The sequence below is a fragment of the Borostomias antarcticus genome (genome assembly GCF_949987555.1).
Source record: "Borostomias antarcticus genome assembly, chromosome: 24".
NCBI classification, from domain to species: Eukaryota; Metazoa; Chordata; class Actinopteri; order Stomiiformes; family Stomiidae; genus Borostomias; species Borostomias antarcticus.
Window position 1 is genome coordinate 3,827,577 of NC_140257.1, and position 72,089 is coordinate 3,899,665.

The 72,089-nt window shown below is 46.3% G+C and overlaps 1 protein-coding gene across 1 annotated transcript; it reads right to left on the bottom strand.

Annotated features, from left to right (window-relative positions):
- Positions 1-2,747: 2,747 nt before the first annotated feature.
- LOC311325251 (NACHT, LRR and PYD domains-containing protein 3-like) lies at positions 2,748-37,952 on the bottom strand (the record flags this gene model as incomplete). Its single annotated transcript, XM_084457919.1, has 9 exons — positions 2,748-3,283; positions 16,290-16,336; positions 17,093-17,266; positions 25,971-26,144; positions 26,970-27,143; positions 28,395-28,568; positions 33,149-35,048; positions 36,169-36,305; positions 37,924-37,952. 9 exons carry the CDS (start codon positions 37,950-37,952, stop codon positions 2,748-2,750), a joined length of 3,345 nt encoding a protein of 1,114 aa, XP_084314045.1.
- Between the last annotated feature and the right edge of the window lie 34,137 nt (positions 37,953-72,089).

The window sequence follows — 72,089 nt, forward strand, 5'->3', positions numbered from 1 at the left end:
GGGGGAGATAGAGAGACACACACACACTCAGACAGACACACATACATGCACACAAACACACACATAATATGCACACAAACACACACACGCATGCACACACACACACACACACACACACACACACACACAGAGTGCCTGAATGAGAAGCGAAGAAGAGTTGTGGGGGGAATGAGACAAAGAGAGGAGGGATGGATGTGTGAGTGTGTGTGTGTGTGTGCATGTGTGTGCGCATGCGTGCGTGTGTGTTTGTGTGCATGTATGTGTGTGCGTGTATGTGTGTGTGTGTATGTGTGTGCGTGTATGTGTGTGCGTGTATGTGTGTGCGTGTATGTGTGTGTGTGTGTGTGTGTGTGTGTATGTGTATGTGTGTGCGTGTATGTGTGTGCGTTAGGGCTGGGACGACGCGTCGACGTAGTCGACGTAATTGACTACGTCAATACGTCGACTTGCGTAATGTGCGTCGATGCGTCGCAAATAAACAACATGGCTGCGACCAGTGGAAACATGGAGGTCCCCGGAGTAGAGCCGGCAGCTAAAAAACCTCGCCCACGATCGTCCAAAGTGTGGGAGTACTTCAGACAAAAACCGAACAATGTGGTGCTCTGTAAACTGTGCAAAATTGAAATGGCTTATCACAGCAGTACATCTGCAATGAACGAGCACTTGAAGCGAAAGCATCCCGGAGCTCTTTGTGAAGACAGCCGCAAGATGGCACCGTAAGTCACCGTTGTATTTCTGTTCACTTTTCCGGCCGTGTATGAGTGAAAAACGGATAGCTACTAGCTAATGTTACACAAGCAATGTAGCTCACCACAGTGTGTATGTCTTCTGGTGTTAGTAACGTTAGCTATGTAGCTGGCTAGCTACGGTGGCCTGTTGTCATTGTGGTGCTCGCACCTAAATGGCTACGTTAGCATCAATTTAGCTAATCATAACATAGCAGCGAGAGTCACGTTAGCTAGCCATGTAGCTACTAGCTGGCTATGTGTTGTGGTGATGGACAGACTTCTAAATGGCCATGTTGGCATTCAAGTTGGCTCAACATAGCAGTGAGGTGGAGATTAAGGGGCCCTCACGTGATCAGAGACACGTGATCAGAGATGTGTGCGCGAGGTAGGGCGCAGAGCGTTTTGTTTACAAGCACATGTTGCTAGGCAACAGGGAAGCTACCGGAGCTTTTGAAGAACGGTGCTAAAATCTCCCAAAACAGGTTATTTGGATAAACTGACCACATATTGGGAATCTACATGGTTACTTTCTCGCCTGAGAAAACATTAAAACTAGTCTAATTTTTTAAATATGCCACTATTAGCATTAGCTATTTAATTAACTAATGTGCTTAATATTTTCAGGAGGCAAAGCAGTGTGGAGGACTTTTTCCACAAAAAGAACACAACTCCATGCACACCCCAGATGGCTGCTCAGCTTTCTAACTGCATCTTCCAGATGATCGTCAAGGACATGAGACCTGTTGCTATTGTGGAGGGTCAAGGCTTCCGTGAGGTGATCAACACATTTCACCCAGGGTATACACTTCCTCCAGGCACCACTTCACACATTTGATGAAGAAGAAAGAAAGAAAGAGATGTGGACATGCTCACATTCCTCCACAGTAATGCCTAAGGTGGAGGGGGGAGAAGGGAGAGAGGGGGGGAGAGAGCGAAGGGGGGAGGGCGAGAGAGAGGAGGGGGAGAGAGGAGCGCAGGAGAGAAGGGGGAGGGGGAGAGAGGAGCGCAGGAGAGAGGAGGAGGCAGGAGGAGAGAGAAGGGGAGAGGGGAGGAGACGAGGGAGAGGGGGAGAGAGGAGCGTGGGAGAGAGAGGAGTGTGGGAGAGAGGTGCGCGGTGGGAGGGGAGAGAGAGAGGGGAGAGAGGAGGGAGGGGGAGAGAGGAGCGCAGGAGAGTAGAGGAGGCAGGAGGAGAGAGAGAAGGGGAGGGGGGGAGAGAGGAGCGTGGGAGAGGGAGAGCAGAGAGAGGGGGAGAATGTTATATTGTTACTGAGATCGTTATTGTTACTGAGAGGTATAGTTACGGTATTCCGGTAGAATTGCACTCGAATTGCACTAATTAGAGGATTTTATGTGGTATTTATTTGGGTATTCCTCCTGAAAATGACTTGAACTTGCCTACTGCATTACTTGCACTTTTCTTTTTATTTGAAGTTAACTTTTATATTTTATAATATTATATTTTATGTTGGACTGTAAGACAGAGAGGATTTTTTTTGTTGTGGAATATTGCCCTGCAGTGCAGAAGCATAATTTATATATTTGTACAAGAATAATTGAATAAAATACTGAAATGTTAATAAGAGAAGTTTTTGACATTTATTTGGGGAAAATTAAGTGATATATTAATCGAACAGTAAAAAAATAATCGTTAGAATAATCGTTAAATTAGTCGTTAGATTAATCGACTAATCGAAAAAATAATCGCTAGATTAATCGTTAGAAAAATAGTCGTTAGGGACAGCCCTAGTGTGCGTGTATGTGTGTGTGTATGTGTGTGTGTGTATGTGTGTGTGTATGTGTGTGTGTTTGTGTATATGTGTGTGTGTATGTGTGTGTGTGTGTGTGTATGTGTGTGCGTGTATGTGTGTATGTGTGTGCGTGTGTGTGTGTGTGTGTGCGTGTTTGTGTATGTGTGTATGTGTGTGTGTGTGTGTATGTGTTTGTGTATGTGTGTATGTGTGTGTGTGTGTGTGTGTGTGTGTATGTGTGTGTGTGTGTGTGTGTTGATCATACTGAAGGCTATTCTACCTGACACAGGGTCACTGAGGAGTCAAGGTTATCAACCCTAAACCCTGGATAGAGGGGCTCAGTGAATGTGGAGGTGAATGTGTGCAGGTGGGTCAGTGTGTCAGAGGAGACTGTGTAGAAGGACAGAGCGCCGGCCGGCCAGTCCAGATACACTCCTACTCTGCTGGAGGGGAAGGGGGGGGCAGGTAGGAAAGTTCTCTTATCATTGTGCCAGGCAGTGTAACTGTTACCATGACAATACAGACTCCAGGACTTGTCATTGTGTCCAAGCACAGAGTCATTAACCCCTCCTCTCCTGCTGATCCCTTTATATGTCACTGATATATCAACCACTCCTCTCCTCTCTGTCTCCCAGTAACAGCGCCCAGACAGACCCTCTCTACACAGAACCTGGGGCCAGTCCTCAAATCTCTCTGGGTGGTCAGGATACGGCTCCTCCTCTCTCCTCCGTGTCACCGTTCTGTTCTCCTCAGACAGAGAGAGGTCTCTGTTTGCTGTGTTTGGGTCCAGTGTGAGATCACAGGCATCTGATGGAGGAGACCAAGACACAACATGTTACTAATCACCATCATTACATGAGAACTGCTCACTGTTTCATTCATCCAGAGATTCACTAAGAATATTGATCAACTTCATTGATTCATCAGTCTGAGTCTGTGTGTGAATGTGAGCTGTTTAGTGTTTGAGGGATTTTCATGAGTTTGTACAGACATGAATACACACACACACACACACACAATCCCCCCCCACATACACTCTCTATCCCACACACAAACACACACACACACACACACACACACACACACACACAATCCCCCCCCCACATACACTCTCTATCCCACACACAAACACACACACACACACACACCCCCACACACACTCTCTGTCCCACACACAAGAACAAACACACTCTCTCTCTCCCACACACAAACACACTCTCCCCCCCACACACTCTCTCTCTCTATCCCCCACACACACTCTCTCTCTCCCACACACACAACACACACACACTATTCACCCCCCCTCCCCCCACACACACACACTCCCTCTCCCCCACACACACACAAACAAACACTCCCCCACACACACTCTCTCTCCCACACACACAACACACACACACACTATTCACCCCCCCTCCCCCACACACACAGACTGTCTCCCACACACACACACTCTCTCTATCCCACACACAAACAAACACACACTCTCTCTCCCACACACACAAACACACATTCTCTCTCTCCCACACACACAAACACACACGCACCCCCCCCCACACACACACTCTCTGTCCCACACACAAGAACAAACACACTCTCCCCCCCACACACACACTCTCTCTCTATCCCCCACAAACTCTCTCTCTATCCCACACACACGACACACACACACTATTCACCCCCCCTCCCCCACACACACAGTCCCTCTCCCCCCCCCACACACACACACACACACTCCCCCACACACACTCTCTCCCCCACACACACAACACACACACACACTATTCACCCCCCTCCCCCCCCACACACACTCTCTCTCCCACACACACAACACACACACACACACACTATTCACCCCCCCTCCCCCACACACACAGACTGTCTCCCACACACACACACTCTCTCTATCCCACACACACACACACACACACACACAATCCCCCCCCACATACTCTCTCTATCCCACACACAAACACACACACACACACTCTCTGTCCCACACACAAGAACAAACACACTCTCTCTCTCCCACACACAAACACACTCTCCCCCCAACACACTCTCTCTCTCTATCCCCCACACACACTCTCTCTCTCCCACACACACACACTCTCTCTATCCCACACACACACACACACACACACACAATCCCCCCCCACATACTCTCTCTATCCCACACACAAACACACACACACACACTCTCTGTCCCACACACAAGAACAAACACACTCTCTCTCTCCCACACACAAACACACTCTCCCCCCCACACACTCTCTCTCTCTATCCCCCACACACACTCTCTCTCTCCCACACACACAACACACACACACTATTCACCCCCCCTCCCCCCACACACACACACTCCCTCTCCCCCACACACACAAACAAACACTCCCCCACACACACTCTCTCTCCCACACACACAACACACACACACACTATTCACCCCCCCTCCCCCACACACACAGACTGTCTCCCACACACACACACTCTCTCTCTATCCCACACACAAACAAACACACACTCTCTCTCCCACACACACAAACACACACTCTCTCTCTCCCACACACACAACACACACACACTATTCACCCCCCCTCCCCCCACACACACACACTCCCTCTCCCCCACACACACACAAACAAACACTCCCCCACACACACTCTCTCTCCCACACACACAACACACACACACACTATTCACCCCCCCTCCCCCACACACACAGACTGTCTCCCACACACACACACTCTCTCTCTATCCCACACACACAAACACACACTCTCTCTATCCCACACACAAACAAACACACACTCTCTCTCCCACACACACAAACACACATTCTCTCTCTCCCACACACACAAACACACACGCACCCCCCCCCCCCACACACACTCTCTGTCCCACACACAAGAACAAACACACTCTCCCCCCCACACACACTCCCTCTCTCTCTATCCCCCACACACACTCGCTCTCTTCCACACACACAAACACGACACACACACACTATTCACCCCCCCTCCCCCACACACACACTCCCTCTCCCCCCCACACACACACACACACACACACACACACTACCCCACACACACTCTCTCCCACACACACTCTCTCTCCCACACACACAACACACACACACACACACTATTCACCCCCCCTCCCCCACACACACAGACTGTCTCCCACACACACACACTCTCTCTATCCCACACACACACACACACACACACACACACACACACACACACAATCCCCCCCCACATACTCTCTCTATCCCACACACAAACACACACACACACACTCTCTGTCCCACACACAAGAACAAACACACTCTCTCTCTCCCACACACAAACACACTCTCCCCCCCACACACTCTCTCTCTCTATCCCCCACACACACTCTCTCTCTCCCACACACACAACACACACACACTATTCACCCCCCTCCCCCACACACACACTCCCTCTCCCCCACACACACACAAACAAACACTCCCCCACACACACTCTCTCTCCCACACACACAACACACACACACGCTATTCACCCCCCTCCCCCCACACACACACTCCCTCTCCCCCACACACACATAAACAAACACTCCCCCACACACACTCTCTATCCCACACACACAACACACACACACACTATTCACCCCCCCTCTCCCCCACACACACACTCCCTCTCCCCCACACACACACACACACACTCTCTATCCCACACACGAACAAACACACACTCTCTCTCCCAAACACACAAACACACATTCTCTCTCTCCCACACACACAAACACACACGCACCCCCCCCCACACACACACTCTCTGTCCCACACACAAGAACAAACACACTCTCCCCCCCACACACACTCTCTCTCTCTATCCCCCACACACACTCTCTCTCTATCCCCCACACACACTCTCTCTCTATCCCCCACACACACTCGCTCTCTCCCACACACACACACACACACTCTCTCTCTCCCACCCACACAAACACACACGCACCCCCCCCACACACACACTCTCTGTCCCACACACAAGAACAAACACACTCTCCCCCCCACACACACTCCCTCTCTCTCTATCCCCCACACACACTCGCTCTCTTCCACACACACAAACACAACACAAACACTATTCACCCCCCCCTCCCCCACACACACATACTCCCTCTCTCACACACACACACACACACACTGTCTCCCACACACACTCTCTCTCTATCCCACACACGAACACACACACACACTCTCCCTCCCCACACTCTCTCTCCCACACACACAAACACACATGCACCCCCCCACACACACACTGTCTGTCCCACACACAAGAACAAACACACTCTCTCTCTCACACACTCAAACACACACACACACACACACACAAAATACATACTCTTTCTCTCTGTCACACACACTGACGCACACACATAGCTATTGACTCAAACTCATACACACACAGCTAAACACACACAATATATTCTCTCCTCACACACACACACACACACTCTCCCACACACACACACACACACAAACATACATTCTTTCTCTCCCACACACAAACACACACATACCCCCCCACACACACACTCCCTCTCCCACACACACTCTCTCTCTCCCACACACACAAACACAACACACACACACTATTCACCCCCCCTCCCACACAAACACACACTGTCTCCCACACACACACACACACTCTCTCTATCCCACACACACACACTCTCTCTCTATCCCACACACGAACAAACACACACTCTCTCTCCCACACACACAAACACACACTCTCTCTCCCACACACACAAACACACACGCACCCCCCCCACACACACACTCTCTGTCCCACACACAAGAACAAACACTCTCCCCCCCCACACACACTCTCTCTCTCTATCCCCCACACACTCTCTCTCTCTATCCCCCACACACTCTCTCTCTCTATCCCCCACACACACTCTCTCTCTATCCCCCACACACACTCCACACACACTCGCTCTCTCCCACACACACACACACACACTGTCTCCCACACACACTCTCTCTCTATCCCACACACGAACACACAAACACTCTCTCTCTCTCCCACACACACAAACACACATTCTCTCTCTCCCCCACACACACAAACACACACGCACCCCCCCACACACACACTGTCTGTCCCACACACAAGAACAAACACACTCCCCCACACACACTCTCTCTCTCTATCCCCCACACACACCCGCTCTCTCCCACACACACAAACACAACACAAACACAATTCACCCCCCCCTCCCCCACACACACACTCCCTCTCCCCCCCCCTCCCCACACACACACACTCTCTCTCTCTCTCTCTATCCCCCACACACACTCTCTCTCTCCCACACACACACACACACACACACACACACACACACACACACACACACACACACACACACACTATTCACCCCCCCTCCCCCCACACACACACTCCCTCTCCCACACACACACACAAACAAACACTCCCCCACACACACACACACTATTCACCCCCCCTCCCCCACACACACACTCTCTCTCCCACACACACAAACACACACGCACCCCCCCCACACACTCTCTGTCCCACACACAAGAACAAACACACTCTCCCCCCCACACACACTCACCCCCCCACACACACTCTCTCTCTATCCCCCACACACTCTCTCTCTCTATCCCCCACACACACTCTCTCTCTCCCACACACACACACTCCCTCCCACACACACACACAAACACAACACACACACACTATTCACCCCCCCTCCCCCACACACACACACTCTCTCTCTATCCCACACACGAACAAACACACACTCTCTCCCACACACACAAACACACATTCTCTCTCCCACACACACAAACACACACGCACCCCCCCCACACACACACTCTCTGTCCCACACACAAGAACAAACACACCCCCCCCCACACACACTCTCTCTCTATCCCCCACACACACTCTCTCTCTCTATCCCCCACACACACTCGCTCTCTCCTACACACACAAACACAACACAAACACACACACTATTCACCTCTCCCCCCCCACACACACACTGTCTCCCACACACACTCTCTCTCTATCCCACACACGAACACACACACACTCTCTCTCCCACACACTCTCCCTCCCCACACTCTCTCCCACACACACAAACACACTCTCTCTCTCCCCCACACACACGCGCACACACACACACACAAAATACATACTCTTTCTCTCTGTCACACACACTGACGTACACACATAGCTATTGACTCAAACTCATACACACACAGCTAAACACACAATATATTCTCTCCTCACACACACACACACACACACACACACATGTAAACACACATACAGTACATACTCTCCTCACACATGCACACACTCCTAAACACACACACACATATACAAACGCAGACACACACGCACACCTAAACACATACACACACAAACGCAGACACACACACAGCTAAACACACACATATACAAAGGCAGACACACACACACACAGCTAAACATGGACACACACAGCTAAAGACACACTCTGTCTCTCTCTCTCCTCACCTCTCTCTCTCCTTATCTCTCTCTCACTCTGTCTCTCTCTCTCCTCACCTCTCTCTCTCCTTATCTCTCTCTCACTCTGTCTCTCTCTCTCTCTCTCTCTCTCCTTATCTCTCTCTCCTTATCTATCTCTCTCTCTCTCTCTTTCCTTATCTCTCTCTCTCCTTATCTCTCTCTCTCTCTCTCCTTATCTCTCTCTCTCTCACTGTCTCTCTCTCCTTATCTCTCTCTCTCTTTCCTTATCTCTCTCTCTCCTTATCTCTCTCTCTCTGTCTCTCTCTCTCTCTCTCCTTATCTCTCTCTCTCTCTCTCTCTCTCTCCTTATCTCTCTCTCTGTCTCTGTCTCTCCTTATCTCTCTCTCTCACTCTGTCTCTCTCTCCTCACCTCTCTCTCTCCTTATCTCTCGCTCTCTCTCCTTATCTCTCTCCTCACCTCTCTCTCCTTATCTCTCTCTCTCCTTATCTCTCTCTCTCTCTCACTCTGTCTCTCTCTCCTTATCTCTCTCTCTCTCTCTCCTTATCTCTCTCTCTCCTTATCTCTCTCTCTCTCTCACTCTGTCTCTCTCTCCTTATCTCTCTCTCTCTCTCTCTCACTCTCCTTATCTCTCTCTCTCTCTCTGTCTCTCTCTCTCCTTCTCTCTCTCTATCTCTCTCTCTCTCTGTCTCTCTCTCTCTCTCTCTCTCTCTCTCTCTCTCTCTCTCTCTCTCTCTCTGACTCAGTTCAGTGCTCCTGTGGTATCACAAACCCTGGGTTTGCTCTTCATGGGGAGGAGAGTTACGTCTGTGTGTGTGTGTGTGTGTGTGTGTGTGTGTGTGTGTGTGTGTGTGTGTGTGTGTGTGTGTGTGTGTGTGTGTGTGTGTGTGTGTGTGTGTGTGGTCTTTTGTCGTGTTCCCCTCTCCCCAGGTGTTCTTGTGTCCTCTGTTCAGGATGCTGATCTCTCTGCTAATTGTTGTCCATCAAGTCCACCTGTGTTCTAGCTGTCTCGTCCAATCACCTGTCTTCCTGTCTCCTATATATTGTGGCTTGGTGCATGTGTAGGGTGCGGGGGAGGGGTGATTGTGTTTGCTTCTGGTCGTGTGCTGCTTGTGTTTGACCTAGTAGAGTTTTGATGGTGTTGTGGTCCCGTTGTCTTTCCTTCCCTCGGGAGAAGGGCTAGGGGAAGAGACCCTGGGGTCTACGCTGCATCACGTAGGAACCATCCAATCTCTTCCCTCCCCTCTCCTTCCTTCTCCCTCTCTCTGCCTTCTCCACCTCTACCTCCACTACCCCTCTCATCCCTCTCTCTCTCTTCCAATGTCTCTCTCACCCAGACTACCTCTCTCCTCCTCTGTCTCCTCCCTCTTCATCCCTTTCTCACCTTTTTCTCTCTCCCTCCCCTGCTCCTCCCTCTGCATTTCTCTCCTCTCTCTCCCTCCTTCACTCCCTCCCTCCTGTTCACCCCATCTCCATCCCTCTCTCCTCCATTCCTAGTCCTCTCAACCTCTCTCAGTTGCTCCTAATCTACCTCTCTCTCTCCTTCACTCCTCCCTCCATCCATCCCTCGTTCCCCTCTCCTGTGTCTGTCACTTCCACACTCCTTTATCAATCCCTCCCCTCTCCATCTCTTCCTCCTTTCTCTCATCCCTCTCTACCTCCACACCCACTCTGTTCCCCCTCCTCCCCCTCTTTCTTTACCCTGAGATCCTCCCCTCATCTTCTACTCCTCAACTCCTCTTCCTTTCTCTCCCTTCTCTCCTTCTTTTCCTCTGTCTCATCCTCCTCTCCCTCCACACCCAACTCTGTCCCTCTCCTCCTTTCTCTCTGTCGCTCCCTGTCTTCCTGTCTCTCTCTCTCCATCTCTGTTGTGCTACCTCTCTCCTTATCCTCCATGTCTCCTGTTTCACTCTCCCCCTTTTCTCTCTCCCTCTGCTGCTCCTCCCTTTACTCCTCCCTCCCCTTTCTCTCCCTCCTCTCCTCCCTCTTTCTCTCTCTCTCCTCCCTCTCCTCTACTCTCTCTCCTCTCCCTCCCTCTCCTCTACTCTCTCTTTCTCCTCTCCTCCCTCTCCCCCACTCTCTCTCCTCTACTCCCTCTTTCTCTCTCTCTCTCCTCTCCTCCCTCTCCTCTACTCCCTCTTTCTCTCTCTCTCTCCTCCCTCTCCTCTACTCTCTCTCCTCTCCCTCCCTCTCCTCTACTCTCTCTTTCTCCTCTCCTCCCTCTCCCCCACTCTCTCTCCTCTACTCCCTCTTTCTCTCTCTCCTCTACTCCCTCTTTCTCTCTCTCTCCTCTCCCTCCTCTCCTCTACTCCCTCTTTCTCTCTCTCTCCTCTCCTCCCTCTCCTCTACTCCCTCTTTCTCTCTCTCTCTCCTCTCCTCCCTCTCCTCTACTCCCTCTTTCTCTCTCTTCTCTACTCCCTCTTTCTCTCTCTCCTCTACTCCCTCTCTCTCTCTCTCTCTCTCTCTCTCTCTCCTCTCCTCCTTCTCCTCTACTCCCTCTTTATCTCTCCTCTCTCTCCTCTACTCCCTCTTTCTCTCTCTCCTCTACTCCCTCTTTCTCTCTCTCTCCTCTCCTCCCTCTCCTCTACTCCCTCTTTCTCTCTCTCCTCTACTCCCTCTTTCTCTCTCTCCTCTACTCCCTCTCTCCCTCTCTCTCTCCTCTACTCCCTCTCTCTCTCTCCTCTACTCCCTCTCTCTCCTCTACTCCCTCTCTCTCTCCCTCTTTCTCCTCTACTCCCTCTTTCTCCCTCTTTCTCCCTCTTTCTCTCACTCCTCTACTCCCCCTCTTTCTCTCCCTCATCCTCCTCCCCTCTATTCCAACTCTCTCCTTCTCTCTCAATCCCTCCACCTCTCCCTTCCTCACTCCTTTCCTCCCCCTCTCTCCCTCCCTTTTCCTGACCCCTCTCTCAAGCCTGTCTTGTTTTGCAGCAGTAGTCTCCTGTCGTCTCCAGGATCAACCTGTCTTTTTGAAGATGGCCACCCTGAGAGGTAGGACTGACCCTGCTGCTTAATGTGTCATTGACTGTTCAGATATGTGATGAGAGTCTCTCACCCCTACCTCCCCTTCTCTCTCTTCTTCTCTCACCCCTACCTCCTCTCTCTCCTCCCCTTCTCTCTCTCTTCCCTCAATCAGTCTTCCTCTCCTTCTCCTGTTGCTTTTTCCTCCCCTACTAATTCACTCTCCACTATCTACTCCTCATATCAAGTTCAAGTTCTCTCTCTGCCCGACCCTCTATCTATCTATCTATCTATCTATCTATCTATCTATCTATCTATCTATCTATCTATCTATATATCCTCTATCTATCTATCTATCTATCTATCTATCTATCTATCTATCTATCTATCTATCTATCTATCTATCTATCTATCCATCTATCTATCTACCTATCTACCCATCTACCTAACTACCTATCTATCCATCTACCTATCTATCTACCTATCTATCCATCCACCTATCTACCCATCTATCCATCTATCCATCCACCTATCTACCCATCCACCTATCTACCCATCTATCCATCCACCTATCTACCTATATATCCATCTATCCATCCATCCATCTACTCTTCATACCCCCTCTCTGCCCTACCCTCTCTCTCTACCACCCTCTCTACCTTAACTCTCTCTCTATTCTCTCTCTCTCTCTCTCCACCACCCTCTCTATTCTCTCTCTCTCTCCACCACCCTCTCTACCCTAACTCTCTCTCTACTCTCTCTCTCTCTCTCTCTACCACCCTCTCTACCCTAACTCTCTCTCTATTCTCTCTCTCTCTCCACCACCCTCTCTACCCTAACTCTCTCTCTATTCTCTCTCTCTCTCTCTCTCTCTCTCTACCACCCTCTCTACCCTAACTCTCTCTCTATTCTCTCTCTCTCTCTCTCCACCACCCTCTCTACTCTCTCTCTCTCTCTCTCTACCACCCTCTCTACCCTAACTCTCTCTCTATTCTCTCTCTCTCTCCACCACCCTCTCTACCCTAACTCTCTCTCTACTCTCTCTCTCTCTCTCTCTACCACCCTCTCTACCCTAACTCTCTCTCTATTCTCTCTCTCTCTCCACCACCCTCTCTACCCTAACTCTCTCTCTATTCTCTCTCTCTCTCCACCACCCTCTCTACCCTAACTCTCTCTCTATTCTCTCTCTCTCTCTCTCTCTCTCTCTCTACCACCCTCTCTACCCTAACTCTCTCTCTATTCTCTCTCTCTCTCCACCACCCTCTCTACCCTAACTCTCTCTCTACTCTCTCTCTCTCTCTACCACCCTCTCTACCCTAACTCTCTCTCTATTCTCTCTCTCTCTCTCCACCACCCTCTCTACCCTAACTCTCTCTCTATTCTCTCTCTCTCTCTACCACCCTCTCTACCCTAACTCTCTCTCTATTCTCTCTCTCTCTCTACCACCCTCTCCAACCTAACTCTCTCTCTATTCTCTCTCTCTCTCTCCACCACCCTCTCTACCCTAACTCTCTCTCTCTCTCTCTACCACCCTCTCTACCCTAACTCTCTCTCTATTCTCTCTCTCTCTCCACCACCCTCTCTACCCTAACTCTCTCTCTATTATCTCTCTCTCTCTCTCTACCACCCTAACTCTCTCTCTCTCTCTCTTCCACCCTCTCTACCCTAACTCTCTCTCTACCACCCTCTCTACCCTAACTCTCTCTCTATTCTCTCTCTCTCTCTCTCTCTACCACCCTTTCTACCCTAACTCTCTCTCTATTCTCTCTCTCTCTCTCTCTACCACCCTCTCTAGCCTAACTCTCTCTCTATTCTCTCTCTCTATTCTCTCTCTCTCTCTCTCTACCACCCTCTCTACCCTAACTCTCTCTATTCTCTCTCTCTCTCCACCACCCTCTCTACCCTAACTCTCTCTCTATTCTCTCTCTCTCTCTACCACCCTAACTCTCTCTCTATTCTCTCTCTCTCTCTCTCTCTCTCTCGTTCTCATCCTCTCTACCCCTCTATCATAGTTAAATTATTATAACCTTGGCTCATTCCGAAGCTTTAGAGACGCCTCAGAAAGTGCAATCTCTGCTGTGCTTTCTAGAGGATGCTCTTGGTGTTGAGAGACCATGTGAGGGTGTCTGAGATGTGTGTGCTGAGGAATCTGAAGCTATCAACAATATCAACAGATGTCCCATTGATGGAGATGGGAGTGTGATTCCCTCTGTTCTCTCTGAAGTCAACAATGGTTTCCTTTGTCTTAGTGACATTTATGGAGAGGTTGTTGTCATGGCACCACAGTGTTAGATCTTCCACTTCCCTTCTATAGGCCTCCTCGTCATTGTGGCTCATTAGTCCAACTAACTACTGTGGTAGTTCCCTCTCACAACTAATGTTCCTGCATACAGACACACTGGTACAAAACACACTCTCCTCTTTCCCCTGACACCAATTCACCTGCATACACACACACACATCTTTCTCTCTCACACACTTCCCAGGTTCTACACACATAAACATCCCCAAATCACCCTCTCTCTCCCCCCCCCTCTCTCTCTCTCTGTCTTTGTCTTTCAACATGAATATACATTTGGACTTTGGACCAGGTCAGACGTAAACCCAAGGACAAGCAGAAACATTCTAAAAAGACGCCTGTGGGAATCAGACCCAAGTCGGGGTACAGAGAGAGAGACTGTGGAGACAATAAATGATCATTAAGTCATATTAGTGACAACTTTTCACTTCACTACCCTACACTATCACCCCCAACCACACACACACACACACACACACACACACACACACACTAGGCTTCCCTGTCTAGTTCATGCCCTATGGAAAGGACGGACCCTCTCCCCAAGTCAGGAGAGCCAAGGGGGGAGGCTTCTTCACCTTGTAGCCCAACTTAACTCACATTCCTCCTTCCCTTCGTTTGAAACACTTAAAGACACAAACACACCAAAACAGACAAGGAAGCTGTGACCTATAACCTCAAGAGACCATCCTGACCCCACAAGCTCACAGTCTGTTTCTCTCCAGGGACCAGGATGGTCTCACAAGGTTCCAGACTTTAGCAATAATGACAGCTCTGAGTCCCACTGCACTGTGAACTCTTCTGCCATGGATGACAAACAGTCACCAGCACAACCACACTGACATGCAGTGTAGGCCAATCATCAATACACCCCTTTCCAACAAATACACAGACAATACAAGCACACATACAACAGCAGCTAGAACTCTCAATTCTAACCAGGCATGAGCTAATTCACACACAGAGTCATCTTGAGTATTCAAATCCTTTGATTCTGGGTTTGATAGAAACACGTTCTGGAGGGTGAACCTAAAGACACTGTGATTGATGACTGTCCAGGATAAAATGTTTTGGGTTATCCATGAATGTTAAATGTAGATATATTTCTTACAGTTTTTCTTATTTTAATCTTGCTTTATCAATTATTTGTTTCATTTCATATTTGGGAGGAGGCACTGCCTCCCTTGGCTACTCGCACCACACGCCACTGAAAAGCCCTGTTATGGAAACATTAGCACCATTAGAAGAGTGAGATTATCACCAACTTCCTCAGAACAAATGAGCAGAGTATTAACATCATTCCATCCACCTGTTCTCTATGGATACCAACAACAGCATCAGAGGATCCAACACTGATACCAAAGCTTAGTGGGAGCAGATCCCCGTCATTACCACTTAAGAGGGCTCTAAAAACCTCTCCTCTCACCGGATTCTGATCAGGGACTGGACATGACGTGCTGCTCATCCAACAATTATGAGTGTGTGTGTGCATATGTGTGTGTGTGTGTGCATATATGTGCGTGTGTGTGTGTGTGCGCATATGTGTGTGCGTGCTGTGTGTGTGTGTATGTGTGTGTGTGTGTGCGTGCGTGTGTGCATGTGTGTGTGTGCGTGTATGTGCTGTGTGTGTGCGTGTGTGTGTGTATGCGTGTGTGCGTGTGTATGCGTGTGTGCGTGCGTGAGTGTGTGTATGTGTGTGTGCGTGTGCTGTGTGCGTGTGCATATGTGCGTGTATGTGTGTGTGCTGTGTGTGTGTGCGTGTGTGCATGTGTGTGTTCGTGTATGTGTGTGTGCTGTGTGTGTGTGCGTGCGTGAGTGTGTGTATGTGTGTGTGTGCGTATGTACCCATCACTATGAATATAGTTCAAGTGTAAGCAGCTCTTAGGTGTTTGAACAGTTGTGACAGATTGTATTGTATTTTGTATGACCCCTGTTTTCTAGGCCCAAGTAGATAATGGTGGTGAACTCAGCTTCAGTTAAGACACATGAATAATCAATGTCAATGTCAATACTCACATTTTCCAAGTCCAGGTCTGATCCAGCACTCTCCACCATGATCCACACTGTAGGAATAAGCAGAGGAATGATGAGGATGATACAATGAGACGTCATTTAGTTTTGGGCTTTATGTGTTTGTTAGTTACAGGTAGATTGCAGGATTATGTAAAAACTACCAGACCTATTTTCCCGTGGAAGGGTGACTGTAGCATGAGCCAAGGAAGAACCCATTCAATTAGAGAGAGCGGATCTGAATCACGGGGAGGATCCAAATTCATTGAAAAATCATTTTTCACTTTTGTTGACCATGCCAGAGAGACCAGACCAGCACCTACGGGTACTTTGCCATGTTTAATACATCCATGGCTGTTTATCCCTGTATTTTCTGCGGGTATTAGGACCAAAATAATCTAATCATGGCATGAAGGCAAAGATCAACTGCTTTGAATTAGCTAGTTATGCTCATAGCTAGCCAGATGACTGCTGTCGGTCCTGTCATATGTAGCTATCTAGGTAGCTGAAATCCATCAGAGAGCAGAGCTGAAGAGCACCTGTTGGACCAACCCCAGCTGATGCACCACCAGTATATTGTTGACATTTGTCTCCTCTAGGTTCTCTAATGCTACTGCACATGCTGACAACATGCATCATGGGTGGAGGTCTGCACTCTCAAAGTGCCCTTCTGGTTATAGGGTGATTTGTGTCTGTTCTGTCAAGAGACTCGTAGGCTGTGAAAGTTGAGACCATCTAGTTCAGAGAGGGGGGCTACATAAGAGACACTGGGTGATTTTCTTCCACTTGATTTAAAACTCTCTCCTTACTTGAGTTTCTCCAGTGTCCAGTGTGGATCCTCCAGTCCAGCAGAGAGCAGCTTCACTCCTGAGTCTCCTGGGTGATTGAAGCTCAGATCCAGCTCTCTCAGGTGGGCGGGGTTTGACCTCATAGCTGAGGCTAGAGAGACACAGCCTTCCTCTGTGACCATGCAGCCCGACAGACTGTAGAAACAGATCGATACAAACACATTACTACCCTCTGCTGGTGAAAAGAGAGAGTTGAAGGATTATATTCCATCTTCCTACAGAAAAATATTTGAACATTGGATCTGCCCTGGTTCACACATTGTCAGATTCTTGAATACAAAGTGATCTTTTTTTGTCAGTCAATATTTTTGATATGCTTTCTCTTCCTTGTAACCCATGCTAAATAAGAATGCTCTGAGACTCCAGGTTTATTATAGAAATGGAAAAGCCTGGTCTCTGTAGTACTGAGACATTCCAATCCAACCAATGAAACTCCTCATGAGAGTTCAGGTAGGTTTACACTGTAGCTTATCTGTAGTTACTGTAGTTTAGCTGTTTCTAGTGGGAACATTCAGCTGATCATCTGCTATGATTGTAACAGTTCATAATATCTCCCATCATGTCATTCATAAGAGTCTCATTCCAAAGATGAGAAACTCTGGTTTAAAAAGCTCTGGCAGCATTTCTCTGTTAGTCTGCATCCATTCAGTCTGTAGGGAGATTATGATGATGATGAAGATCACCAAACTGCTTCATTTGCAGTGAACACATGATGTATAAGGAGAGATGTCGTGTCTATGCAGTCCCCTGGAGCAGACAGGTTCAGAGGCAGGGTTCTGAAGGAGTGTGCTGTACAGCTGGGAGTCCAGCTCACCCAGCTATTCCAGCTGTTTTAAACACAGGCTTTGTCTCAGCAGCTTCCCACCATCATCCCCTCATGCCAAGACTATGAACGATGGACCCTGAATCAGACCCATGGATAATGGACAGTGGATCATGGATCATCTCAATCCAGCTCACCCAGAATCTCCAGCCTGTCCCTTTTCCCTTGACTACCCTGCAACCCATCACCCCCGACTACACACCCACACACACACACACACACACACACACACACACACACACCCACCCTCCCACACACACACACACTATAACCGATACTTAAACAATGTTACACAAACACAACAGTACTTTAACAATGTTATTATTATCAAGGGATAGGATAGGCTGTTTCTGAGCCAGGGAGAGCACATTTGGAGTTTGTGTGTTAAATAATTGTCTGTTCAAAGTTATCTTTAGAGTGCATTACACGAACGCCAGACTGGCAAAAATATACCCAGAGACTGATGACACCTGTAATCGGTGCAAGCAATCACCTGCTCATCACACACACACGTTCTGGTCCTGCCATGAGTTGACATGGTTGATTTCTGGCGCGAAATTTCCGGTACACTCAGTACTCGACACAGACCTCAGACCCGACCCACTCACTGCCATATTTGGGATCTCTACACACATAACACCCACTCTCTCATCAGCAAAGCAGCGAGTGCTGGCTCTCACCTCCTTGCTAGCTAGACGTCTCATCCTATTCAAATGGAAACACCCCCGCCCCCCCTCACACAGTAGCTGGTTGAAAGAGGTTCTTAATCACATAACGCTGGAGAAGATAAGAATCTCAATCACTAACTCCAAACTTTCATCTGACAAGACGTGGAAGCCCTTTATTGACTATTTGAACAATACTACTATCCCCCCAGATGACTAGATGCTGACCCCCCCCCCTCCTCTACCTCATCTACCCCCCTTCCCTTTTCTGTACTGTTTGGTTTTGTGAGTCTGTCTCGTCTTTATTTACAGTTTATCATTCATGTATTTACTACATCCCTGCTTTCAGTCTTGTTAAGTGCTTTGTCAGGGTTTGGATATGTGGGCAGGAAAGTGGGTGAGTAGGGTTTCGTGTTTTTGTCCTTTTGCTTAAAATCAATAAAAATAATTTTGAAAGAAAGACAAATAATTGCCAGTTTGTGCGTCCTTCGTGGCACACTCTATTATCAAGGGATATGATGTGATATGAGGCCAGTGGCATAATGTAGTTATGATGGGCCCAAGTGTGAGCTTATTATGATGGGCCCTATTAGTGCACACTACTTGAAGCACACACACACACTGTAGTCTATAAACATTTTAACAACAGTGTGCTGTTGAATTAGCTAGCCTACGTTGGCTATTGTACTGGCGAAGTGGAGGTCAGAAAGCTATCAGAACCATGCGCTCATGCAGTAACAAACAGAGGCTCAATCAAATCAAGTCAACTTTACATAACTATGGCTGGGAAGGTTTAGGCAAAAACAACAACACATCAGCAAGCAAGTTGCTACTGTAGAAAACTCGCCTAAATAGTTGAGCTGTGGATAAGAGCTAACGATAAGTTTACTATTGACATCGATAAACTTTCTGCACTCAGTTTAACCAAGGCTTGTTGCTGTCGGCTTCACACAACAGAGATGCCTTCATTAGCTGATCTTAGCTAATATTCTTAAAAACATCTGAAAAACATGTTGGCTACACAATGAAACCTCACTCCATGATAACAACCTGCAGGGGCACGGCCTACCCCAAATCCCCTTGAGAAACACTTATAGACTAACATTACTCACCTATTTGAATGGCATTCCACTATTCTTGCATTGAGCAAAATCGTAGACAATGTCCTTAATATTCAACTCTTGGACTCTTAATTAAGCCTACCATAATGTATATATAACGTTGTGAAATGTACAGTACATCTAACAATAGCCTAATGTTATTGTTTGGACTTAATGTCAATCAATTAAGGTTCATATTTTTGAATGTTTGTCACTCAATTGAGGTTCAAATAGTAAATGGACTGCACTAATATAGCGCTTTTCCACCTTAGCGGCACTCAAAGCGCTTTACCATGGCCTCTCATTCACCCATTCCCACACACACATTCACACACCAATGGCGGTAGCTGCCATGCAAGGTGCTAGTCTGCTCATTGGGAGCAATGTGGGGTTAGGTGTCTTGCTCAAGGACACTTCGACATGTGGACAGTCGGAGCTGGGATTCGAACCACTGACCCTTCGGTCATTGAACGACCCGCTCTACCAACTGAGCTACAGCCGCCCCGTCAACAGTTCACCTTTTGCGCCTAGTGAACCATACCGTCTTGTGTCTGATCAAATAGAGACTTAACATTGGACAAGAACATACAGTATTACCCAGCAATCATCATTGCACATCTGTGTATGACAAACATATGACACGTTTATTAATTGAATCGTTTTAAGTGTATTTGTTTATGTAGAATAAGCATATAATGTTGTTATTGAGTAAGACTTCTGCAGACTATTTTCTGGAGAAAAAAACATGAGGGGGGATGCCTTTTAGAGGGTATACATAGCAAATGACACTTTAGTGGTAACTCACCCGTTCTCCACCTAAAACCTGGTTGGAGGCCCTGCTCTCTCTACGGGCCCTCTCACCCCACAGGCCCCAGTGCAACCGCACTGCCTGCAGTCTATATTTACCCCCTGTGAGAGGCTGTTTCTGAGCCAGGGAGGGAACACGCTTGGGGTTTCTAACAGCACAGCTAATGCTCAGCCGATAGCACCAAGCTAAAGCAGAAACAAGCTTGGTTGAATAGACCATTTCCGTTGAATTTGCACTTCCCCATGTTGTCGCTAGCTAGCAGACAGTGAGAGGCTCTGAGCATCCTGGCCGCAAACAAAACCAGATGCAACCTACAAAACCAGATGACCAGTAGGCTACCCACAGTACCAGATGACCAGTAGACTACCCACAGTACCAGATGACCAGTAGGCTACCCACAGTACCGGATGACCAGTAGGCTACCCACAGTACCGGATGACCAGTAGGCTACCCACAGTACCAGATGACCCGTAAACTACCCACAGTACCGGATGACCAGTAGGCTACCCACAGTACCAGATGACCAGTAGGCTACCCACAGTACCGGATGACCAGTAGGCTACCCACAGTACCAGATGACCAGTAGGCTACCCACAGTACCGGATGACAGTTTTGAAGAGGCGAGCTCTAGACAGGATCTGAATCTGATAGTGAATGGAAACCTGACGCGAGGTTATGTTCCAACAAAGGTCCCCCCTCCATGTCGATAGTCAAACTTTAGCTATGGTATGTGGGAGGCTATAGGTTTGATAGGTTTCACAGTTTATGAAGAAATCAGAGTGATGGACTTCAAAATTCCTGCAAGGTCAGAGCGTATGAAAGTTTTGTCTTACTTGGGACTACATTCACGTGGTGGTTTTACACTGATATGGCTGATTTGTTATGATTTTTTAAAGTTTTAAACTTTAGACTGTTGCTGTAGCGCCACCTTCAGGTTTATTGACCTACAATGCAGGTTGAGGACTTTGGGTATAGTACTGGAGCTATGTGCAAAGTTTGGTGATTTTTTGTCCACGGGAAGTTAGACTTCAGTGGAAGATGGAGAATAATAATATTAGTAGTAATAATAATAATAATAATAATATAGGCAAATACAATAGGGTTCCGGCAACTACGCTGCCTGGCCCCTAATAAAGTTCAAAGTACAAATGTAGTTCTGTGGCTCAGGAGGTAGAGCAGATCATCCAATGACCGTAAGGTCGGCGGTTCAAATCCCGGCTCCTCCTGTCCACATGTCCAAGTGTCCTTGCGCAAGAACCCCAAATTGCTCCCAATGAGCAGGCTAGCATCTTGCAAGGCAGCTACTGCCATTGGTGTGTGGATGTGTGTATGAATGGTTTAATGAGAGGCCATTGTAAAGTGCTTTGGATATAAAGTGCTATATAAGTGCAGTCAATTTAACATTATTAACCCATTTAATGCAACGTAGGCTACCAATGATACTGCTCACATTTACAAAGGAAATGAGCAAAAGGGCAGCAGCCCCACCAGTTACACAACTATTTGATGAGCTGAATTAGCTACTAGCATATGTCCTACTCCTACCTGACGCAGTGGTAAGAATAAAACAGTTCACATACAGAGACGAGTCACATCTCCAATTGAATCCATTCCGCTTTCATTGCATGAGAACAGCCAAGTCTCTGAAAATCCATAGCAGGTTTTGCTCGTTACCCTGCTGCGGTTACCTTGCAGTGAGAGAAACACAGCAGGCAAACAGCTGAGTGATCGCCCAAGAGTGGTAGGAAAAATAAATGTAATTTGAGAGATTAGAAAAGTGGGGGGGTAAAGCCTATATTTTTAAATGTGAGGGGGATATGTTCCTGGGCTTTACGACTGCAGGTAGGCTACTTTTGGGGGTTTCAGTTGATCTTCTCTATGGAGGTTTGAGGCTGGCACGCACTTCCACACAGCACTGGGGCAACTTGGCTTTTTCCAAACAGCAGGTCCCAGACTGGGCTTGCGCTGAACTGTGAGTAGTGAACCGAGTTTGAACTCAGTTTCGCTTGCTGCTTTTTAACTGACTGTCAATGTCCACGCATACAGATCCAAACATACATCCACAGTATCAGATTCTCACGCTCCACTGGCTCAATCCCAATGTCCACACTCACAGACTCACAGATTTATTATCTTTCTATGTAAGTCGCTTCAGGCTCTTGACCCCTTCCCCAAAATCAGATCTGCACGAATCACGTAGGTGACCTATTTTGGATTCAAAACAGCAAATTTCACCGAAAAGTGACAATTGTGCATGTCTGGATAAGGAAGGAGCAGTCACTGTCCACATACTCTATGTCAACACCCTGACCTCCCGGATGGAGGAGAGCTCCTTGGAGCTGAATGTCTCCGAGACTAAAGAAGTGTTCTGCAGGGGGAGCCTCATACCTGACGCCCCAAATGTTCTTCCTCTAGCCCCGAACCTTTTTAGTCCCCCCAAAAACAAAAACACTAGGGAGAAAATAGACACCAAACAGTTCCTTAGAAAACACAAACCCCAACCTCACACATGAGGGCTGTAACAGCACAAACAGAGGAACAAGACGTGCACCAACAGAAAACACATGAACCACCGTCTCCACCTCACCACAGTATGGGCCCCCCTCCCCCACCCCGGGGTCAAGCCCGGCCAGAAAGCGCTCGGTCATCAGGGCAGGACTCTCCACTGCAAGACCCCTGTCCTTTTAGGGATGGGGGGCTTATACAGCACCCGCCACCTAAACCTCACACTGCTCCCCCCACCTAGAACCCCCTGCCACTGGTGGAACCCAACCCCCTGCAAGACCCCGACGTTCCTCGCCTTCACACATGCCTCATACAGAGCCCTCCCCCTCACCTGTCTGAGGTCACCAGGGTCATACAGAGCCCTCCCCATCACCGGTCTGAGGTCACCAGGGTCATACAGAGCCCTCCCCCTCACCTGTCTGAGGTCACCAGGGTCATACAGAGCGTGTGTGTATGTATGTGTATGTATATATATATATATATATGTTACGGTCAATGTGAGAAAACGGGGAATGTGAGCTTTTCCCGGTTAATGTGCACATTCCCCGACCTCGCGGGGAATGTAGGAGAAACATGTGCATTTCTCACATCTCCCGGGTAATGTGCACATTCCCCGACCTTGCGGGAGATGTGAGAAATTGGTTAGTATTTCTCACATGTGCACATTAACCGGGAAATGCTTACAATTCCCGACCTTGCGGTAAATCTAGGAAAGCGCAACCGTATGCAAAACCTCTGTGCAGCCGGGTGGTGGGAGAGGGCTTATGTGACGCCTCGGAGGATGTGCACCATAAGAAGGCCCCCACGGTAGTTGGGCTAACGTTACTGGCGCACACCTGGGAGAGATTTTTCATCTTTTCGTCCGTCTTTCGGCTAGCTAACGTGTAGGGTTCCTTTGGAGGTTCCCACCTTCCTGTTGTTGCAATGTTCCTTTTGCGTTTGTTAACTTGATCACCAGTGTAGGCCTATCCTCCTCATACTACTCACACTGTGTGCAGCATGGGCTATATTACTGTTCAAGGTCCCCACAGACTGTTATTACCTGTAGGGGAGGACCGGGACGAATGAAACACTTTTTGGTTTGATCAGATTTACACAGAAATTAATAAAGATGGAGATAAAAAATGTTGATGACAAACAACTTGTACATGTCCTTTATTAGTTGTAAGTTTCGTTCTGTGGTGTAACAGTTCAATTCAAGACGAATGAACAGAAGATGTGAATGTTTCTCTTGTCCCTGCCGTGCGGGGTGAGTAAACAGAGGAGTGGGACGAGTTAAACAGTGAGATTGTTTTGCTTATTGTGTTGCGTAGCCTCGCGGCTTGTAGGCTAATTATCTTAACTTTCAACACATGTATAGTTAGACCCAATTTAATGTTTCCATTAATGCAATTGATGCTATGTATTCAAAAACCATGGGCAAAATGTCAAGCGCCTCTCGTTCTAAGCGCACGAGCCCTCTCCCACCACCCGGCTGCGCAGAGGTTTTGCATACGGTTGGACTTTGCTAGATTTACCGCAAGGTCAGGAATTGTAAGCATTTCCTGGTTAATGTGCACAATCCCTGACCGTGCGGGAAATACTAACCAATTTCTCACATCTCCTTTGAGGTCGGGGAATGTGCACATTAACCGGGAAAAGCTCACATTCCCCGTTTTCTCACATTCACTGTAACATATATATTTCTTACGTTTTATTTTAATTTAATTTAGTTTAATTTAGTTTTATTTTGTTATTTTAATGTATATATCATATCTCTCCGGTTAATACTCCATTGGATTGCATTGGCAAATGTAACATTTTATGTAATGAATGTGTGTATGTATGTCATATGTATGTATATGTACATAATTGTGTATTATTATTCTGCTTTGGCAACAACGGTTTATTACCATTCATGCCAATAAAGCTTATTTGATTTGACAGACATGGGTAGAGAGAGTGAGTGAGTGAGTGAGTGAGTGAGTGAGTGAGTGAGTGAGTGAGTGAGTGAGTGAGTGAGTGAGTGAGTGAGTGAGTGACAGACATGGGTAGAGAGTGAGTGAGAGAGAGAGTGTGAGAGAGAGAGAGAGAGAGAGAGAGAGAGAGAGTGAGTGAGTGAGTGAGTGAGTGAGTGAGTGAGGGGGAGAGAGAGAGAGAGTGAGTGAGTGAGTGAGTGAGTGAGTGAGTGAGTGAGTGAGTGAGTGAGGGGGAGAGAGAGAGAGAGTGAGTGAGTGAGTGAGTGAGTGAGTGAGTGAGTGAGTGAGTGAGTGAGTGAGTGCTAGCCTTGACAAGAAATAACACACTGCCCCAATCTTCCATCTGCTTTCACCTTGGCCAGCCCATCTCAGCCCAGCCTAACCCAGTCCAGTCCAGCCTAACCCAGGCCAGCCTAACCCAGCCCAGTCCAGCCTAACCCAGTCCAGCCTAGCCTTAATGTATATTTAATGGACTATAACGTTTTTCTTCTTATATTAGACTAGGGTGCCTTGGGATTTTAAGTACGTATGAAGGGTGCCGTGACTGAAAGAAAGGTTTAGAAACGCTGGTATATATGGTGTGGCTCTTGGTGGTACCACAGTCATTGTTGTGTCTCTTAGTCTCTGACTGGTTGGCCACCCCTGCCCTAATGATTTGGGATCCTAGCAGCGCCCCTGTCTTGTTCCTAATCTACATTTGTATTTAGTCTTGATTGTGTCTTTGTTCCTTCAATAAAGGACCCACCCACCACCTACAGTCTGTATAATATATTATTATATTATACATATTATGTCTGTATGTATGCTTTGAGATGATAGTCCCTATTTTGTCAACTCTACTGTATGTACTGTAGTCCAAAGATAATTTCTCAAGTTGAATGTTGATGCTCAAAACATCCCTCTTCAAGGACAAAGATGTACAATTACTTAGACATTTAAATCCCATCATTTAACATGTGAATATGCTCAGGGATACAGACCTCAGTTTCTCCAGTTTGCAGTGTGGACTCCCCAGTCCAGCAGAGAGCAGCTTCACTCCTGAATCCTGCAGGTCATTGTTACTCAGGTCTAACTCTCTCAGGTGGGAGGAGTTTGAGCTGAGAGATGAGGCCAGCAGAGAACAGCATGTCCCTGTTAATCTGCATCCTCTCAGGCTGAGGAGACAAGGACAAGTATTAGCAAACATTTTCACCAGTAATCAGTGTATTGACAAAGCGTGTTTTCATTGGCAGGCAAAGCATTTTTTCTGACTAAAGGCGTGACTTCACTCTTCACTTCAGCCTTCTGACAAACACTGCTACACTAGTGGTGAAAAGGAGGCATGTCAGCTATATTGTCTTCCTCTCTCAGACTGAATTATAAACAGAGTGACTCATTCTGGAGCTAGGAGAGAGAGTGCTGCTGCATCTAATATGTTTTAGTCATGAGCAGGTTTTTAATTCCTCTAATGAATACTCAGCATCCATAGAAATGTATGTAAGGCCTTTCCTGATTGGCTGGACACTATGGACCTGAGTCAGCTTGGAGGGTGCTAAGGCTCTTTGGACAGGACATGTACATTTACCAACATGCTATAGCCTACTTACTACTTGATACTTCATCATGTACACCTGGGCATGTTTTACACATCTAGGCATGCTAAGGAGTCAACTTTTATACACTTTGTTTATTTGCACTCTTGTGTATTGGGATTTTGTGTATATTTTGTACCCAATTTACATTTGTATTTCATCTTGATTGTGTCTTTGTTCCTTCAATAAAGGACCCACCCACCACCTACAGTCTGTATATGTCTGTATGTATGCTTTGAGATGATAGTCCCTATTTTGTCAACTCTACTGTATGTACTGTAGTCCAAAGATAATTTCTCAACTTGAATGTTGATGCTCAAAACATCCCTCTTCAAGGACAGAGATGTACAATTACTTAGACATTTAAATCCCATCATTTAACATGTGAATATGCTCAGGGATACAGACCTCAGTTTCTCCAGTTTGCAGTGTGGACTCCCCAGTCCAGCAGAGAGCAGCTTCACTCCTGAATCCTGCAGGTCATTGTTACTCAGGTCTAACTCTCTCAGGTGGGAGGAGTTTGAGCTGAGAGATGAGGCCAGCAGAGAACAGCATGTCCCTGTTAATCTGCATCCTCTCAGGCTGAGGAGACAAGGACAAGTATTAGCAAACATCTTCACCAGTAATCAGTGTATTGACAAAGCGTGTTTTCATTGGCAGGCAAAACATTTTTTCTGACTAAAGGCGTAACTTCACTCTTCACTTCAGCCTTCTGACAAACACTGCTACACTAGTGGTGAAAAGGAGGCATGTCAGCTATATTGTCTTCCTCTCTCAGACTGAATTATAAACAGAGTGACTCATTCTGGAGCTAGGAGAGAGAGTGCTGCTGCATCTAATATGTTTTAGTCATGAGCAGGTTTTTAATTCCTCTAATGCAGGCATTCCCAAACTGTGAGGCGGGCCTCCCCCAGGGGGCCCCAAAGAAAGTCAGGGGAGGCGCGGAGGGAGGGTTAGAAAAAAAAGAAGGAAAAACATGTTATTTATTTTTTAAATGTCTATGGTTTTTATGAATGAAACCTGATTTTAAAGGTCAGAAGATTGAAATAAATAATGTGAGAGATACTATACTATTATACTAAATGTGTGGATAGTGCAGAGAGAGCCTCCCCCCGTAGGCATGAATATATTGTGCGAAAACTTCATAACGTTAACTAGCAGCAGGTGCCACCGAGCTAACTTAGCTGTGTAACGTTATGGGCTAGCTGACGCTGCCTTGCAAAATGGAGACATTTGGGGGGTTGGGGGGGCGTGGGTGTGTCACTGTTTTCAGAGGGGAGGCCCACATTGATGGAGTTTGGGAACCCATGCTCTAATGAATACTCAGCATCCAATCAGCGTCCTGATTGGATGGACACTATGGACCTGAGTCAGCTTGGAGGGTGCTAAGGCTCTTTGGACAGGACATGTACATTTACCAACATGCTATAGCCTACTTACTACTTGATACTTCATCATGTACACCTGGGCATGTTTTACACATCTAGGCATGCTAAGGAATAAACTTTTATACACTTTGTTTATTTGCACTCTTGTGTATTGGGATTGTGTGTATATTTTGTACCCAATTTACATTTGTATTTCATCTTGATTGTGTCTTTGTTCCTTCAATAAAGGACCCACCCACCACCTACAGTCTGTATATGTCTGTATGTATGCTTTGAGATGATAGTCCCTATATTGTCAACTCTACTGTATGTACTGTAGTCCAAAGATAATTTCTCAACTTGAATGTTGATGCTCAAAACATCCCTCTTCAAGGACAGAGATGTACAATTACTTAGACATTTAAATCCCATCATTTAACATGTGAATATGCTCAGGGATACAGACCTCAGTTTCTCCAGTTTGCAGTGTGGACTCCCCAGTCCAGCAGAGAGCAGCTTCACTCCTGAATCCTGCAGGTCATTGTTACTCAGGTCTAACTCTCTCAGGTGGGAGGGGTTTGAGCTGAGCGATGAGGCCACCACTTCATATGAGGCTTCGTTGAGGTCACATCCAGAGAGTCTGAAATTACAAAGTAAACATGTATGACTTTTTGTTCCTTAATGACATTCTTATCTTAATAATATGATTTGTATAATATACACGTTATATGTAGCGCCTAAGGCTTAATAAAGGGTACCCAGCTTTCAATAACTCGTAGGCTACCTCATCTCTGGCCAGTGACCTACTGTACAACATTCCTAGCCTTCAAACCAATACGCCAACCTCAAGAGGAGAAGCTTCTCAAACTTTTAATTTGATAGCCTACAGTATACAGCATGTTATATTTTGATACGGGGGAAATGAAAACATAGCTAAAATGACAGGTTTTAAGCTCACTGTTGATGAACAGGCCTAGAAGAAGATAGAACAGTCAGCTCTCAGCCCGCTGCATGCTGTAGGCTACATGGACCAATACAGAATATAGTCACTACTGATCACTTTTCAATCATGTGTAGGAGCCTAAATGAAATTAAAGTCCTATGTTGCAAAAAAGGGCATTTTTAACTTGTGGCCATCCACAATGATATGAATCGATAACTGACGCTGCTTCTAGGTGATGTATCCGTTGGTAGCATACGATTTAGAGAAATCAGGAGTAGGCTAGTTTGGGCTAGTTTGCTGCACCACTACAGAGGTGACTGCATTTGCACCTTTTCCAGAATAATAACGAGGAATGAGGGTAGGAAAAATACCTGTTTCCATGGCATTTGTGCTTTCAGAATAACGGATTCAGGTTCACACCTTATGGGCCTCTATACATAGATTACACTTGACCAGTATTTAGTCCTTGATCTTGAGGAGGGAGAAATAGTGTCGGTGTTTCCATGGCAGAGAGCTCCCGTTGTCAGAGCCATAGACAGAGCTGCCAGCCGTGTAGCGAGGGATTGTTGATGCATTGCGCACGGGTACTTTCTAACGTGTTACTCCTCACTGGATGTCTGTATGGTGCAATGTGAGGAGGTGGAAACATGCCAAGCGCTGAGGTAGCAGTTTTTAAAAGTTATAGGGGGGTCAGCGCCAGCTGGTTCTGACCAGTTAAAGACCGGAAATCTATTTTAGAAGATCAGAGAATCGATGGGAGTAAGAATGCCTCACTGACTAAAACTCATTACACATAACATATAGGGGAGACACACAGAGCTCAGTAAAGAGCATTCGTGCAGAGCGAGGTGCACGCGTGATCACACACAACAACAGAGCAGCAGAGCACGGAAGAACACGAGAGCACTGATAAACTACCACACAGCTCTCCCAGAGCACGGGAGAACACGAGAGCACTGAGAAACTACCACACAGCTCTCCCAGAGCACGGGAGAACACGAGAGCACTGAGAAACTACCACACAGCTCTCCCAGAGCACGGGAGAACAAGAGAGCACTGAGAAACTACCACACAGCTCTCCCAGAGCACGGGAGAACAAGAGAGCACTGAGAAACTACCACACAGCTCTCCCAGAGCACGGGAGAACACGAGAGCACTGAGAAACTACCACACAGCTCTCCCAGAGCACGGGAGAACACGAGAGCACTGAGAAACTACCACACAGCTCTCCCAGAGCACGGGAGAACACGAGAGCACTGAGAAACTACCACACAGCTCTCCCAGAGCACGGGAGAACACGAGAGCACTGAGAAACTACCACACAGCTCTCCCAGAGCACGGGAGAACACGAGAGCACTGAGAAACTACCACACAGCTCTCCCAGAGCACGGGAGAACACGAGAGCACTGAGAAACTACCACACAGCTCTCCCAGAGCACGGGAGAACACGAGAGCACTGAGAAACTACCACACAGCTCTCCCAGAGCACGGGAGAACACGAGAGCACTGAGAAACTACCACACAGCTCTCCCAGAGCACGGGAGAACACGAGAGCACTGAGAAACTACCACACAGCTCTCCCAGAGCACGGGAGAACACGAGAGCACTGAGAAACTACCATACAGCTCTCCCAGAGCACGGGAGAACACGAGAGCTGTGTAGGCAACTCCAAAAACCTTGGATGATAACAGAACTTAAATGAGCATTGTGTGGGGCTCATCAGTAGCTGGGATATATTTTGAGTCTGATACTTCTATATATTTGTTCTTTCCTCCCTCCTCTGACTAAAGGTAAATAACTGTGGGCCTGACAAGAGCGGGGCGAGGCATTCAGTGAATTCATTCATTCTAGTGGTAGAGTGTCCTCCCAGAGACTGAGAGGTTGTGGGTTCAATCCCCGGCCGGGTCATACCAAAGACTAAAAATGGGACCCATTGCCTCCCTGCTTGGCACTCGGCATCAAGGGTTGGAATTGGGGGGCTACATCACCAAATGATTCCCGAGCGCGGCACCGCTGCTGCTCACTGCTCTCCCGGGAGATGGGTCAAATGCGGAAAACAAATTTCACACACTCAGGTGTGTGACAATCAGTGGGACTTTATCTTTAATCTGTTGTCAGCGGGCTAGACGTGTTTTCCAGCTCTCCTGGTGGACGGCTTTAATGAGACACTGACCGATAGCATTCCTATATGATAGCATTCCTATATGATAGCATTCCTATATGATAGCATTCCTATATGATAGCATTCCTACATTCCTATATGATAGCATTCCTATATGACAGCATTCCTATATGATAGCATTCCTATATGATAGCATTCCTATATGAAAGCATTCCTATATGATAGCATTCCTATATGACATGAAGAGTTAAGGAGTTGCGTGAAGCAGACATAAATATTTCTAGCCGACGGCAAGAAAAGTACTCTGCCTAAAATATCATGCTGTAGAGCATAGGCAAGTACTCTTTATATGTATAGTAAATTGTGTTTGTAACTTAATTGTGGCTCATTCAGTCATACATTTAGAATAGTAGTAAATATTGTAGATGGATGAGGGACAAAGTAGTGAAGATGAGATCATTTCAATGGGGTTTTAGTAACACAGGGAACTGTTTTAGTAAGGGGTTTTAGTAACACAGGGAACTGTTTTAGTAAGGGGTAAGGGGTTTAAGTAACACAGGGAACTGTTTTAGTAAGGGGTAAGGGGTTTTAGTAACACAGTGAACTGTTTTAGTAAGGGGTTTTAGTAATACAGGGACTTGTTTTAGTAAGGGGTAAGGGGTTTTAGTAACACAGGGACTTGTTTTAGTAAGGGGTAAGGGGTTTTAGTAACACAGGGACTTGTTTTAGTAAGGGGTAAGAGGTTTTAGTAACACAGGGAACTGTTTTAGTAAGGGGTAAGGGGTTTTAGTAACACAGGGAACTGTGTTAGTAAGGGGTAAGGGGTTTTAGTAACACAGTGAACTGTTTTAGTAAGGGGTAAGGGGTTTTAGTTACACAGGGAACTGTTTTAGTAAGGGGTAAGGGGTTTTAGTAACACAGGGAACTGTTTTAGTAAGGGGTAAGGGGTTTAGCAACACAGGGAACTGTTTTAGTAAGGGGTAAGGGGTTTTAGTAACACAGGGAACTGTTTTAGTAAGGGGTAAGGGGTTTTAGTAACACAGGGACTTGTTTTAGTAAGGGGTAAGGGGTTTTAGTAACACAGGGACTTGTTTTAGTAAGGGGTAAGGGGTTTTAGTAACACAGGTAACTGTTTTAGTAAGGGGTAAGGGGTTTTAGTAACACAGGGACTTGTTTTAGTAAGGGGTAAGGGGTTTTAGTAACACAGGGAACTGTTTTAGTAAGGGGTAAGGGGTTTTAGTAACACAGTGAACTGTTTTAGTAAGGGGTAATGGGTTTAAGTAACACAGGGAACTGTTTTAGTAAGGGGTAAGGGGTTTAAGTAACACAGGGAACTGTTTTAGTAAGGGGTAAGGGGTTTAAGTAACACAGGGAACTGTTTTAGTAATGGGTAAGGGGTTTTAGTAACACAGGGACTTGTTTTGGTAAGGGGTAAGGGGTTTAGTAACACAGGGAACTGTTTTAGTAAGGGGTAAGGGGTTTTAGTAACACAGGGACTTGTTTTAGTAAGGGGTAAGGGGTTTTAGTAACACATGGAACTGTTTTAGTAAGGGGTAATGGGTTTAAGTAACACAGGGAACTGTTTTAGTAAGGGGTAAGGGGTTTAAGTAACACAGGGAACTGTTTTAGTAAGGGGTTTTAGTAACACAGGGAACTGTTTTAGTAAGGGGTAAGGGGGTTTAGTAACACAAGGAACTGTTTTAGTAAGGGGTAAGGGGTTTTAGTAACACAGGGACTTGTTTTAGTAAGGGGTTTTAGTAACACAGGGAACTGTTTTAGTAAGGGGTAAGGGGTTTTAGTAACAGGGAATAGTAACACATTTCTGGTTAGAGTGCACATACAGAGACAAGGAGGGCAGCTTTGAATTGCCCATTAGGCAGCTTTGTCCATTAGGACAATTCAAAGGACAGATCAGGGACCAATTCAAAGTGTTTAGCACCTTACTCAGCACTGTGCATTCTGTATATTGTATTTTATATTCATTTGTATCAGATTTTTTGTATTATTGTATTTTGTATCTATAATTGTATTTTTGTGTTTATAGTTTTATATCATGTTTTGTTTGGAGGGCTCCCTTCCAGAAGATACCTCTGGGTTAATGGGACAGACAAGGTTAAATAGATTGATCAAATTGTATAGAAAGATAAATACTTACATAGCCTTTCTGCAGACCTGCACAGCTGGGATCAGTCTCCTCCGCCCCTCCTGTGATGTGTTGTATTTGTTCAGGTCAAGCTCATCCAGAACCCCCTCTGACATCTGCAGCATGTAGGCCAGGGCTGAGCACTGTATTGGAGTCAGTTCGGTTGATGTCTTCTTCTGCATGTAAGCTTGGATGTTCTGCTGAACTGAATGGTCATTCATCTCCATCAAGCAGTGGAGGAGATTGATGCACCTCTCTGGGGAGATGTTCTCCTCCTCATCCCCCCTGTTCTTGAGGAATCTGCTTGTTTCCTGGATGCTCTCTGGACTCCTCTCAATCTGAGGCAGCAGGCCTCGTAAGAGTCTCTGATTGGACACCAGAGAGAGGCCGTGGAGGAAGCGGACAAAAAGGTCCAGGTGTCCATTCTCACTCTGCAAAGCTTTGTGTACCGCCCCCCTCAGCAGCTCATTCAGAGACAGTTCATCCGGAGGCTCCTCACTCCTCCACGGATCAGCATCAAGGAAGGGCTCCAGTGCCTCCATGTTCTTGGTTGCGTAACAATGGTAAATGTAGACAGCTGAGAAAAACTCCTGAATGCTCAGATGCACAAAGCAGTAGACTGCCCTCTGAAAAAGCACTGACTCTTCTTTGAAGATTGCTGTGCAAACCCCTGAGAACACTGCTGCCTCTTGGACATCGAGGCCACACTCTTTCAGGTCTTCTTCATAGAACATGAGGTTGCCCTTCTCCAGATTGTCAAACGCCAGCTTTGCAAGCTTCAGGAGAACTTCCCTGTCGGCCCTCAAGAGCTCCTCCTGGTCGGTCTTGATTTCCCCTGGATACTTCTGGTTCTTCAGCTTAGTCTGAATGAGCAGGAAGTGTGTGTACATCTCAGTCAAGGTCTTGGGCATCTCTCCCTGCTTCTCTGTACTCAGCATGTGCTCAAGGACTGTGGAAGAAATCCAAGAGAAGACTGGTATGTGGCACATGATGTAGAGGCTCCTTGATGTCTTGATGTGTGAGATGATTCTTCTGGCCAGGTTCTCATCACTGATTCTCTTCATGAAGTACTCCTCCTTCTGTGCGTCATTGAACCCTCGTACCTCTGTCACCCGGTCAACACACTCAGAAGGGATCTGATTGGCTGCTGCAGGTCGGGAGGTTATCCAGAGGAGAGCAGAGGGGAGCAGATTCCCCTGGATGAGGTTGGTCAGCAGCACATCCACTGAGGTTGACTCTGTGACATGACAGCAGGTCTGGTTCTTTCTGAAGTCTAGGGGCAGTCGGCTCTCATCCAGACCATCAAAGATGAACGTGGCTTTAGAGACAGCAAGTTGCTCTGCATCTTCCATGTGTTCTGGGTGGAAAACATTCAGTAGTTGGAGTAAACTGTACCGGACATGTCTAATCAAATTCAGCTCCCGGAAAGGAAGCACAAACATGACTTCCACATCTTGATTTGCCTTTCCTTCAGCCCAGTCTAAGATTGACTTCTGCACACAGACGGTTTTTCCTATACCAGGGACGCCCACAGTCAGCACAGTTCTGATGGGTCTCTCTTGACCAGGCAGGGGTGTGATGGGTCTCTCTTGACCAGGCAGGGGTGTGATGGGTCTCTCTTGACCAGGCATGGGTGTGATGGGTCTCTCTTGGCCAGGCAGGGGTTTGAAGATGTCATTGTAGTTGATGGGTGTGTCACTGGTGATTTGTTTCCTGGATGCTCTCTCAAGTTGCCAAACCTCATGTTCATTATTAACCCCTTGACTCTGTCCCTCTGTGATGTAGAGCTCAGTGTAGATGCTGTTGAGGAGGGTTGCATTCCCTGTTTTTATGATTCCCTCAATCACATGTTCAAACCGCCTCTTCAAAGTGGCTTTATGATCCTCTACGGCCCTTTGGAGACCTCTAACAACTAAGGAGAGACAGGAAGTACAAGAAATTAGATTGACAGGAATACAAACATTCATAGCAAATATGACTACAAATATGACTACAGGCTTGATTTCTGATATGATTTCTTTTCTATAGTCTACCTTCAGGAATTTGGTAGTCCTCTCTTCTGCTTACAAGGGTTATTGGTTATGATAATTATATATGTATTTTCTTATTTTCTTGGTGTCTCATTATGTGACTGTAACCTAGGACAAGTGATGTTGATTTTGTGTATTTTCCTGTTGTCCTTTTCTCCAGTCTAGGTATTGAATCTCTTGTGTGTTGAACAAATGTCAGTAATGTATATGTGACAAGGATGTCCTCCTGTGGGCAGCATGATTTATCCAGTTCCCAGCTACACAGCTGTCTAGAATTGTGATCACTGGCCGCACCCATGGGTGCAGCCTGCTTAGCCTATTAAGGCCTTCTACTGACTTTTGCTCTAGTTTGTAACTCGCCCTGATGAAGGCCCCATGGCCAAAACATGTTGGCTGTTTTATTTTATTCTGTTCTAAGATGAACTAGCCGATAATTAAAGCTTTTTAATCAAGGAGAGTGCCTTGGACCTTTTTGATGAATGCATGGCAAAGCTCTACAGATGGTGAGAGGATCTAAATCATGTTAGAGAGCAGATTACCAAGTGAATCTCTTACTTGTTTCATCACCTCTCTGAACGTACTGCTCTCTGGGTGGCTGCAGTACAGGTGGTGTTCTGGGTCTCTCTGTACACTGGGGGCAGGCGTGGTCTGCTGATGGACCAGGTGGTGTTCTGGGTCTCTCTCTACACTGGGGGCAGGCGTGGTCTGCTGATGGACCAGGTGGTGTTCTGGGTCTCTCTCTACACTGGGGGCAGGCGTGGTCTGCTGATGGACCAGGTGGTGTTCTGGGTCTCTCTCTACACTGGGGGCAGGCGTTGTCTGCTGATGGACCAGGTGGTGTTCTGGGTCTCTCTCTACACTGGGGGCAGGCGTGGTCTGCTGATGGACCAGGTGGTGTTCTGGGTCTCTCTCTACACTGGGGGCAGGCGTGGTCTGCTGATGGACCAGGTGGTGTTCTGGGTCTCTCTCTACACTGGGGGCAGGCGTGGTCTGCTGATGGACCAGGCTGCTGCCAGTAGGAAGTGATGCAGGCTCTGCAGAACCTGTGTCCACAGGAGGTGAAGACTGGGTCCCTCAGCATCTGCTCCCACACAGCACACCTGGACTGATCCTCAGTCAGGGCTGCCCTGCTCCCCTCACTGCAGGGACAGAGGAACCATGTGTGTTAAGAGATGTTTCATACAGTAGGAACACCAGGGTAAGAGGGTGCTGGCGGGTTTTTGGGATGTAAAAAAGATTTAAGACTGTCTCTATCAAGGACCAAATAGTGGTGTGTGTGTGTGTGTGTGTGTGTGTGTGTGTGTGTGTGTGTGTGTGTGTGTGTGTGTGTGTGTGTGTGTGTGTGTGTGTGCGCGTGTGTGTGCGCGTGGATGTAGGACTAGAATTTAGAAGTCAGATTTAGCTTTAAGAGAGAGACACACACATGGAATGAATGACTGAATGAATGGAAATGAATGAATGAAAATGTTTATATGGAGTCACACAGGGATAGATTTCAAGACATACAGAGAGAGAAAGATGAAGAGAAAGAGAGAGGGAAGGACTCACACATAGAGAGAGAGAGAGAGAGAGAGAGAGAGAGAGAGAGAGAGAGAGAGAGAGATAGATAGATAGATAGATAGATAGATAGATAGATAGATAGATAGATAGATAGATAGATAGATCCGTAAATAGATAGATATACAGATAGACAGACAGACAGACAGATACTGTAGACAGATATAGATCCGTAAATATAGATAGACAGATATATAGATAGATCCGTATATAAAAAGATATAGAGATAGACACAGACAGACAGAGACAGAGATAGATAGATAGATAGATAACATTATACATTATAAGCTGCTATACTCTTTCTCTGAAAGGGATTGGTTGCACCCTAGATCTGTCACACTTCATTTTTATGATAAACATGACTCAAGAGTTTGATGTAAATCTTCCTGTTAACTTCACTTTAGTGAATAACTAACATGTCACCTTTATTAAATAACATCAGTGGTTCATATTCACCTTTTCTCATCGAGGGTCTTTCCATCACTGAAGTTGATAGGACGATTCATAGACCAGTCACTCTTCATGGACACACAGCTGGGTCCAGGTGAGGCTGGTCTCTGCTGTTTGATCCTGTCAAAGACACAGAGACATCACCAGAGTATTATCAGCTGGAACTGCGGTGATTGTTGGAGTGAAAATGTAAATCAATATGAACCATGAAAAAGACGCCCATATGAAAGTAACTTCACCCCATACAAGCCTACACATGATGACATCAGCCCACACATGATTAAATGAACAAAACGGTCACTTGCAATCTACAAAGTAGCAGGAGGCAAAAGCTGCTCATCTGGACAAGGACACATGCAACATGGATGGATACATAGATAGATAGATAGATAGATAGATAGATAGATAGATAGATAGATAGATAGATAGATAGATAGATAGATAGATAGATAGATAGATAGATAGATCAGTAACTAGACAAGACAGACTATAGTGGCTTCTTTCCTTACTTGTCCCACTGTCCCAGCAAGGCAAGGTGTTATTGACGCACACTCTAGGCATTATTGCAGAAGTACCAATGTCCATAATCCAGGGTAAAATTTCAACAAAAAATTTGATTCATTTTCCTTTACATTTAAAAAAACATTCCCGCATCAACTTAGTAGGCAAAAAATAAAGCAACAAACAATAGTAGCTTAATCAATCCTTCAGCAATCATTGTCTAGGTGAGTGGTCAAAAGACTACCTTACCCAGGCTTGCTAGGACTCTGCTCTGCCATGCTCTGCTCCTCACTGATTGGATAATAGCTCTATCAACAGGTGATCAGTATTTCAATCATTCTACTTCCATACTTCCATTACCAACCAAAAGGGGAGCCCTTGCTCCAGGTAAGTATATTCAACTTCTTTTACAGGTTTCAAGGTAAGTGATATTCATAAATCATAATTAAATATTTTAATATGTTTCTTTTGTTCAGGTTAAACTCCAAATGAAACATAAGTCAATTGTGGCTCCTACACAGACAGGCAGACAGACAGATACGTTTTGCTAGCTCACTTCACAGTCTTAGCTACCGTTAGCTGCTTTTAGCCATCTGGCTATTATCTAGCGTTACAAGAGCTCTGGTCCAGCCCACGTGAATATCTCTGATAACGTTACTGTTATTATATAACATTATTATTTAACATATTGTTATTGCACCTGCTTTTGGTAATGTCCTGTGGCAGTAACCTGCACAGCGCACTCAATTCAACCATAATAATGGACCCTTCCTTGGCATTTAACAGCACTGCAAGGTTTCTGGAGTGAGAGCCTAAGCTACCAGAAGTGTTGTGAGTGCTGCTGTGTTGTATTTAAGCAGCGTTACGTTGGTTAGAAGTCAGAGGGTTTCTCCTGCTTATTCTCTCTCACTCAAACTACATTCAATATGCTGTAGGTCTACCGCTAATGATGTCATTGGTGCCGTTTTATTATTATAAATCACTTTCATAATTTCCCCCTTTGTCTTGTAGCTCGATCACTACATTTCCAGTACTGGGAGGGGTCGGACACAATCTTTCTTGCCCACGCTTCAGGACTCTGGAGGTGTGTAGGTCCAGGTTGCAGCCAATGTCACCTAATGATATTATTAATATTTTAGAACCTCCCCTTTTGATAAGTATGTCTTCATTTTATGTCATGTTGTATCTGGGTCAATACAGATGTAAACCTGCAGTACCAATAAAGTTTTACAGTATGTAATGTATTTATTCTTGAAAACATAGCCTACTTCTCACAATAGCATCATCTTCCTTTGATCAAACACCTGTGTACTGAATAACTTGTCCAGAGGCCTTGTATTGTAGCATTGTGCATATAGGGGCTATTGTGTTATTATATGACTTGATGTTTGTGATGTTTGTATGACTTGTGAATGAAGTGAGGAAAATAGCTGTATTTTCAGAGAAATGTTGGTTTAATCTGATCCTGTTAGCTATTTCTAAACTATGATGATTGACTTCTGAGTATGGCTGTCGGCTGGAGTTTTCTGTAAGAAACGGTGTCTCTCTTCCATAGACTTATGAGATGTCATTTTTAGGGCTGGTACATTCTGTGCCAAACAGCAATTGTTGTGGTTAGCGCCGAGGCGGTGTAGCTTATCTTGACCTTGCAGGGCCAGAAGCCACATGAGACCAGACCAGACCAGACCAGACCAGACCAGACCAGACCAGACCAGACCAGACCAGACCAGACCAGACCAGACCAGTCTGATCGGGGAAGAAGGGGGGTGGAACGCCCCCGAACCATAAGAACCGTGCTCGAGCTCAGATGCTTTGATTTGAGTCCAGACAGCATACAGACAGGTCAGCTGTACATTAGACTAGGTGCCATCGTCTTTTGTATGTTAAACTTTCTGTAATAAACAGCTTTTGATTGTCGCTCAAATCCCGTGTTGGACAGATTCATTTGGAATACACCTGAAAAGGGACACTGGACTGTGTGGTATTTTCTGAGATTGGGGACCGTCTTTGATTGTAATCAAAACACAATGCAGAGCTTAATAAGGTCAATAATGATAAAAGACAACGAAAGTCAACAGAAGTCCCCCACCCTACCCCTGACCCCTGCCTCTACCTGGACCCAGGCACATTCACACACACACAGACATACACCAGTCCTGGGCTCAGATCCCCTTCCCCTCACCCTAACCCGGGTCCGTATCCTTTTCCTACCCCATCCCTACCCCAACCCCTGCCTCTACCTGGACCCAGGCACATTCACGCACACACAGACATACATGTCTCTCCTATGATGTTTTTAGCCTTTCTTACTCTGAAAATGTAATTTAATGTTATTTATTGCTTTATAAATGTTCTTAGCCGGTAGACAAACATACTCCAGGAGCTTGCTCGATCGCTTTGTTGAGAGGGGTCAGGGAAGAATTTTTACAGCTCACTTATCTGGCCTCCGGGTGATTACTGTTTTTTTGCTTCCCTCTGGAATATGTAGGGGTGGGTCGTATGCCCACCTCCCTTGTTCTCTGTAAAGCACATTGTGTTGCCTCTGGGTATGAAATGCGCCATACAAATAAAGCTTTGATTGATTGATTGATTGAAGTCAATTACATTTCACTGGTGGGTTAAGATATTAAGTCAGTCAATCAGTCAAAGTTACTTAATCAGGACAAAACTGAGGTACTTGTCATTGGAGTAGAGGCAGAGACAGAGAAACTGACCACTAAAGTCACTGGCACTCAGCCCTAAGCACCAAGCTAAGAACCTGGGTGTCATTTTAGACTCTAATTTATGCTTTGTCCCACATCCGAAATGTGACCAAATGGGCCTTTTATCATCTTAAGAACATTACCAGAGTGCGTCCCTTCCTCTCCCTGGTAAACACAGAGAGACTGGTACATGCTTTTATCACCAGCAGACTGGACTACTGTAATGCTCTCCTTTCCTCTCCCTGGTAAACACAGAGAGACTGGTACATGCTTTTATCACCAGCAGACTGGACTACTGTAATGCTCTCCTTTCCTCTCCCTGGTAAACACAGAGAGACTGGTACATGATTTTATCACCAGCAGACTGGACTACTGTAATGCTCTCCTTTCCTCTCCCTGGTAAACACAGAGAGACTGGTACATGCTTTTATCACCAGCAGACTGGACTACTGTAATGCTCTCCTTTCCTCTCCCTGGTAAACACAGAGAGACTGGTACATGCTTTTATCACCAGCAGACTGGACTACTGTAATGCTCTCCTTTCCTCTCCCTGGTAAACACAGAGAGACTGGTACATGCTTTTATCACCAGCAGACTGGACTACTGTAATGCTCTCCTTTCTGGTCTGCCAAACAAAGCCTTAAACCAATTACAACTGGTACAGAATCCAGCAGCTCGTGTGACCGGGGCCAGAAGGACAGCACACATTACACCGGTTTATAAATCACTGCACTGGTTACCTGTTAGTTTCAGAATTGATTTTAAGATTATTTTATTGATTTACAAAACACTGAATGGTCTTGCCCCTGAATACATGTCTGACATGGTTTTAACTGATGTGCCCGTGAGATCCCTCAGGTCCTCTGACAGCCCTCTCTTGGTTGTTCCTAAGGTGCGGTCTCAGACCCATGGCAGTCTCTTGGTTGTTCCTAAGGTGCGGTCTCAGACCCATGACAGTCTCTTGGTTGTTCCTAAGGTCTCAGACCCATGGCAGTCTCTTGGTTGTTCCTAAGGTCTCAGACCCATGACAGTCTCTTGGTTGTTCCTAAGGTCTCAGACCCATGGCAGTCTCTTGGTTGTTCCTAAGGTCTCAGACCCATGACAGTCTCTTGGTTGTTCCTAAGGTCTCAGACCCATGACAGTCTCTTGGTTGTTCCTAAGGTCTCAGACCCATGACAGTCTCTTGGTTGTTCCTAAGGTCTCAGACCAGTCTCTTGGTTGTTCCTAAGGTCTCAGACCCATGACAGTCTCTTGGTTGTTCCTAAGGAGCGGTCTCAGACCCATGACAGTCTCTTGGTTGTTCCTAAGGTCTCAGACCCATGACAGTCTCTTGGTTGTTCCTAAGGTCTCAGACCCATGACAGTCTCTTGGTTGTTCCTAAGGTCTCAGACCCATGGCAGTCTCTTGGTTGTTCCTAAGGTCTCAGACCAGTCTCTTGGTTGTTCCTAAGGTCTCAGACCCATGACAGTCTCTTGGTTGTTCCTAAGGAGCGGTCTCAGACCCATGACAGTCTCTTGGTTGTTCCTAAGGTCTCAGACCCATGACAGTCTCTTGGTTGTTCCTAAGGTCTCAGACCCATGACAGTCTCTTGGTTGTTCCTCAGGTCTCAGACCAGTCTCTTGGTTGTTCCTAAGGTCTCAGACCCATGACAGTCTCTTGGTTCTTCCTAAGGAGCGGTCTCAGACCCATGACAGTCTCTTGGTTGTTCCTAAGGTCTCAGACCCATGACAGTCTCTTGGTTGTTCCTAAGGTCTCAGACCAGTCTCTTGGTTGTTCCTAAGGAGCAGTCTCAGACCCATGGCGAGGCCTTTAGCCACTACGGGCCGCGCCTATGGAACGACCTGCTGGAGGACCTGATGGGGGCAGAGAGTGTAGATACTTTTAAAAGTTAACTTAAAACACACCTTTTTACCCTGGCTTTTACCTAGTGTGTTCTCTCAACCTGCACTTGTAGTCTCTTGGTGTATTGCCTTTTTATTTCATTTATATATATATATATATATATATATATATATGTATTGTGTCCGTTTTCTTTTCCTGCTTTTTTAGGTTCAGCACTTGGAGTTGCACTTTGTGTATGACTTGTGCTATATAAATAAAGATTGATTGATTGATTTAAGTTTCTATTTTCCTTTTATAATTCACCAAAGAATTATAATTTCTGCAAAGCACTGTCATGGGAAAGTTGTGTAGGCCTAATCTTCACTGCAGTGGTCTTCTGCTCCATTCCTACAATATCACCAAACAGAATGTTGCTCCTCCCAGAACCAGCACCTCCATCCAACCCAACTGCAGGAAGCATTGCGCCTTTTTGGATTAAACAGCTCCAGTAGTGATATTCTATTATAACCAGAAAGCATTACAATATCACTCAAAACGACCTGTTGTCACGCCCCCGCCTCGCCAGCCCCGCCTTCGTCCCGCTACCACGCCCTCTGACCCTGACTCAGATTCTCCTGGTACGTCCCAGAGGGCGCAGCGGGAACTGCGCTCTCACCAGTCTCAGCCACAAGCCGGGCGTGGTCCCACTCCACACCTGCCTGACATCACCAATAAGCCTCAGCCACAAGCCGGGCGTGGTCCCACTCCACACCTGCCTGACATCACCAATAAGCCTCAGCCACAAGCCGGGCGTGGTCCCACTCCACACCTGCCTGACGTCACCAATCAGCCCATCTCAGCCAGGTTAAGAAGCCGGGCTACTCAGCAGTCGGTGCCAGATCGCTGACCAACCTAGTGGGTATCACGTCTCTAGCTTTAACCTAACCTGCATTCATCCAAACCCTACCTCACCCTTTTTGTTTTCCTTTGTCCTAGTCTGACCTCCCTGCCACTGCCTGAACCTTGCCTGGAGAACCACGTTCCTGCCTGAACCTTGTCTGGAGAACCACGTTCCTGCCTGAACCTTGCCTGGAGAACCACGTTCCTGCCTGAACCTTGTCTGGAGAACCACGTTCCTGCCTGAACCTTGCCTGGAGAACCACGTTCCTGCCTGAACCTTGCCTGGAGAACCACGTTCCTGCCTGAACCTTGTCTGGAGAACCACGTTCCTGCCTGAATCTTGCCTGGAGAACCACGTTCCTGCCTGAACCCCACGTCTGTCTGACTGCCACGTTCCTGCCTAAACCTTGCCTGGAGAACCACGTTCCTGCCTGAACCCCACGCCTGTCTGACTACCACGTTTCTGCCTGACCAATAAACGTGCCCCAATGTGGGCTTGTCCCCCTACGCCTATCATGTCTGCTCTTGGGTCCTCCTCCACCAGCCCAACACCTGTTATGACTCCAGCCTCTCCACCTCCCCAGAGTCCCCCTGTTCACCGTGCGCTCAGCTCCCTCTCCTGCAGACGGACCCTGACGGCCCAGCCAGCACAGTCTCTCTGCCCACTCATATTACAGGACCAGCACTATATTATACATCCTCTATCCCTTTAGGACTCATATTACAGGACCAGACCTATATTATACATCCTCTATCCCTTTAGGACTCATGTTACAGGACCAGCACTATATTATACATCCTCTATCCCTTTAGGACTCATATTACAGGACCAGCACTATATTATACATCCTCTATCCCTTTAGGACTCATATTACAGGACCAGCACTATATTATACATCCTCTATCCCTTTAGGACTCATATTACAGGACCAGCACTATATTATACATCCTCTATCCCTTTAGGACTCATATTACAGGACCAGCACTATATTATACATCCTCTATCCCTTTAGGACTCATATTACAGGACCAGCACTACATTATACATCCTCTATCCCTTTAGGACTCATATTACAGGACCAGCACTATATTATACATCCTCTATCCCTTTAGGACTCATATTACAGGACCAGCACTATATTATACATCCTCTATCCCTTTAGGACTCATATTACAGGACCAGCACTATATTATACATCCTCTATCCCTTTAGGACTCATATTACAGGACCAGACCTATATTATACATATTCTATCCCTTTAGGACTCATGTTACAGGATCAGTAGAATATTGTGTACATGGTAAATGGTAAATGGACTGCACTTATATAACGCTTTTATCCAAAGTGTTATACAATGGCCTCTCATTCACACACCAATGGTGGTATCTGCCATGCAAGGCGCTAGCCTGCTCACTGGGAGCAGTTTGGGGTTCAGTGGTAAGTAGTAACGTATGGCCAGACGGTCATTATGTTAAAACAAGAGCCCTTCAGTGTGTTAGAAAACCCCTCAGCTTCACCTGGGGATTCTGAACACACTGTCAGACTCTTCTTTTCCAGACGTCATCTCTTACTTATTTGATAAACTCCTTCTCTGAAAAGGATGGCTCCACAGATCTGTCATACTTGATTTTCATGATAAACATGATATGATGCAAATCTTAATGTTTAAATCCTTTTATAGAATAACATGTCACCTTTGTTAAATAACATCAGTGGTTCATATTCACCTTTTCTCATCGAGGGTCTTTCCATCACTGAAGTTGATAGGACGATTCATAGACCAGTCACTCTTCATGGACACACAGCTGGGTCCAGGTGAGGCTGGTCTCTGCTGTTTGATCCTGTCAAAGACACAGAGACATCACCAGAGTATTATCAGCTGGAACTGCTGTGTTTGTTGGAGTGGAAATGTAAATCAATATGAACCATGAAAAAGACGCCCATATGAAAGTAACTTCACCCAATACAAGCCTACACATGATGACATCAGCCCACACATGATTAAAGGAGTAGTAAAGGGAAAATGCATGTTTAGCCCTGTTTTAAGGTTACTTATGATCATATACAATGGTTCAGATCAAAACGTTGACAAAACTAGCACTTTTGAGAAAGTCTGATAATTGCTCTACCACCGTTTAGGTCATACAATGGATGTGGGTGGGCACCTTGAAAAATCTTTCAAAAACATGTTAAACCCTCGATTTCAAAGACAAGAAGCTCACCGAGGGGGTAATTGGTGTCCGTTGGTGTTCTGACATCAAATTTGCCGCAAAGTATGAATCCTGTAGGGTTTTATTGATCATTTCATGAAATCCATTGACTTGTATTGAAGCGACCGTTGTAGATGTGTAGATCAATCCGCAGAGGGGATTCAGCAAGCGGAACTACTTACGGTAGCTATTGTTATTGTTTATGTTGCTAGGCTACCCAGTTTGCGGAAGTTTACACACGTATGTGCTGCGACTAAATAGTTCTGTGCTAGATATTTAAAAAAGCCTTTCCAGATGAACTAGAATCTTACTTTATGGCAAATTATATGTCAGAACGCCAACTAACACCTCGGTGAGTTTCTTGTCTTTGAAATTGAGAGTTTAACATGTTTTTTGAATGATTTTTCAAGGTGCCCACCCACATCCATTGTATGACCAAAAAGGTGGTAGAGCAATTATCAGACTTTCTCAAAAGTGCTAGTTTTGTCAACGTTTTGATCTGAACCATTGTATATGATCATAAGTAACCTTAAAACAGGGCTAAACATGCCTTTTCCCTTTACTACTCCTTTAAATGAACAAAACGTGCACTTGCAATCTAAAAGTAGCAGGAGGCAAAAGCTGCTCATCTGGACAAGGACCCATGCAACAACAACGCAGGTCATCACCGCTCAGGACAAGGGGTGTAAATCAGCGTGTCTACCCGGGGTTGGTGTTTACATCACTGCTGATCAGAGCTGGAGCTGAGAAATACCCGTGTCTACTGCAGAGTCAGCAGACATGAGACTGAATGATGAGTGTTCCCTTCACCACTGAAGACTGAACACACGTTAGTGGGTGTTGGTGGGGGTTTGGACTCATGTGAAAATGGTTTATGACTGTACCTATCAAGCGCCATCTAGTGGTGTGTGTGTGTATGTGTGTGTGTACGTGTGTGTACGTGTGTGTGTGTGTGTGTGTGTGTGGGTGTACTGCTAGAGATGGGGCTAGGATTCAGAAGTCAGGTTTTCGTGTATAGTCAACTGAACAGCTCTGAGAGAGAGAGAGACACAAGGAGTCACACAGAGACAGAGATTTAGAGACATACAGAGAGAGAGAGAGACGGGTAGATAGATAGATAGAGAGAGAGAGAGAGAGAGAGAGATAGATAGATAGATAGATAGATAGATAGATAGATAGTTACAGTCTCCTACTCTGAAAAGGATTGGTTGCTCCATAGATCTGTCACACTTCATTTTTATGATGAACATGTTATGATTTACATCTTAATGCTTAATTCCTTTTAAAGAATAACTCTAATATGTCACCTTTATTAAATAACATCAGTGGTTCAATATGAACCATGAAAAAGATTGGAGGAATGTCTGAGTGGGAAAGGATGGCTATCAAGGTGGGTGTCGGTAAGAACACATAGGAGATGCTGGGTAACCTTTGACCTCTTTACAGGTGAAGCTCCGCCCTCTACACCTGGGTGGGTGGGACAGTGGCTGGGCAGCCAGGAGGGACAGAGAGTTGGTCGGCTCTTTTAGGATTTTTAACACCCCCCGGTCTCAGAAGCACATTTCCCCTCCTGGTAGGGTGGGTTTGATCCCGCTACAGCCTTCTCCCCTGTCTCTCCCCTTCTCCTCACCCCTCTCACCCCTACTGTCTCAATAAAGAGGAAACTAGCATCTCTCCTTCATTACAGGATATGCAATAACAGCACTGGTCATTATTACATACCTTTTCCCATCAATGAAAAGAATAGTACATAATTTAATGGACAATTAATTAGCATCTGCATTAATCGGTGAGAACTATATCTATTAATAATAAGCTCTGCAGGATCTGGGTTGAGATCTACATTATGCAGATGCCACTGGTATTGTCCTACGGTTGTCAAAGCTAACTAACAAGTTTGTGTGAGTGTCATCCACAGTACTCCACCCTGGTGGCAGTTGGTGCTTTTAAATTCATACCCGTTTTCTAACTTGTCACTACAGTTTCTCCTACGGTTCCCAGGATTCCTACAGTGTAAATATCTCAGCTGTGACATTTATTCTTCTTGAGATAGAGCTGTCTGAAGCAGGCCATGTTTTCCTCATGCCTGCCCTCTAGTGCTGGTGTGCAACGGTATTGCTTTTCATAAGTTAGAGTGGTGAGCAAGTCATGAGATTAGACACCAAACCCCACATACCAACATCTCACTCACTGAGGTAATTTGAAGAGGGTGAATATTAATTGATGACTACTTTGACAAGGTTGATAAGAATCTGGTCAATATGAGGCAGGAAACGCACAGTAGGGTCTATAAGTTGAGCTGAAGGTAGAGGTTAATAATGACTGACTACAGAGGTAATCATAGATGTTGGTGCAGTTTATGTTTTAGTATAAAACAGTTTAATGACAACAATCTGAAGTTCCTACCGTGACTCAGTGGTAAGATCTCCTTCTCTGAAGTTGATTGGTCGATCCATAGACCAGTCACTCTTCATGGACATACAGCTGGGTACAGGTGAGGGTGGTCTCTCCTGCTGGATTGAGCTTCAACACAACAGAGAGAGACCTTCAATCTCTCATGTATTCTGACTAAAGATGATGTCATCATATCACTGCTGAGCTCTGAGGTGGAGACCAGTCATGAACAGTTCTGGATTCTCATCTTACCTCTTAGCTTTGGTGTCCGTGTGATGTTCCCCAGAGAGACTCATTTTAGAGGCAGTCTTCTCCTCCTCTCTCTCTCCAGAGAGACTCATTTCAGAGGCAATGTTCTCCTCCTCTCTCCACAGAGAGACTCATTTTAGAGGCGGTGCCCCTGAAAAGCAGTCAAATTATTAATAGATCCATTGGTAGGTTGATGGTTTTTAAAGCAGAGATGAATGTGCATCTTTTTCACATACAGCATGACGCTCTTATGGCACAACAGTCCCAGAACAGCTCAGTGACAACATGATGTCAACAACAAAAAACAAACATCTTTATTTGTCATGCGGTGAGACACACGCACATCACACAATGTAGGTGGCGAAACACACAACACACACACACACACACACACACACAACACACACTCTCCACTGTCATGAGAGAAGCTGCCTCCCTCAGAAACCTGTCCAGCTCCTCCTAGAGAGACTGGGCAGCTCAGTGAGTAGAAGGAGCAGGAACGTGGTCCTGGTTGTCAGAGAGACTGGGCAGCTCAGTGAGTAGAAGGAGCAGGAACGTGGTCCTGGTTGTCAGAGAGACTGGGCAGCTCAGTGAGTAGAAGGAGCAGGAACGTGGTCCTGGTTGTCAGAGAGACTGGGCAGCTCAGTGAGTAGAAGGAGCAGGAACGTGGTCCTGGTTGTCAGAGAGACTGGGCAGCTCAGTGAGTAGAAGGAGCAGGAACGTGGTCCTGGTTGTCAGAGAGACTGGGCAGCTCAGTGAGTAGAAGGAGCAGGAACGTGGTCCTGGTTGTCAGAGAGACTGGGCAGCTCAGTGAGTAGAAGGAGCAGGTACGTGGTCCTGGTTGTCAGAGTGCACCAGAGCTCACTGGGAACAACACTATATTCCACTACTATGCATATTCTGGCTCTGCATTTACAACGTTGCTCTAACATTTTTCCACTGCTGAATCACCAAATTTCCCCCTAGAGGGATAATTAAAGTCATCCATCCATCCATCTCTAATCTGTCCTCAGTGTTTAGTGCGGGCTACTGGCTGGCTATTCCTTTGCTCAATTATAGCCACTGACCCAGCAATAGAAGAGTTGTTTTAACACATCTTCGTCGTGGGTCCAGGCAGATGAAGATGAGTCAGTTTGTTCAACTATCCTACAGCTAGGACTCTATTGCTCCTCAGTTCAACTCAACTGTATTGCAGAGTCAGGGTGATAAATCAAGACACATCAGACAATACCTTCTTCACTTCCCTTGGTTTATATGCAGCACAGATCAATTACTACAGGTGTGGCCAGATTGACAATCAGTGGTCATGTTGTCAATCAAAATCAGTTCAATCAGTTCATTCAGTAATGTTACAGGGCTCAGTTTCCATGTAATCCATAATGGCTGCTCTAAATTATCTTCGCCAGCAGGTGTCAGTAGTGAATAAAGCATTTATGGGGCCTGAATAGACCTAATGGATCTAGGGACGCGGAAGTGGCGATCGGGCGGTAGATTCTACGTGTTTGGTTCTGGTGAGACTGCATTAACTGTACTCTGACTATCAACATGTCTACTAGTTCGGATGGTGGTGGTGGTAGTGGTGGGTACAGGACACAAATGGAGTGGAGTGTGGCGAGGCCGAGGAGGAGCTTGAAGAGGAGAGATCGGGGGCAGGGATCGGGAGGTAGTGAGTCCGAGGGCGGCTGTGTGAAGCAGTCGAGACTCGGTGGGGGTAGCTCTCGGATGAGCCCCGGTCGTGTCGTGGAGTGGAAGGTAATTGTGGAGTTTGATCAGGATGGCGGGCACTGTCATCCCCTTAAACTGACTACGGCGATCGAGAAAGAGATAGGGAAGGTGAAGTTTGCTCGGTTTCTCGGCAATAGGCGAGTGTTGATTTGTGCTAACAGCGAGATACAGAGTAGCAAGATCCTGGGGTTGTCGTCGCTTGGCGGGGAAAGGGTGAAGGCTCATGTTCCGGGTGCAATGGCACGGTTGAAGGGTGAGATTTCGGGTGTGCCTGTGAGTGTGTCTATGGAGGAGATCAAGAAGGAGCTGCGTGGAGGCAAGGTGGTTGAGGCCACTAGACTTATGAGCAAGAGGGATGGCGCGCTGACGGCCACCTTGTCGGTGGTTCTTCAGTTTGAGAAAGCCCTTCCTCCATCAGTGCAAATGGGTTACGTGAGGTATAGTGTGAGGGCGTTCATCCCCAAGCCGCTCAGATGTTTCAAGTGCCAGAGAATGGGGCACACAGCACAGCAGTGTAAGGGTCAGGTTAGATGCGCCCGTTGCGGGGGCCAACATGAGTATGGGAAGTGTGAGGTAGATGCCAAGATGCGTTGTTGTAATTGCAGGGGTGAGCACAGTGCTGCATATGGTGGATGTATAGCGCAGATTGAAGCCAGGGAGGTCCAACGGGTTAAGGTGGTGACAGGGGTTTCATACGCGGAGGCACTGAAGACGGTTAGGGCGGCGGGGCCGAGCAGCAGGCCTCCTAGTGGTGTGACTGAGAGTGCTGCAGTGCAGAGTGTTGGTCCTGTGCCGGTCAGGCGGCCCCAGCCCCAAGCTCCAGCTCCACCGCCTAGTGTGTGTTCCCACAAATGTAGTGTTGGCGATGACACACTGGTAGTGGGCAAGGTGGATTTTGTGGCCTTCATCTGTCATGTCATGAATGTTGCAGCACAGCATAAAGGGAAGAGCGATAAGATCAAAGCCATTGTGGAGGCAGCCGAAAGATTCCTTGCGGTGACGGAGGTTAAAGCGGAACAGATCCATGCTTTGTTGAATAAACCAGTGGATAATGGGGAGGGTTGACACCTTACTGATGGTGCTTCACATTCTGCAGTGGAATGCTAGGAGCCTTGTAGCCAATGGCCAAGAATTGAAGAAGTATATATATGAGTTAGATGTAGTTCCTGATGTTGTGTGTCTGCAGGAGACTTGGCTGCAGCCTCAGTTGGATTTTGTGATCCCCGGGTTCAGGTCTGTAAGGAAAGATCGGGCGCACAATCAAAGTGGTGGGGGGTGTGCGACTTTTCTGAAAGATGGGCTAGCCTATAGGGAGGTGCCCTCTCCTGTGGATGTTGCATGTGTTGTGGTTGATTTGTGCAGCCCGCGGGAGGGGGGCAATATTAGGGTGGTCAATTTCTACATCCGTGTAAGTCGCTTACAGTGGACATGTTCCAGGACATAGCTGGGGCGGTGTCTAGGAAGGAATTGTGGGTTGGGGATTTTAATGCACACAACAGTTTATGGGGCAGTCTTCATACAGACAGTAATGGTCAGGTGGTGGAAGACGTGTTGGATGGAAGGTCGCTGGTCTGCCTTAATGATGGGCAGGGCACGAGGCTTGATGTGAATAGGGGTACAATGTCCTGCCTGGATCTTACGCTGGTGTCAAGTAGTCTGGTGACGGCCTGTGAGTGGCGCGTTAAGACCGAGTCGTCTATTGGGAGTGACCACTTTCCAGTTCTCACGGTTGTTCGTGCGAGTGTGTATGTGCAAGACGGGTGTGCACTAACTGGGTGGTGTTTCGGGAAGGCTGACTGGGAGGTCTTTAGGTTGTCTTGTGAGGGCACGGCTCATCTGGTTGCTCTTGAAGGTAGCATAGAGGACTGCGCAGCTGAGATGGCTGGTCATATTTTGAATGCTGCCACTGTGAGTATACCAAGACGGTTGACCCAGCATAGGAAGAAGGTGGTGCCGTGGTGGAATGAAGAATGCAGTAGTGCGGTTCGAGTGCGGAACAAGGCTCTTAGAGTTTTGAGGAGGGACCTGTCGCCCGAGAATTTGGTTGCCTACAAACGGAGTAGGGCTGTTGCTCGTAGGGTGGTGAAAAGCACAAAAAAGAGGACATGGACGGAATTTTGTTCCTCTATTGGAAGGAATGTGCAGCTGGGAGAAGTCTGGTCCATGTTTAAGCGAATGAGTGGGTCGAGGGCATCAGTCCGTATTCCAGCACTGAATGTTGGGGAGAGGCTGGCAGTGTCTGATAAAGAGAAGGCGGATATGTTGGGTCGTGCTTTTGCTGCAGTGCATAGTGGGGAGCACCTGGATGAAGTGCATAGGCAGCAGAAGATCTGCACTCTTAGTAGACATGGGAATGTGTGGGATCGGAGAGGTGAGTTTGGGTCAACTCTAGATGTGGACTTTACAATGACAGAGCTCAAATTAGCTTTGCAGGGTACCGGGTATTCAGCCCCTGCGCAGGACCAGTTATGCTATGCCATGTTCCGACAGCTACCCGTGGCATCTTTGCAGCTAGTACTGAGATTTTTTAATAGAATCTGGAGTGAGGGCATCTTGCCATGTGGGTGGAAGAGTGCAGTGATTTTGCCGTTTCATAAGCCTGGGAAGGACCCTGCTGTGCCTGATGGCTACAGGCCCATCGCATTGACTTCTCATTTTTGCAAATGGATGGAGAAGATGATAGTTCGCAGGCTGTGTCATGTGCTGGAACGGAGAGGGCTACTGAGTCACTGTCAGAGTGGATTTAGGAAAGGGCGTTCCACGCTGGATGCTCTGGTTGGAGTCTGCTCTGATGTTGAAAAGTCAATGAAAATGAAGGAGGGGATGGTGATAGTGTATTTTGACATTGAAAAGGCGTACGACTCTATGTGGAGGGATGGGCTACTTATCAAGTTGAGTCGTTTGGGTATTGTGGGGAGGTTGTACAATTGGGTTATGGACTTTTTAACGGGTAGGACACTTAGAGTCAAGGTGGGTGCGGACGTCTCAGAGCTGTTCAGCATAGTGAATGGTATCCCTCAAGGGAGTGTGATCAGCCCGGTGTTGTTTAATGTGATGATTAATGATATTTTTGCGAACCTTGAGGGATGCATCAAGTCGGCTCTTTATGCAGACGATGGGGCCATTTGGATGAGGGGAAGGAATGTGCCGTACGTGTTCTGGAAGCTGAGGCAGGCAATTGAGAAGGTGGAAAGGTGGTCTTATGAGTGGGGGTTCAAACTGTCAGCGAGCATCTCCTGCTACATGGTGTTCACTAATAAGCGCAAGCTCGAGGCTGGGGGGCTCATGCTCTATGGTCGGCCTCTGGAGTTGGTTACAGAGTTTAAATACCTGGGCCTGTGGCTCGACAGCAGGTTTACATGGGCAGTACACATTCGCCACTTCGAAACCAAGTGCAAAAAGGTTGTCAATCTACTGCGTGCTGTGGCTGGGTGACTGGGGGGCAGGAACACAGTCAATGCTGGACTTTTATAGGGCACTGATGAGGTCAGCTCTGGACTATGGGGGTGTGGTGTATGCAGCGGCAGCTAAGTCTACATTGCTTAAGGTGGATCGGTTGCAATACAGGGCTCTGCGGATCTGTTTGGGAGCTATTAGATCTACCCCAAATAATGCGGTGCTCGTAGAAGGTGGAGAAATGCCACTGGAGCTCAGGCGGGAGAAACTAGCACTGGCCTACTGGGTTAGTGCAAGGGTTTGGGGACGACCACCTTGCTAAACTCACGTTGTGGGATTGCTGGGAACTCAATAGGTTCCAGGGGACTGGGTTTGGGTGGACTATTGAAGCCACAGTGAGGGACTATGGGCTGGAGGGGATGGAGTTCACTAGATCCGCCCCAGTTAGTTGGGTGCCCCCTTGGCTCTTCCCTGAAGTGACCGTGGACAGGCGCGTTCTGGAGAGAAAACATGGATGGCAGCCGGGTGAAGTGGGTATGAACACGGGCATGTATCTGCGTGCGAGTTACTACGGGTGTGTGGATGTTACGTCCCCTACTCAGGTGTAATAAAGGTGTAATAACCAGGGGGGAGAAGGAATTAATGTAATAACTAGGGGGGAGAGGGGAACGCAACAGCCTGTGTCTAGACGCACCGGGCCGACGTAACAAGACAGTACTATGGGGATGGATTGCTGTACGGAACCAGGCAGGGAAAACCAAAGATACCGTTCGTCACAAAAAAATGATTTACCGCCCACAACAAATGACAATGAACAGAAACACCACAAGACGACAAAACCACAAAGGGGGAAATTAATGAATTAACAGAGGGCAGGAGATAAGGGACCTAGGGAGAAGGACTGTGAACGGTGCCACTAAGAAGCACAGCCCTACCTTCCCTACACCTCTACCCTATAGACCCTAACAATATCTAACTGAAAACAGAACTAGAGGCCCTAACTAGCCATCTATCTAAGCCTAAACCGGAACCTTACCTACCTGCTACAAAAAGATGTGGCAGCCGCTCACTCTTACCTAGTGTGTTTAACAGAGGGTTACCTACGTGGTGAAAGTGTATACCCCAGGGTATCTTACCTAAAGCCCTTCTCCCAGGAGCGGAAGAACACAAGGGGGGGATAACAAGATCACAGTAAACCCAAACACAACTAGAACTAAGGTAGGTAGGTTGTCAAACAGAAGTAAACAAACAGTAGGCTATAAGAAAACTAAGGTCAATCAACGTCAAAATCACATACAACATACCCCTCTGTCTCCCTCTCACAAACAGGGAACACAGACACATAGGGGGAAGGCCGCCTGCTGATTGGGCAGAAGATGATTGGGGGGAGTTGATTGCTGATGGCAGCCAGGTGGATGCAGTGGCAGCCAGGAGGATGGCAGGAGACAATGATTGACAGGACGAATGACAAGGGAGAGTGCACACAGCATGGACAGACACCTGGGGCCTCATTTATCAAAGAGCGTGTAAATTCTGGTGTAAAAGAGGGTGTACGACGAAAACGCGGAAAATGCGAAATGTAGCGTACGACGAGAATATTTACACGCTTTTCGGATCTATCAAAAATGTCGTACGCTCCGAAATCCGAGACTGGCGGAGAAGAGAGCGTACGCGCACGCGCCCCGTGTTCCGCCCTCTCCACGCCCAAATTCAACCATATATGGTCAAAACTATGACAGGGCACAACGTGGATACCCCGGAAGGAACCGACATAATATAGCGTGGAGCATTAGGACAGACAAAGACGTTTATGGAAAAACGCGGAAAGAAGAGAAACTTTTCGGAGACGGAGGTGCATGTGCTTGTTGGTGAGGTCCACGCGAGGAAAGAAAATCATCTTCGGAAGGTAGCTATTTGTACGAGCCTACATTTGTCTGATCGCTCCTACAGTTTAGGTAGCCTACTGTACGTTCCGTGCATCCTGTATGTGGCGTAGGCTACACGGACATGCTGTATCATGTGGCTGTGAGGAAAGCAAACATTCCACACATTCTGTGGTAGGCTATGATTGATTCAGGACCAAAAACAGGGAACGATAACACAGATGACCACTTCATAATGTTAGACCACATTATTAAGACTCTCATCTAAATCACCCGGTAAATCACACTTAAGCATTTATTTGGCTGCCAACAGAAAAACATATCAATTGAATATGGCTACACAATAAAATGTTTAACACTAGCAGCGCCAAGCATTTGAAACTTACCAGCATAGCTGGGGGGTGGGTCAAATGCCCCCGCAGTCTTTAGAATGGGAGGCTGTTATTGACACACAATGGCCGCTAGATGGCGCTCGTGTGTGTGTTTGTGACACAAAATGCGGCTGTATCGGCTTGGGCTAAAAATAGATACACCTGTCTAGAAATAAGATGGTCGTGTCTGGGACTACGTTTTCCCAAGTCCTATTATCAAATAGAAAGCATATCACTGATAACACTTGAAAAATAAGAACACATTGGCGCAGTATGATGTAGGACTATTCACCTATTGAGCAATTTATAGATGGATTTATGGATGAATTCTGTGTTTACTCAGGCCCGGTCGGATTTAGCCAAGCCGCTGTGGTAGGCTTGTGTTGCAGTTTTACCACATTAGTTATTATTTTGGGAATTTGAGCAGAAAGGCATTTTTCTTAACATGTATTATGATATATAGATATATATTATACTAAATAAATATATAATATTTGGGAGGGTTTTTATCGCATTGGGGGGATTTGGAGCACTCGTTGGGGCTGCAGCACCAATCTGGCATCCGGCTTGTTTACATCCGGACGTGACGTATGTAGCAACATTCTGTGGAGGGCAGTAATAGTTGCATCGACACTGGCCGTAAGAAGAAGTGATTGAATACATTTTCCGCATGTTTTTTGTATTCTATTTGACATGTTCCTTTGCCTCATTTAGCACCAGCTGCAACAATCTCCTCCAAATCCGTTCTCTCCGTTAGCAGGGCTAACGTTGCACTCAGTAGCTTGTGCTTATTAGCTAGGTTTGGTAAAAAGCTTGTGCAGTGGAGGGGTTCTTTTGGGGGAATTATTGGATTATACCAGCTAACGTTAGTTCCCAAGCTTGTTTGATAACTATTCGATGCAGTCTGCCAGGCTAGTGCCTGTCGCCGTCATGAATGAGACGGCCTAGTTTATATACGGCCCCAGCTTTTGTTTGCTTTTAACTTCAAATTAACGTTTTTGTGTTTTGGGGCCTTAAAATAATATAATACGGCATGCATAGCTAGCGAGAGATATTGCCCCCCGCATCATTTTTGCAACTTTGCAACTGCTTGCTTGCTAGCTAGCTTAGCTAGCCTAACGTTGGGTGTATGAAACTGGATTGTGAACAATTGCACAACCCTCATCCCACGATGGAGGCTATCAACTGGGCTTGGGACTTTGCCTCTCATCGCTAACTGGAAACTGTCCCGGTTGAGCTAATGGTAGGTAACGTTAGCTAGCTCAAACAGTTTTTTATTAGGCTATTATTAGCCTATCCAACCAATGTGATTTAGTTGTAGTATACTGTTGTATGGGTGGGGGTTGCAGAGTGTGAGGCAGCTCTGTAGGTCATTGAAGGCTATATATTATTATGATATGGTTGATAATAGTGAAGAACATGTGCAAGTTGTGTGTCATAAAATGTAAAAAAGTACACATCAGCTTATCACAGAGTTGGCTGTAATATAAGGTTGCTCCCCTCCTTTGACATTCGCTACCCGCAGACAGACAGCATATTTGCATGTCAATGTATGCTCAAACTAATTTGAATTTCGTGGGGGTTGGGGGGGTTAGTTAGGGTGAGGAAAACGATGCGCGGTCTCTTTAGCCCTGAGACCATCAGGCAGGCAGCTCAGGAAGGCTATATATTAGTATGATATTATGTCTAATAATACATTTGTTGAAAGTAACGAGAATTACATGCCCAAAAAACAGAGATAGGACACGAACATTACAGTTGATAATAGTGAAGGACAACCACAACAATACTAAGCTAACGTTACGTGGTGACTGGAGCGATCCTCACTACCACAGCATATTTCCAGAGTGAGTCAGGTAAGCAAGCTATAATTTGTTTGTTGTTGCTTTATGTTTAAAATGTTCAAATGTTCTGTCAAGTTTGACAATGTGAAATATGTGATAGAGCTCAACCACATGACTATTGTTATTGTATGACATGAGTTATTCTAAACTCTTTGGCGTACATACTGAAGCGGGGGGGAATCTAGCTTCACATCAACTAGCTAGCTAGCACTAGTGAAATGAGACAACTGTTTCCCTCAGCGTGCGCTGTTGTCAAATGCTAGCCTGTAATGAAATGAGACCATCATGGTTTTCCTCAGCTAGGCCTATTTGCATGTCAATGTAAACCCGTGGGGGTTGGGGAGGGCTACAAGGTATGGCTTTTGGTTAGCCTACAGCCCTACCAAGAAATGTTAGTTCTGCTTCATTCCCACAGCAATTTTCTATAGGGAGGCTTTAGCGGCTCTCAACCTCAAGTACAAACCCTTCTCTACATGGCCGCTCAGAAGATCTACAAGTCCAACTGGGCAGCCAGGGTCCGTGCCACAGTGGTGTGGATGAAGACGTCCCACAAGGCCAAAGTGGTCTTGAAGGAGAAGCAGCAATTGCTCAGTGAGATCACATCTCAGTACATTCTTTTGATTATAGATGCATGATTGAAAAATGAATGATATTAAAGTGTAATGCTAATTTATCGTTTTTTGAATCATGCTTTTTATTATTTTGTCATTAAAGATAACAGCAACATACAATATGTTATTCACTCAGTTAGGCTATACGAAAATTAATGCTAGTAAATTGATAGATTTTGGGTGACTAATTTTGTTTGTGTGTGATTTGTTTGTGTTTTCCTGTCAGTTGGACCCACAGCTCAGGAAGTAGGTGGAGAAGGACAGAGTCAACAGCATGAACACAGGGGACTTCAGGAAGGCAGAGGAGTTTGTGGAGCCGATGCGTGTGCTGCACACATCCACACTCTGTGTCTCCAGTGAAAGAAACCCAACCTGTGGCCAGATCATTCCAATCCTCTAAAAGTTGCAGGCCCATTACACTGTGCGCCAGGGGGACTCTGCCCAGCTAGCAGATCATCAGTGGGCAGCCAGCGGCCCGCTGACGACCAACTCGGCAGCCCTACGTCCTCCGTCAGTGCGTTGGTGGCTTGCTGCTCACACTGCACCACCCTCCCCACACACTGCATGCTAATGCACTCTATACGTTGCTATGCTAATGCATGTAATATTGCTAATAATGCATTCAATAAATGAGAACAGATGTGTGAACTTTTTTTTAATTTTATTTAAAGTAGCACATCAATATAACACAGATTAATGCAATACTCGTAAGAGGAGACAGGTACAGTAAAGAAAATGTTCAAAAGCAGCATAACGAACATACAGTACATAACATATATCAGCATACATATAGTACACTATGAACAGCATATGACATTATGGAGATGGACACTAGACATATGGTAGGCTATATAAATACTCTAGACAGATGGCATGTACAGTAACAATCAATAGTTTGGACACCTTCTCATCCAGTTGAATGCAAAGGTGTCCAATCTTTTGACTGGTACTGTAACTGTAAACAACTGTGCACACAACTCAGGTGTACAGTAGTCTGATGGCTGTACAACAAAAGCAGAATAACCTGGGGGGTTGTGTGTAGTCAAGACGTCATGGCCGATCTAAAACACAGAATTCAAAATAAATTTGACTTTGTAAATGGCTGAAAGAATTGGTCTTTGATAAGTATATATAATTAAAAAAATGTGAACAGGTCAGAAAAAAACAAACACCAACCATAAGAACTGGCGTCGCATGCTGTGGTTTGTGGACGATGTGGCGTGGAGTCCCATGTTCGGGCCCCAAGGTAGGTGGTCTAAAATAAGATCAAAAATAATATTAAGATAAAGTAGGTGGTCTAAAATAATATTTAAAATAATATTAAGATAAAGTCTAGACCAAGTGCCCGGCTATAGAGTACCTGGTCTGCAGGTATTCATGGGTTTCAAATGTAGTCCTAGATCTGCCGGACCAACACAGGTGTTTCAAATTAATGAATTAGTTCTACTGCATAAGATAAATTGAAACACCTGTGTTGGTCCCCAATATGGCAGGTCTAGGACTACATTTGAAACCCATGAATATGCTGGTCTGTGCTAATCTTCACTGTTCTGTGCTAGTATAACAGTAACATCCTGGTTCTACTCTGGTCTCCATACCTGTTCTCTGTACTGGTCCTCATGTCTCCTCTCGCCCTTCGCCTGCATCATCACCTCAAGTTTTTCCCAGTTTCTGGCACCTTCCAGTTTGGATGTGCCAGAGCCCATAGGCCACCTGGGCTGGAGGGAGAGACAGGACAATTAACCAAGTGAAAGAGACAGAAATACTGCACACAGAAGAGACATTGATATGACTGTCCAGCCTGTGATAGACATCGGAAGTTTTGCAGAATCTAATAAGATGGCTAATTTTAGCAATAATAGCTTAGCTAGCTAGTAGTGCCAACTGCCTACCTAGCACAGCCTACTCATTGACCAAATGAACATGGGGACTTTCACAGACGTTGCCAGAGCATTTGGGACAGTTAGCTATTCTGTTCTGAGTAATTTTAGCACTAGCCTAAGCACTAGCCTAGGTATGCTGCTAACGTTGGAGATGAAGTAAACATGGAGATGTTACAACGCCTGTTGCTCATAGCACTAGTGCTTATTCATGTATATTGTCCTCTTATTTCGGTTATTTCAGTTATAATTTTTCAGTTATTCAGTCCCTCATCACCTTTGCGCTAGCTCGATAGCTAGCTCGCACTCCACTGGAGAGTAAACAAACAGTGCGCCCCACAATGCACAGCGCATCTGACTACGGGTCTTTTTTTAGGTCAAACATGTTGCGTCCGTCCGAGAACGGGCGGTTTCACACAACTGGAACGCCCTAGAAATCGGTTGTGACCGCTCCGAAAACACCTCTTCAGGAGGGTCTCGGAGCGGCTGTTTTAGTGCACACTTGTCTGCGATTGTTGTGTTCACACAGGCCCATACAGAGCGCTCTCGGGCCCAAAGCTCGTTTGGTGCGCACAAACTGTGTTCGGAATCGCTCCCTATTCACTATATTGAACTACATAGGGCGTCAGCCATTTTGGGCTGAACGAGGGAGCGATTCCGAACACAGCTTATGTGTGAAACCACCCTAAGTTACTCCCTTTACGCACAAATATAATGAGCGGATATTTATTCTTGATAAGTTCATGATGTAACTTACAGTAGGATTGATCATTTTGTGTGCATAAACAGTGGCTAAGCATAAAACATAAACACACAGAGCTAGCTAACATACAGTGCTAACATAAACAGTGCTAGCTAACATAAGCAGTCGGCAACATTACAGTAACGTCAACATTACGGGTAAGAATGTGCTAACGTTAGCGAAGCTAGCCAAACTTACATCATCCACGAGATCCAAATTGTTGTCACGTCTCCAAATCCCCCAAGCTCCTCTTCTGATGAGCTGGACTCAAATACAGCCTCTCAAACCTCAGCACATCTCCTGTTTTTGTGTTTGTTTGCTCATTTTATCTTCTCCGGTAGCCTAAGTTCATTCAGTAACGTTAGCCCAGCCGGATTCAAAACATCCTCCCTAGTTGTTTGCCACCACATGGCCCAGGTTTATCCAATGGGGGGCTCTGTTGATAGAAAGTGGTGAATAATGTGGATGGTCATTGGTTTATTATGTCTGAGACTGATAGACAGCTGAATCCATGGAGAAAGCGCCAACCAATGGAGATTCAGAGAAGGCGGCGTAGGCCTTCAGGAACCAATCATAAACGCTGTAAATCTCAAGACACGAAACAGACGTCTTATACACAAAACAACGGTGTAAAATTATGTATATGATTTCTGTGCGTGTTGATATGGCGGAAAAATCTATAAAAACGTACGACGCCACCGCGGGCGCAGACTCCAGAGGGATAAAGCACAGTTCTTTTTACTCACACCAATGCTCCTATATAATTATAATTATATTATACTCCCAGTTATATTATATATTTGTTTTGTCCAGATTGCCAGTTGAACAAAAACGATCCAAGTGCCAAGTGCAACATTGTAACATATTATTCCCTGAACCAATGCAAACGGTCTAGAGGGTTGAATAGCCTGCACCCCTAGTAATTTTGCATTCATTCAATAGCCTACATAAGCATTCACATCCATAAACATAAGGCTGTGTTTTCAAGACATTCACAGCATTTCAAAATTCAACATTTGCATCATAGACTATTGAGTGCTATTCGTTTGAAGACATTTGACCTGTGTTGAGCTGATAGCATACGTTTTGAGATTAAACATAGTTGTATCTAAATGAGCCATTGTGTGAGTGTAACCTTTTGCATTCATTGTTGAAATCACATATAGTCTACCACAAAAATATTATTGCTGTGCACATTCTTATATCCATATGTAAGGATGGATTATTCATTCAACCTTGATTAAGGTTAAAAAAAAAACATATTGATGAACCTAGGCGACATCTGCTGGGAGAAAGTAGCATTGCAGCCTTCAGGTCAGGTAAAAAAAGATGGCTGACCGGCTTTTAGCCAGAATACACTAAAAAAATGACCAAACTACCTTTTCCTGATGGGATTTCGAAGTTTTAAAAACACTGACACGTAAAACGCACATATCTAGGAAAAGTCATGAAAGCAGGGCGCTGTAACTTGAACGGTTGCAGAGAATTATTTTTTAATGTAGTTGCATGGGTCACCTTGACCCACCCTCAGCTATTCTAGTGTTAATGCATAATCAAGTTAACAGACAAACTCAAAGAAAATGACTGAAATTGTTTCTCCAGACTCTGACGTGGGGTGGGACTCAGAGGAGGGGGAGTCTACAGTGGTCCTTGACCTGACGGTCGTGCCCCCGCCGGTTGCAGCCTCTACATCCAGTGCCACGACCTCCAGTGCCTCCACCTCCAGCGCACCGGCCTCCACCTCCAGTGCCATCTCCAGCGCCTCCGTCTCCACCGCCCACGCCTCCACCTCCGGCTGCCAGCGTCCCTGCCTCAAGGGTCCCTGAGGGCTGGGCTTCCTATCAGACGCTGTGCTGGAGGCTCATGACCCTAGAGGCCCAGAGGGAAATGGCAGAAGGGATTGGGGCAGTTGTGGGGCAGTTGTTCAGCAGTTGGTGGAGGTCACCACACTACACCACCAGAGCCAACAGGACATCCTCACTGCACTTCATTCCCTCACACATGCTGTCACGGACCTCACACTGTCACTCACTACCACACTCACGGACCTCACACAGTCACTCACTACCACACTCACGTACCTCACACAGTCACTCACTACCACACTCAAGGACCTCACACAGTCACTCACTACCACACTCACGGACCTCACACATTCACTCACAAACGCACTCACACACCTCACACAGTCACCCACCAACAGACAATAAAATGGTAGAAATGTGAACCTTACTTGTTTATGTCTTCATAGCTGGCGCATGACCTCAGTGTGGGCCCTTTGGCCCCGCTGGTAAACCTCATGACGGGGAGGGGGCTGAGGGCTTGGGTCCTCATTTTGTGGTGGGGTCTTGACTGGTTCTCATTCTTATCAGCTTTGAATATACATCTTGGCAAACATAACAGAATGATGTACAAGGAGGGGACAGATACCTAGTGAAAGTACTATTGGTTGCTAGTAAAAAGACAATAATGAGGGCTTGATATAAGGTGGAACCCCCAACCAAGGAGCAGTGGTGGGTGTTGTGGAGGAGATTTATGAGATTTATTTATGCATTGAGGATGCAGGAAGGAAAGTTTGAAGGGAGATGGGAAAAATGGATGGATTATAGAAGGAAGTGTGATGATACCACTAATATTAAAATTGTCATATTTGAGTAAGAAAAAAAAGCTGCATGGATGGAAGTACCCATAAGCTGTTATTGTAAGTTTTAATGTTTTATTATATTGTCGTTGTATGGATGGAAAATGCTAATAAAGATTAAAGTAAATAAGACAAAGAATATGTATCTTGGCTATGGACACACCAACAAGCCAGCCGTCACGCGCAGCGCCTGCCTCCAGTCTAGCCCCTACCCTGCTGTGCGCCAGGATGAATGAGTCATGCGTGGAGCCAGGCCACCGTGCCACTACACTTGTGATGAGCATGTCGGCGTCACATATGATTTGGGTATTTCTAGTGTGCACATTTTAGCGATTCACATAGACGTATTCATTCACTGATGGTGCCCTTATGTGGGTGCAGTCGCCATCGCCGTCACCTCTTTGGAGTTCTATCTCGGCCAGTAGGCCGAGTAGCGCTGGATTCATTTAGGCTCGCATTACGCACAGGAGGACTGTCATTTATATGCTTACCAAAGAGCAAACAGGTCCACATGATCACATATTAATTACAATCTAATTGGTCAATTATTGCCGTTTGATGGAGTGCCTGCATTAGGTGTGTGACATATAGCGCGGAAAGGTTTGGGACAGCGCATAGGTTCAGTTTGGGGAACAAATCCATATCGGACCATTAATGAGCCGGTTAGAGGACACGTCTAATCTTGCATTGCGATATATGTTGGTGCTGAATTGGGCTATTAGCCTACATGATTGTGCGTTCATGAACTGTCGCTCTTATTCTCTCCGTCAAACATAGTAATTCACCGACGCACCACCTGCGTCGCCAGTTCCCCCTGTGTTCAAAAAGGGCGTAGAACACCGTGTAAATCGGTACGACAACTTGAGAGGTGTCGTACAAAAGCGCGGAGAAAGGCGACTAAATTTCCGCCCTTTCGGCTTGATAAATCGCAATGTGGGGGGGGGGAAATGGCGTACGCCTGAAATCGCGAAAAAGACCGTGTAAAAGAAGGCGTACCTCAATGATAAATGAGGGAGACAAACATGAACAGTGACAAAGCACAGGACAGACACAATACGTAACACCCCCACCCTTAAAGAACAAACCTGTGGGTTTGTGACAATGCTTTCAAGACAAATCTCAATGAACTCAATGTACTGTATAACCTTGTTTGGCCATAGCAAAAAAAACAACAAAGGCCCTGGCAAAATGCCCGGTCATATGTGCTATACTAACAAAAAAACTGCTTCAAAAACAAAGCACCAAAAATAATGAGCCTACATTACCTCATTGACTCATTTTAGCAGTGGAGCCGAGAGAGGGCATCAGCCACGACATTCTCGGACCCCTTTTTGTGGCGCACCACCAATGGAACACCCTGAACCAGTAACGCCCACCGCATAAGGCGCTGGTTATGGTTATACACGCGGTTTAAGAATACCAACGGGTTATGGTCTGTGAAAACTTCAATCTGATACGGGCTTGACCCAAGGTACACCTCAAAGTACTGTAAAGCTAACAATAATGCCAACGTCTCCTGCTCGATGGTTGAGTATCTGGATTGGGCTTTGGTGAACTTACGTGAGAAATAGCAGACGGGATGATCAACTCCGTCTGCGTCTTCCTGTATGAGTACAGCACCCGCACCTACAGCACTCGCATCCACCTCCAGCTTAAATGCTTTGTTGAAATCTGGGGCAGATAGAACAGGAGAGCTACACAGTAATGCTTTAACTGACTCGAATGCAGCTTGACACTCAGCAGACCACCGATAGAACACAGATGGACTGAGCAACCCAGTGAGAGGAGCTGCTACTGTAGTAAAGTTACGACAGAATCCTCTATAGTAGCCAGCCATCCCTAAAAACCTGCGCAGTTGTCTGCGAGTAGCAGGGGCTGGGAAGTCAGCGATGGCAGAGACTTTTGCCGATACAGGGCGCACCTGACCATGTCCTACCTCCTTCCCAAGATAGGTAACTGTGGCCTCACCAAACTCGCACTTGGCCAAGTTGACAGTTAAGTGGGCGTCGGCCAACCGTTGGAACACAACCTGCAAGGAATTCAGATGATCTGCCCAGTTGGCAGAGTGTATGACCAGGTCATCTAAATAGGCTGTGCAGTTAGGCACACCAACCAAGACTGTGTTAACCAGGCGCTGGAAAGTGGCTGGGGCGTTACAGATGCCAAACGCCATCACTGTATACTGGAGGAAGTTATCTGGAGTGACAAAGGCTGATATCTCTGAAGCCCGAGCTGTTAATGGGACCTGCCAATAACCCTTTAGCATATCAAGTTTACTGACAAAGGTGGCATTACCAATAGTATCTACACAGTCATCTATGCGGGGTAAGGGAAAAGAGTCGGGGTGGTAACGGCATTCACCTTACGATAATCTGTGCAGAACCTGCTTGTACCATCTGGTTTGGGAATCAGAAGACAGGGAGAACTCCACAGACTTGTACTGGGAACGGCTAAACCATGTTCCAACAAATAAGCAACCTCCTGTTGCATGACTTTTCGTTAGGCCTGATTAACCCTGTATGCATGTTGCTTAATCGGGAGCGCATCACGGGCCTCAATATCATGCGTCAAAACAGACGTGCGCGAGGGAACATCGGAGAACAGACAGGGAAAAGACTCGACCACATTTACCATGTCATCCTGCTGCTGTGGGGTTAAATGTGTCAAATGCTCACGGAGAGAGCCCAACATTTCTGAGTTGCTTAGCCTAGCACACTGCTGTGGCAGGTTGCGCAGGATAAAACCATCCGCATCAACAGCATCACTGAGAGCTGTGACATTTAAAACGGGAACACTGGCAACCTCATGGAGCTCACTTTCACTTTCTCTGGCGTGATACAATTTGAGCATGTTTATATGACACACGCGGGACTGACGTCTCCTGTCAGGGGTCTGTATCACATAGTCAGTCTCACCGAGTTGTCTGTCAACGACATAAGGACCACTAAAACGAGCTGACAGTGCGGAACCAGGAACAGGCAACAACACTAATACTTTATCTCCTGGTTGGAGAGACCGCTGGATAGCAGTTTTGTCAAAATGAGACTTCATCTTGATCTGAGAGGAAGACAACGCTTCTCTTGCTAAGGCACACGCCTCATGTAGTCGCCCCCTAACTTGACTGACATAATCCAAAACACTTTGGGGACCAGGATCTGTGGACATCATCTGATCCTTCAGCACCTTCAACGGCCCACGCACAGTATGGCCAAAGACTAAGTCTGCGGGACTGAATTTAAGGGATTCCTGCACTGTTTCACGGACGCCAAATAACACAAATGGGATCCCTTCATCCCAATCCTTGCTAGTGTCAAAACAGTACTTGCGCAGCATAGCCTTGAGCGTCTGATGCCACCTCTCCAAGGCTCCCTGACTCTGGGGGTGGTACGCACTGGACACTTTGTGCGTGATGTTGAGGGTCTTAAGGACCTGAGTGAACAACTTGGACAGAAAGTTAGATCCTTGGTCTGTTTGGATGACTTTCGGGAGACCAAATGTGGCAAAGAATTTGGTCAGGGCGGCTATAACAACCTTAGAGGTTATTTTACGGACTGGTATGGCCTCTGGGTAGCGGGTAGCAGCACACATGATGGTTATCAGAAACTGGTTACCTGATTTGGTGCGAGGAAGGGGACCCACACAATCGACAATGACCCGCTCGAACAGCTCCCCCATCACGGGAATTGGATAGAGAGGAGCTGGAGAGAGAACCTGGTTAGGCTTACCTATGACCTGACAGGTATGACAGGTTTTGCAATGTGCAGCTACATCTTGTTTCAAGGCCGGCCAAAAGAAATGCCTCAAAATACGGTCATATGTTTTTGTGACTCCTAAATGACCGGACCAGGGACTGTCATGCGCTAAAGCCAATACTTGTGCACGAAACGGCTTCGGGACAACAATTTGCCGCACAGAACTCCAACTGCTGTCGGTTCCCTTCTTAGGCATCCATTTGCGTACGAGGAGTCCATCCTCTACCATGTAAGCTACAGTCGGCTTAGCAGCTTGCTCTGAGCTCACAACAGACAAAAAACAGTTAGCTAAACTAGCATCCTGCTTCTGAGCATTTCTTAATGTATCACTGGTAACAGGAAGCAATAAATCACTGGGTTCTGATTGTATATGCTTGTCTGGGCCTCGTTCTTTAACAAGACGGGGGGGTGACACATCATCATCTGCACTGATTAAGTGACCAAACACTGTGTCCTCTAAGTCACATACCTCTTCGCCCACCCTCCGGGCCTGGGCACGGGTGACCACACAGGCTGGAAACGCAGCAGGGAATTCCTTTCCCAAACTGGCTTGTCAGGAGGAGCAAACACTTCCAGCACAGGTAACACCAACCCACCGGCGATATCATTACCCATGATTAACGTGACTCCTTTCACAGGGAGAGAGGATTGTAGAGCAACTTTAAAGTGACCATTGACCAGTTTGGAGTGCAAGCAAACGTGGTGTAAAGGCACTGGCACATGTCCCATTTCTATCCCTTGTAACAGTACACTGTACCCACATGAGGACGCATCTGACCAGGGCAACACATCCGCTAAAATTACAAACTGCGCAGCACCTGTGTCGCGCAGTATACGAATGGGCAACACTTTAGAGCTGTCGTTCAATGACACTGAACCATTGAATATGAAGGGTGCATAGCTCGGATCAGGTGACTCAGAGCGCACTGTGGTGTCTTGAGTTCCAGCAGCAGGCATGGTCCTAATCAACCCTACAGGTTTACGGGGGTTAGAGGAGGGAGAAGACTGATTAGTCCCCTGTATCCGCTGCCTACAGTCTTGTATCAGATGCCCTTTCTTGTGACAGTAGTAACACTCGCGAGTCTCTTTGGGACCAGGAGATGAAACACATCCTGTCTTCTACCAATGCTTACATGCAGTGAGATGAAACACATCCTGTCTTCTACCAATGCTCACATGCAGTGAGATGAAACACATCCTGTCTTCTACCAATGCTTACATGCAGTGCCAGTAGATGAAAAACATCCTGTATTCGCCATAAATGAAGTATCGGAATCTCAAGTGGCAAAAATATTAAGATCAAGAACTAAATATTAAGATCAAGAACAAAAGCTCTAAAGCTAAGGATGTGTTTGGGCTGGACTCCTCTTTCCTGAAGAAGCATAGGGAGTCACTCTCAGAGCCCATTACCAAAGTGGTTAATGCCTCTGTTAGAAAGGCTAACACCATTTTTTAAGTCAGGGAATATAAATGAGGTTAGCAACTACAGACTCATTAGCATTCTCCCTATAGTCTCAAAGATAGCTGAGAAGAGTATAGCTGAGCAACTAATCACCCATCTCAACAATAGTCCCTATCCACTTCACCCTATGCAGTTTGGGTTCAGAGCCAACCATTCCACCGAAACCACAAACTGCTTCTTTTTAGAGACTGTAAAAGTGAAAATGGACAAGGGGGGCGTGATTGAAGCCGTGTTTTTAGACCTGAAAAAGGCTGTAGATACCACCAGTCACAATGTGCTCATCACTAAGCTGTCCATGTTTAATTTTTCACCTCATGCTTTAAATTGGATGAGATCATATCTTGAGGGTAGAACACAATGTGTCAGAATAAATGGTGATCTATCACCCCCCTGGAACATAATGTGGGTGTGCCACAGGGATGGATCCTGGGCCCTCTCCTGTTCAGTCTGTACTGTACATAAATGGCCTGCCCTCTGTCTGCTCTGGTTCTCTAGTCCACATGTATGCGGATGACACAGTCATCTATGTGCATGCTAAAAACAAAGCAGAGGCAGCAAGCAAACTCAATGCAACCATGATACAGGTAGTTCAATGGCTCACTGACTGCTGCCTCCACCTGAATGCAAAGAAAACCATCTGTATGTTCTTTGAAACCAGGCCAGGTCAAGCCTGGCTTGTTTTTGTTCAGGACTGGTCGAACGGAAGCTAGTCCAACACTGAACTAGCTGTGAATTGAAATGACAGGAAATAATGTCTGATAAATTAAGGTCCGCCGGGGCCTTGAACCCCCGTCTCCCGGGTGGGAGTCCTGTGCTCTCACCACTACTCTACTTGTGCAGCGGAGATCGGCGGGTTGGTTTTGGTGTCCTTCTTCCAGTCCCTAGTCAGTCCCTCCAGAAAAACGCGATTATGCGATCGCATAATTCATTGCATTATCAGGTAAAAGGCGCAGATTATGCAAGGGTCACATCATTTTAGAAAGAGCGCATTTTCACCGCGATAATCACTGAACTGAAACGTGGAATATGCGGGGCTCGCTTGATTTCATACTTTCCGCATTTTTCTGCTTCAGGTTGTAATGTTTTTCACCTCGTTTGTAGGGTTGCCACCTTCAATGGGGAAAGATAAGGGACACCTTGCCAGCAGTCCCATGCTCACGGAACACAAATCAAGCAGGGGTCTGGGGGTCCTCCCCCATGACATTATGAGTGTCAGACATCTAATTTCCTGCATTCTAGTGGATTGCACCAATTTCTGTTTAATATATCAAGTTCAAAGTCCTCTGCTATTCTCATCATGAACGAAGGAAATAAATAGCCAATAAGAGTAGGCTAAAGCACAGCTGCATCAATTATATTAAGATCAAATCAATACACATCAGATCATAGACATGGGCAAAATGTTTGGTCTGATAAACTTGGAAATAGCAAATGACCTGAACGACCACAGAGACCAGACATCGGGGGTTGTTTATAAGTTCCAAGGCTGCCTTTTAAGGCTGCCTTCAATCATGACGCCGGTCTATACCTTACCTGGTCTAGGCGCTCTCGCATCGGCCATGGTTTTGTTATTTCTCGTATCATTCCAAGCATGTGAAGACGTAGTGTAGGCTATATGCATTAGAGTGGGGTGTGCACGAAAATACAGGACAGGTTCTTGCATTTTTCGCATATTCTTGCAATATTTGCAATTTCCCGCAACTTCAGAAAATCCCCGCTTTTTCAACGCATAAAATCACATAAAAACCCTGCATATTCCATTGTATAATCAAGGATTTTTGCCTGCATAATCAAGGATTTTTGCCCGCGTTTTTCTGGAGGGACTGCCTAGTGTGGGTTGGGGTCAGAATAAGAGTTGGGGTTAGAATAAGGGTTGGGGTTGGGACAGGATCTGACCTATAAGGCAAGGGGTAAAGGTTGGAGTGAAAGGATGAACATGTGGATGTTTGGGGTATAGTCCCATAAAGTCATCCCCACTGGGGCCTTGAACCCTCGTCTCCTGGGTGGGAGTCCTATGCTTTCACCGCTACTCTACTTGTGCAGTAGAGATCGGCAGGTTGATTTTGTTGTCCTTTATTTTGGTGTGCTGGGACTACTGCCTCTTGTGGTGCCAACAGAGAAATGCAGGTCAACATTGTCCGGAGGGAGGGAGGGAGTGATAACCGGACAAACACTATTCTAGGTGCGCTGGCTTACAGCCATGCACAAAAAAACACTGCCTCTTGTGGTAGCAACATAGAACTGCGGGTCAACAACCCGACGGAGGAAGGGAGAGAGGGAGGGAAGGAGGGAGGGAGTGACAACCAGACATTTGCTATCTTTGGTGCGCTGGCTTACAGCCACGCACAAAAAGAGCATCCAAAACACCTGATCCAGATGTCTTCGCTGCTGGTGAGAGGCTCCAAGTGGTGACAGAATGCAAATACCTTGGAATCATCCTAGATTGCAACCTTACATTTAAAAAACAGGTTAAAAAGGTTACACAAACAGTCAAATTCAATCTATCGAATTTCTAGGTACATTAGAAACTGTCTGAACATCGAAGCTGCAAAATTGTACTTCCATGCAATCATGTCCCATCTCACTTTCTTTCTCTCCAGCTGGACCCAGGCTTGCAAAACAACTCTAGCACCCATACAATCAGTTTACAAACAGGCTCTGAAGGTTCTGGACAAAAAACCTATCTGTCACCACCACTGCAATATCCTAGATAAGCATGCCCTTTTAAGCTGGGACAACATCCTAAAGCTAACGGATGCCAGTCTGGTTTTTAAAATCCTCTGTGGTCTGGCCCCACCACCACTCAGATGTTTTCACTGAGCAGCAGATACAGCAGATCTGTGGTAGCGGGTGATTTTATAGTCCCACTGAGGAACAGCTCATTCAGCCAGTCAGCCTTCTCAGTGAGAGCTGCTGAGACCTGGAACTCCATACCAATTCACATCCGCAATACTGAAACACACAGATCATTCAAGCGCACTCTCAAAACATGGCTAAGAAATAATCAGGCAAGTGATCATAACAGCCCTGGTCACACTACAGCCTCCTGACCTTGCCTGCCTGCTTGCCTGCCTGTTCATGTGGTACCTTTACGTCTGTCTGTCTGTCTGTCTGCTCGTATGCCATTGTCTGTCTAGTACTGTCCTTGCTTTTTGTCGTTGTAATCTGTCTTGTATTCTCTCTGCATTTTGTATTATATTTTCATTTCTTGTCTGTTAATTACTATGTTCTAAATGTGCATGAAATGTCTTTTTACTGTCTTATCTTTTCCTAATCTGTTTTTTAAAATGTCTTTCTTACTGTTTTTATCCGGCACTTAACATCTTTCCCAGGGACAGCAGTTGAAAACTAGCTACTCAGCTAACACGGGCACATTTACTATGAGGGCTCATTTTCTAAAATGTTCCTAAAATTGTTGATTAATGTGCATTGTCCCTGTAAAAAAATAAACTGAATAAAGAATAAAGTAAAGTATTAACAGGCTATAATATTAGCACAGCAGTGCAGAGATTACAAGATTGGATTCAAGATTATTTTAAGAGCAGGGAATGTGCGCCGGACATGGAAGACAAACAAGGATAGAAATGGGCACGGCTGATTAGCTGATAACTCTTGTAGGCTAGTAGACTATTAACTAACAAGTAGTTTATTGTTCAGCACAAGTTCGGTCTGAACCCATCGTAAATCCCTTAGCGATGCCCTCCGTTCATCCCGTTACAGTTTTAGCTCAATTAGAGCAAAATGATACCTTTTAAAAAGGAGAGTTGCAGTATAGCGCACATCTACTCTACCTGCGCAAATTAGGTCCTTAGTGTGGGCCTACAATACACT